Source organism: Mus musculus, chromosome 6, assembly GCF_000001635.26.
Source record: "Mus musculus strain C57BL/6J chromosome 6, GRCm38.p6 C57BL/6J".
NCBI classification, from domain to species: domain Eukaryota; kingdom Metazoa; phylum Chordata; class Mammalia; order Rodentia; family Muridae; genus Mus; species Mus musculus.
The window spans coordinates 82155290-82227378 of NC_000072.6; positions in this window are offsets into that span (position 1 = coordinate 82155290).

Consider the following 72089-nt stretch of genomic DNA (forward strand, 5'->3'; position numbering starts at 1 on the left):
TCAGCTGTAGCAGGTTCAGTTAGTTCTTTTGAAAATCTCCTGGGTCTCACAACGTTGGATTCCATGATAAATGAAGCAAAGCAGAACAAAACAAAGCAGTTGATTACCTGAAAGATTTGCCCCCAAAGCTAACATTAGATGACACATTTTTTACAATAATAAGAGCCAATCGGACATTGCTGAGCCATTGGCTAGTTTCAAGCATTCTCACACGCAGGAAATTTTGATGAGATGAAACAAAAACTCAATTCAGCCCCGAAACACCAAGACTTCCTATCTGTCAGGAGGAGAAATGACTGTTTGCTCTTAGTAATACAGGGCAATTATTCAACTCAAATAAGCTAAATGTGTTTGTCTTCCCCATATTTGAGATCTGCAACTTGCTATCTTATTTCTGCTCAGAGACTGTGTCATTTGGTTAATGTTCAGCAGAGGGAGGGAGGGAGGGAGAGAGGGGAGAGAGAGAGAGAGAGAGAGAGAGAGAGAGAGAGAGAGAGAGAGAGAGAGAGAGAGAGAGGAGAGAAAGAGAGAGGAGAGAGAGAGGAGAGAGAGAGAATTTGAAAATTGCATCCACTTTTCTTGCACAGCCACAGGCTATGATGTCAAGTAGGAAGTGACAGAAGATGTCAGCTCTGCCATTTATTACCCTAGGCTCTGCAGTTTCCCAGGGCCCCAAGCACTCTTGCAGCTATTAAACGGGATGGATATCTGACCAAAACCCCAAGTGCACTGTATGGCGGGCTCAGACTCACATAGAAGAGTCTTACCAGAAGACCTCCCAGAAAAATATGACACTTTTTTTTGTGTGTTTTAAAAGCCTTCAAACACCCCCAGGCATGGGATTACAGACTCTCCTTAGGTTTTCTTTAACAGTTCTTCAGACTTCTTGCAGTTTCATTTTGTTGCTGTCATAAAATACCCTGACCAAAAGCAACCAAGGGGAAGAATTTTGGATTATAATTCCAAGTCCCATTCCAGGATTTCAGAGAAGCCAGTGCAGAAACTCAAGCACTGGGCACACCCACAGTTGGCAGCAGAGGGCCAAAGCCCAGAGTGCTTGCTTGCTTATACTCAACCCTTCGTATCTAGCTCAGGACCAGCTCATGAAACAGTGATGCCTGCATTCATTGTCCCACCTCAGTTAACAATCAAGACAATCCCAGAGGGAAACACCTAAGCCAACTTGCCCTACACAGTCTGTCAACTGAGAATCTCTTCCCAGGTAGTCCTAGGTTGTGTCAGGTAAGCAACACAGGAATATTAGAGCTTGCATATGAAATAGTCTACTCATAGGCTCATTGTGTTTAATACTCCCACCCATTTGTGCTATTTGGGAAGTTTCTGGAAATTTTTAAAAACGGGACAGGTCATTAGGGGAAAGCTTCTGAAGGGTATACCTGATCCCCAAGCTTCTCCATACTCTGCTTCTTCTCCATCAAGGAGTAAAAAGTTATCTTCTGCCACACACCCTCATGGACATGATGTTCCACCAGAGTGCAAGGACCCCAAGAGACCTTGGACAGGAGCCTTTCAAACTGTGAGCCCAGGTTAGTCTTTCCTCAATGTGGTTGTTTATATTGGATTTTGTTTGATAACTAGTGCCAAGGAAAACATGGTAGCTTTAAACAGATTGTCCTCCCACACAAGGACACACGGTAGGCGACAGAATTCCATAATCTTTTCTTGTCTGGGAGATGTATGGACAAATGTCTATTCACCCACATAGGACATCAACAACAGACTATCGATCCCACCAAAGTCCAGCTCGGGGAACCAGTGACTTTACTTGTAGAGCACAGATCATTCATAGGAGCCTGGGAGACCTCACTGCCAAGTCTCACTTCGTCATGGTGGACAACCCCAAGGTTTTCATTAACCACTTACTTCCTATATACTCTTGTTTTTCTTACTGTCATTTGCAGCTAGCGGGTGGAGATAGGCAAGAGAGTGTAGTGGCTGCAATTCCAAGTGAGGGTCCAGGGACCTCTCCTTCCTCCTAGACTAGGGAGGGCCAATAGCTCTGTTTCCATAACCATAAGCCTAGCTCCTTCTGGATTGTTTTGCTCTAACTGTTGTTATAGCTACTGGGTCAAGGCAGTGATGATGTTGTGCTCAGAAGAGAAAGGCATATTATAACAAGCATACTACAAATGTGATACTGGATGAGAGGGAGATCAGGGAAGGAGGCAGAGGAGCCAAGGAGAGGAGAAAAATGAGAAGGGCCCGAGCTGGCAGGGAGAGCCAGAGACTGAGGCCTGCAGGATGGGAAAGGAGGGAGGAGATGATTCAAGGCAAACCCGTCCTGCTTGGCAGCCTCACACAGGGACCCAGAACTAACTGCTCCAAGCAAATTTCACAGTACGATCATGGGACTTTGACTAATGCCAGCGAGGCTCTTTAATTTCTTCCAAGGAATGGTGTATACAGGATTTTTTTTTTATTACACAGATCAATCATTAGGAAGTGTTTAGTGATATTATTCAGACAGTTAACATGACATGACTATGGTGACAACGGCAGGAAACAAGTGAAAATTGCCCTCGTAAACTTGGGGAGTAAATTAAATCTTTTTGTTAAACTTGTTTATTGAAAAAAAATTATCGATTCTTCGGGTAATAATACGACTCTGTGAATTGGATTTTATGTTATTTAGGGTCTGGTGATTGAAATTATACCAATGCTTATTTCTTTTGGATGGAGGGCTGTGAAATTTCATTTAGAATGTAGAATATTATAATTGCATAGATTAGTCAGGACTTGCGAGAGGCTCTTTTTTTTTTTTTCTTTTAAAAATTCAGGTGGTATATGGAGCCCTGGCGAGAGCTATTTCTTTTCAGCCTCAAATCAGCTTCATTTCTTGTCCCTTTCATAAACTTCTCTCCTGTGCTGTGTGTTTCTGATGAAGAATTCAGTATGTGTTGTTACATTCTGCCAAGAGAAGGGGCCTATTGTTCCCCGTTACTTTTATGCTGTCTAAATGCAGCCTGTGGTGGAGTGCAGCTGAGGGAAGAGGCCAGTGCCGGTTTCCTACTCACTGTTAGATGTAAAAGATAAAATAGAGGCTTGAAGGAAGAACAGTCAAATCCCTGCATAAAAGAGGGTTCTGACTTTTATAGCCTCCCATGGGGTGGCATGAAGTTTCACACCACATGACTTAGTTCTGGACTAGCCCCTGTACCCAGGATCCTGGAGGCAGGTACTAGGCAGGACCACAGTTTTATCTTGCAATTTCAAGGAGGTGGAGCTGGACTTGGTGTTCTTGTTGAGACCTGTGTGCCATAACTATCAATTCTTTCTAGAAAACAGACTGCCGAAGTGGCCTGGTCTGACTTCCAGAAGAGAGAAAAAGAGAGCGAGAAGAGCCCCAGATCTAACACCAAGGAGCCATGTGGTGGTTTGAATATGGAGTGTCACTATGAGGAGATGTGGTCTTGTTGGAGTAGGTATAGCCTGGTTGGAGGAAGTGTGTCACTGTAGGCTTGGGCTTCGAGACCCTCTTCCTGTTGCCTGGAAGCAAGTCTTCAGTTGTTTGCCTTTACAACAAGATGCTGAACTCTTGGCTTCTCCAGCACCATGCCTGTCTAGATGCTGCCACATGTCTCATAGTGATGATAATGTACTGAACCTCTGAACCTGTAAGCCAGCCTCAACTAAATATTGTCCTTTATAAGATTGCCTTGGTCCTGGTGTCTCGTCTCATCAATGGAAACCCTAATGAAGACAAACTGTTTAAAATTCAACTCAGAATTAGCTACTCAAAGAATGAAAGTGCAGAACATTTCCCAATTAACATCTGGCCCATGTTTGGGGACTACCTCCATGAGGTATTAGCCTTTGGCTACACTGGAATATTGTGATAGCCACATCAAAAGCTGGAGTAAAGAGGTGAGCCAACAGGATATAAAGCAGAGGCCCAAGGAGGTGTCAGAGATTCAGAGAGGAAGCTTGCAACACACACACACACACACACACACACACACACACACACACACACTGACAGTCTAGTCAATGAAAGAAGCTCTCACTAAAGCATGTCTGTGGGAACCAGTGCTGCAGAAGGCACTGAGACAGGAACAGCACAGTGTGAGATCATACTAGGGGACTGCGTAGGTTGGATTTTGTCACCTTGGCCCAAACCTAGACATATCAGTGACAAGGGAACCTCAGCAAGAAAATGCCTTTATCATATTGGACTATAGGCATGATGGTGGGGATATTTACTTGATTAATGAATGATGTGTGTGTGGGGGGGTCCCAGCCCACTACTGGTAGACACACACACACACACACACACACACACACACACACACACACACTTATACAGCAGAGTAAGCTATAAGGAACAAGCCAGCAAGCAGGGTTCTTTCATGGTTTCTGCTTTGCCTCCAGGTTACTGCCTTGAGTTTCTGCCCTGCCCTACCTTCACAATGGAGTATAAACTGTAAGCTGACACAAAACTCTTCCTCCCTGTCTTAGTCAGGGTTTCTATTTCTGTACAAACATCATGACTAAGAAGCAAGTTGTGGAGGAAAGGGTTTTTTCAGCTTACACTTCCACATTGCTGTTCATCACCAAAGGAAGTCAAGACTGGAACTCAAGCAGGTCAGGAAACAAGAGCTGATGCAGAGGCCATGGAGAGATGTTACTTACTGGCTTGCTTCCCCTGGCTTGCTCAGCTTGCTCTCTTAGAGAACCCAGTACTATCAGCCCAGGGATGGCACCACCCACAATGGGCCCTCCCCACTTGATCACCAACTGAGAAAATGCCTTACAGCTGGATCTCATGGAGGCACTTCCTCAACTGAAGCTCCTTTCTCTGTGATAACTCCAGCTGTGTCAAGTTGACACACAAAACCAGCCAGTACACTGTCGTTCTGAGTCTAGGTATGTAACTCAGTTACTATTTACCTAGCACTCACAAGGCCCTGGGTTCAACCCCAGGTGCTGAGAAAGAAAAAACCTAAGTGTCGCAGGTCCTCCGAGCCAGCGGCGAAACGACACAGACACCAAGGCAGCAACTTTACTTCCTGCTTTTTCTTTTACATCTCCCTTCCCCAGCAGCTTCTTCTTAGAGCAAGGGCTAAACTACTCCTATTCTACTTCTCTTACTCTACTTCTATTCACGGCAAGGGCTAAAACTCCTCACTACTCTACTTCTGGCTTCTACCTAGGGCAAGCGCTAAACAACTACTCACTCACTACTCCTCTCCTTCTAGCTCCCACCTCATCCAATCAGAATTCACACAGGCTCCAGGCAGGAGCTTAGGTCGTTCACAGATAGGCTGACAGGTCTGGATCACGAGGAACTGTCCAGCCTAGCAGGCAGCCCACACATGCAGCCTCACTGCTCATGCTCGGGCAAGGCAGTAAACAAGTGGGCTTCACCGAGCCTGCGGCTGCACCGCTTCCCACACCTAAGCCCTTAGTAGAGAGAAAACTAAGAGAATAAAGGGGATGATGGAGTTGGGGTAGGAGAAGGACAGTGTATTGTGTAAGGCATATGCTTAAAGTACATTATAGACTTATATGAAAATGTCCTGTATTAATTTGGCATCATGAACAATGAGCATACACAATAGAAAACCTATTTAGGAATATTTATTTGTATTATCTATGCATCTGTGAATATATGCCACATGAGTGCAGGTGCCTCCTGAAAGGTATTTCATGCTGTGAGATGCAACTGAGTTCACTGTTGGCAAAGGCCCCTGACTCTTTCAAATGAGCTACAGCTAAATTCTATTTTAATCCACCTTTGTACTCTCATTGAATGGACTGTTGTTTTTATAGGAGTCGGAGCAAAGGCGGACCTTACATGAGTCCTTACTAAAATTCAACTTGCTAGATTAGCCGAACGTTTTGACCTGGTAGGTAAGACCGTCCATGATTTAACATTCAGCACACCTATTTGTTTTCAAGTTGTTGTTGCTTCTTTTCATCTGTAAAGGGAAAGGGAGAGAGATTTACTAAAGTATGGTCTGGTTTACCACAAGTAAAAATGCCCTCTGGGGAATGTCCATTCAACTTAACATAGACATACTTTGGTGGCTTAAATATGATGTCCCTCATAGACTCAGGCACTCAAATACTTGATCCCTAGTTGGCAATACTGTTTGGGAATGTGAGGTCTTGTTGAAGGAAGTATGTCATTAGAGACAGGCTTTGAGAGTTTATAGCCTGGAGCCATTTTACTTCTGCCCTCTGCTTCCTGCTTACAGTCCCAGATGTCTCAGGCTGTCCCTGCTGCCTGCTGTCATTGTTCCCTGTCATGATAGACTCTTATTGCTCGGGAACTATTAACAAAATCAACCCTTTCTTTTCTACATGGCTTTGGCCATGGTGTTTTATCACAGCAGTAGAAGAATAAGTAATAAACAGAAATTAATTATGAGAGTACAGAGGTGGGCAGATGGCAAGGGTTAAGAATATGTCCTGCTTCTCCGCGGAGGGCAGGCTGCACGGGTGACCGTGTGGAATACAGAGTGCCAGCCGTTTCTGGGACGGGCGAGAGTCGCAGAGCTTCTGGGCGGTGCCATCTTCAGCTCCAGACAGCCGGCCACCTTCCTGGTGAGAGCACGGGGGTCTGCCCGGCCTGAGAGGTCTGTGGCACAGGCGCCGGCGGGAGCCTTCTTGGCTCCGGGACTCCGCGGAGGGCAGGCTGCACGGGTGACCGCGTGGAATACAGAGTGCCAGCCGTTTCTGGGACGGGCGAGAGTCGCAGAGCTTCTGGGCGGCGCCATCTTCAGCTCCAGACAACCAGCCACCTTCCCGGCAAGAGCCACAGAGCTTCTGAGGCAGCGCCATCCTCAGCTCCAGACGGCCGGCCTCCTTCCGGACAAGAGCCACAGAGCTTCTCAGGCGGCGACATCTTCGACTCCAGACAACTGGCCACCTTCCTGGCCAAAGCAACACAGCTTCTGGGAAAGATCCTGTTTTGGGCCTTCACCTTCAGCCAGGAGGAGGTCCAAACACCAGATAACTGTACACCTTCCCTGAAAGAGGAGAGCTTGCCTACAGAGACTGCTCTGACCACTGAAACTCAGAGAAGAGAGCTTGTCTCCCACGCCTGCTGATAGAGGGTAACAAAATCAACAGAGGAACAATCTCTTAACAAAGACAACTATAACAACTAACTCCAGAGATTGCCAGATGGCGAAAGGTAAACGTAAGAATCCTACTAACAGAAGCCAGGACCACTCACCATCATCAGAACCCAGAACGCCCACTTCGCCCAATCCAGGACACCCTAACACACCTGAAAAGGTAGACCTGGATTTAAAAGCATATCTCATGATGATGGTAGAGGACATAAAGAAGGAATTCAATAACTCACTTAAAGAAATACAGGAGAACACTGCTAAAGAGTTACAAGTCCTTAAAGAAAAACAGGAAAACACTGCTAAAGAGTTACAAGTCCTTAAAGAAAAACAGGAAAACACAACCAAACAGGTAGAAGTCCTTATAGAAAAACAGGAAAACACATCCAAACAGGTGATGGAAATGAACAAAACCATACTAGACCTAAAAAGGGAAGTAGACACAATAAAGAAAACCCAAAGTGAGGCGACGCTGGAGATAGAAACCCTAGGAAAGAAATCTGGAACCATAGATGCCAGCATCAGCAACAGAATACAAGAGATGGAAGAGAGAATCTCAGGTGCAGAAGACTCCATAGAGAACATCGGCACAACAATCAAAGAAAATGGAAAATGCAAAAAGATCCTAACTCAAAACATCCAGGAAATCCAGGACACAATGAGAAGACCAAACCTACGGATAATAGGAGTGGATGAGAATGAAGATTTTCAACTCAAAGGACCAGCAAACATCTTCAACAAAATTATTGAAGAAAACTTCCCAAATCTAAAGAAAGAGATGCCCATGAACATACAAGAAGCCTACAGAACTCCAAATAGACTGGACCAGAAAAGAAATTCCTCCCGACACATAATAATCAGAACACCAAATGCACTAAATAAAGATAGAATACTAAAAGCAGTAAGGGAAAAAGGTCAAGTAACATATAAAGGCAAGCCTATCAGAATTACACCAGATTTTTCACCAGAGACTATGAAAGCCAGAAGAGCCTGGACAGATGTTATACAGACACTAAGAGAACACAAATGCCAGCCCAGGCTACTATACCCAGCCAAACTCTCAATTACCATAGATGGAGAAACCAAAGTATTCCACGACAAAACTAAATTCACCCATTATCTCTCCACGAATCCAGCCCTTCAAAGGATAATAACAGAAAAAAACCAATACAAGGACGGGAACCACGCCCTAGAAAAAACAAGAAGATAATCCCTCAACAAACCTAAAAGAAGACAGCCACAAGAACAGAATGCCAACTTTAACAACAAAAATAACAGGAAGCAACAATTACCTTTCCTTAATATCTCTTAATATCAATGGACTCAATTCCCCAATAAAAAGACATAGACTAACAGACTGGCTACACAAACAGGACCCAACATTCTGCTGCTTACAGGAAACCCATCTCAGGGAAAAAGACAGACACTACCTCAGAGTGAAAGGCTGGAAAACAATTTTCCAAGCAAATGGTCTGAAGAAACAGGCTGGAGTAGCCATTCTAATATCGGATAAAATCGACTTCCAACCCAAAGTTATCAAAAAAGACAAGGAGGGACACTTCATACTCATCAAAGGTAAAATCCTCCAAGAGGAACTCTCAATTCTGAATATCTACGCTCCAAATGCAAGGGCAGCCACATTCATTAAAGACATTTTAGTAAAGCTCAAAGCACACATTGCACCTCACACAATAATAGTGGGAGACCTCAACACACCACTTTCATCAATGGACAGATCGTGGAAACAAAAACTAAACAGGGACACAGTGAAACTAACAGAAGTTATGAAACAAATGGACCTGACAGATATCTACAGAATATTTAATCCTAAAACAAAAGGATATACCTTCTTCTCAGCACCTCACGGGACCTTCTCCAAAATTGACCATATAATTGGTCACAAAATAGGCCTCAACAGATACAAAAATATTGAAATTGTCCCATGTATCCTATCAGACCACCATGGCCTAAGACTGATCTTCAATAACAACATTAAGAATGGAAAGCCAACATTCACGTGGAAACTGAACAACACTCTTCTCAATGATACCTTGGTCAAGGAAGGAATAAAGAAAGAAATTAAAGACCTTTTAGAGTTTAATGAAAATGAAGCCACAACGTACCCAAACCTTTGGGACACAATGAAAGCATTTCTAAGAGGGAAACTCATAGCTCTGAGTACCTCCAAGAAGAAACGGGAGAGAGCACATACTAGCAGCTTGACAACACATCTAAAAGCTCTAGAAAAAAAGGAAGCAAATTCACCCAAGAGGAGTAGACGGCAGGAAATAATCAAACTCAGGGGTGAAATCAACCAAGTGGAAACAAGAAGAACTATTCAGAGAATTAACCAAACGAGGAGTTGGTTCTTTGAGAAAATCAACAAGATAGATAAGCCCTTAGCTAGACTCACTAGAGGGCAAAGGGACAAAATCCTAATCAACAAAATCAGAAATGAAAAGGGAGACATAACAACAGATCCTGAAGAAATCCAAAACACCATCAGATCCTTCTACAAAAGCTTATACTCAACAAAACTGGAAAACCTGGACGAAATGGACAAATTTCTGGACAGATACCAGGTACCAAAGTTGAATCAGGATCAAGTTGACCTTCTAAACAGTCCCATATCCCCTAAAGAAATAGAAGCAGTTATTAATAGTCTCCCAGCCAAAAAAAGCCCAGGACCAGATGGGTTTAGTGCAGAGTTCTATCAGACCTTCAAAGAAGATCTAATTCCAGTTCTGCACAAACTATTTCACAAGATAGAAGTAGAAGGTACTCTACCCAACTCATTTTATGAAGCCACTATTACTCTGATACCTAAACCACAGAAAGACCCAACAAAGATAGAGAACTTCAGACCAATTTCTCTTATGTATATCGATGCAAAAATCCTTAATAAAATTCTCGCTAACCGAATCCAAGAACACATTAAAGAAATCATCCATCCTGACCAAGTAGGTTTTATTCCAGGGATGCAGGGATGGTTTAATATACGAAAATCCATCAATGTAATCCATTATATAAACAAACTCAAAGACAAAAACCACATGATCATCTCGTTAGATGCAGAAAAAGCATTTGACAAAATCCAACACCCATTCATGATAAAAGTTTTGGAAAGATCAGGAATTCAAGGCCCATACCTAAACATAATAAAAGCAATCTACAGCAAACCAGTAGCCAACATCAAAGTAAATGGAGAGAAGCTGGAAGCAATCCCACTAAAATCAGGGACTAGACAAGGTTGCCCACTTTCTCCCTACCTTTTCAACATAGTACTTGAAGTATTAGCCAGAGCAATTCGACAACAAAAGGAGATCAAGGGGATACAAATTGGAAAAGAGGAAGTCAAAATATCACTTTTTTCAGATGATATGATAGTATATATAAGTGACCCTAAAAATTCCACCAGAGAACTCCTAAACCTGATAAACAGCTTTGGTGAAGTAGCTGGATATAAAATTAACTCAAACAAGTCAATGGCCTTTCTCTACACAAAGAATAAACAGGCTGAGAAAGAAATTAGGGAAACAACACCCTTCTCAATAGTCACAAATAATATAAAATATCTCGGCGTGACTCTAACTAAGGAAGTAAAAGATCTGTATGATAAAAACTTCAAGTCTCTGAAGAAAGAAATTAAAGAAGATCTCAGAAGATGGAAAGATCTCCCATGCTCATGGATTGGCAGGATCAACATTGTAAAAATGGCTATCTTGCCAAAAGCAATCTACAGATTCAATGCAATCCCCATCAAAATTCCAACTCAATTCTTCAACGAATTAGAAGGAGCAATTTGCAAATTGATCTGGAATAACAAAAAACCTAGGATAGCAAAAACTCTTCTCAAGGATAAAAGAACCTCTGGTGGAATCACCATGCCTGACCTAAAGCTTTACTACAGGGCAATTGTGATAAAAACTGCATGGTACTGGTATAGAGACAGACAAGTAGACCAATGGAATAGAATTGAAGACCCAGAAATGAACCCACACACCTATGGTCACTTGATCTTCGACAAGGGAGCTAAAACCATCCAGTGGAAGAAAGACAGCATTTTCAACAATTGGTGCTGGCACAACTGGTTGTTATCATGTAGAAGAATGCGAATCGATCCATACTTATCTCCTTGTACTAAGGTCAAATCTAAGTGGATCAAGGAACTTCACATAAAACCAGAGACACTGAAACTTATAGAGGAGAAAGTGGGGAAAAGCCTTGAAGATATGGGTACAGGGTAAAAATTCCTGAACAGAACAGCAATGGCTTGCTCTGTAAGATCGAGAATTGACAAATGGGACCTAATGAAACTCCAAAGTTTCTGCAAGGCAAAAGACACCGTCAATAAGACAAAAAGACCACCAACAGATTGGGAAAGGATCTTTACCTATCCTAAATCAGATAGGGGACTAATATCCAACATATATAAAGAACTCAAGAAGGTGGACTTCAGAAAATCAAATAACCCCATTAAAAAATGGGGCTCAGAACTGAACAAAGAATTCTCACCTGAGGAATACCGAATGGCAGAGAAGCACCTGAAAAAATGCTCAACATCCTTAATCATCAGGGAAATGCAAATCAAAACAACCCTGAGATTCCACCTCACACCAGTCAGAATGGCTAAGATCAAAAATTCAGGTGACAGCAGATGCTGGCGAGGATGTGGAGAAAGAGGAACACTCCTCCATTGTTGGTGGGATTGCAGGCTTGTACAACCACTCTGGAAATCAGTCTGGCGGTTCCTCAGAAAACTGGATATAGTACTACCGGAGGATCCAGCAATACCTCTCCTGGGCATATATCCAGAAGATGCCCCAACTGGTAAGAAGGACACATGCTCCACTATGTTCATAGCAGCCTTATTTATAATAGCCAGAAGCTGGAAGGAACCCAGATGCCCCTCAACAGAGGAATGGATACAGAAAATGTGGTACATCTACACAATGGAGTACTACTCAGCTATTAAAAAGAATGAATTTATGAAATTCCTAGCCAAATGGATGGACCTGGAGGGCATCATCCTGAGTGAGGTAACACATTCACAAAGGAATTCACACAATATGTACTCACTGATAAGTGGATATTAGCCCAAAACCTAAGATATCCAAGATATAAGATACAATTTCCTAAACACATGAAACTCAAGAAAAATGAAGACTGAAGTGTGAACACTATGCCCCTCCTTAGAAGTGGGAACAAAACACCCTTGGAAGGAGTTACAGAGACAAAGTTTGGAGCTGAGATAAAAGGATGGACCATGTAGACACTAGCATATCCGGGGATCCATCCCATAATCAGCTTCCAAATGCTGACACCATTGCATACACTAGCAAGATTATGCTGAAAGGACCCTGATATAGCTGTCTCTTGTCAGAGTATGCCTGGGCCTAGCAAACATAGAAGTGGATGCTCACAGTCAGCTATTGGATGGATCACATGGCCCCCAATGAAGGAGCTAGAGAAAGTACCAAAGAAGCTAAAGGGATCTGCAACCCTATAGGTGGAACAACATTATGAACTAACCAGTACCCCGGAGCTCTTGACTCTAGCTGCATATGCATCAAAAGATGGCCTAGTCGGCCATCACTGGAAAGAGAGGCCCATTGGACACGCAAACTTTATATGCCCCAGTACAGGGGAACGCCAGGGCCATAAAAGGGGAGTGGGTGGGTAGGGGAGAGGGGGTGGGTGGCTATGGGGGACTTTTGGTATAGCATTGCAAATGTAAATGAGCGAAATACCTAATAAAAAATGGAAAAAAAAAAAAGAATAAAGCTTTTGCCGCAGAAGAAAACAAACAAACAAACAAACAAACAAAAAAAAAAAAACAAAAAAAAACAAACAAACAAAAAAAAAGAATATGTCCTGCTTAACCTGTAACAGTTTGCATCTCATCTTTCCAAAATTGTACCTCGCTTCCTACATTGGTTCATTTTCTAATTCCTGTGACAAAATAACTTGACAAAAGCAAATTAAGGAAAGGTGGTTTTATTTTAGCTCACAAGTCCAGGACATAGTCTGTAGGCTGTATCATCCAGGCTTATATAAGGACATCATGCTCACTCAATGATGGAGTCATCTGACACATTTTTCAGGTAACTCTTCAATCCCCTGACATTGTTATACTTAATTGTTTTTGTTTGTTTTTAACTATGTGTGTATGTGTTAGGGTAGGTGCATGTGAGTGTGGAGGCCAGAAGGAACATGTCAACATTCCTGTAGGGACAGGGACAGGTAGATGTGAGCCATGTGATGGTAATTCTAGGCTTGGCCTGGTGTACTGCACACCCAGAGACAAAATCCACGGGTGGCATGGGATGCCACCATCAGGCTTAGAGACTCAGTGTTTGGGAGGTAGCTTAGAGTCAAGGCCATAGAATATTCCTTGGTGTTGATTTCTTCCGGAGAAGGCCTGGTACTGGAACAGACAAGCTGTGGTATTTGTTTCCTTTGCACACACAGTGTGTGTGTTAAGATAGTATATACCCAGGCTGTGCTTCCTGAGACCAGAAGGCAATGCAAAGCTATCTTTCTTACCATCTTCAACACATGTTTTCCTACTTTTTCTACATTCAGGGACTTAGACAGTGTGTGTGTGTGTGTGTGTGTGTGTGTGTGTGTGTGTGTGTGTGTATTGCAAATTTATGTTTTTTTGTGGGTTGACAAGCACCTATTCTGCCATCTTGCTAACATTTTTAAGGGCTCTTCTATGTCCCAACCACTCTCTTTCTCTATTAGCTCTATATCCATTTAGAATAACAACTTTGAGAAAGAAAAGGCCATAAAACACAATAAGACTGGAGATAGGAGTTATTTCATGCCAGAGGTGATAGTTAAAGGAGAATATAACTAATTGAGATTTTTGGGAGTGGCATATGTCAAAAGTTACTCTTCCTTGGGCACCTATGAGTCACTGTGCCAGACAATTCTACTGAAGTTATAGAAATGCATCCCCTTTGGGATGGCAAATTGGCTTAGTAGGACAAGTGTTTGCTGCCAAGCCCAATGGCCTATGTTCAATCTCCTGAACCCACATGATTGAAGAAGGCAATTGACTTACACAAGTTTGCCTCTGGTTTCTGCATGTGCCCCATGGTATTCTCCCTCCCAAGTCAATATGATAAAACACTTTAAAGCAAAGAAGCACAATTTCCAGAAAAGTAGCCAGGAATATCACTAGCCAACATATTCAGAGAGGTCACAGAAATTGAAGCTACCCCAAACAGACTGGGAAATAAAACCAAGCCAAGGTATAAACAAACTCAGCTACACGAATAGCCAGCATTAAAATCTGAATAGAGAATTTGAAACTAATAATTAAAACCTGCAAAGTTTTAGAAGGGAGAAATAATTTAGAAATGAAAACTATAAAAACTCAAATAAAGAATTCAGTGATGGGGCCTGGAGAGATAGCTCAGTGGGTAAGAACATTTTCTGTTCAAAGACTTGAGCCCAAAAGTCAGGCATGACCACATATTTGCCTGCCAACCCTATGCTGGGGTTAGGCAAGGACAGAGGCAGGAAGATCTCTGGCCACCAGCCTAGCTCTAAGCTTAATGGGAGACTTTATCTCCAGGAAATAAGGTGGAGCGTGACTGAGCAGGATGCTTGATAGCCCCAGGCTTCCACACACACTCACATGGGCACGTGTATGCACTCCCATGTGTGTGTGTGTGTGTGTGTGTGTGTGTGTGTGTGTGTGTGTACATAAAACTAATTAACTACTTAATTTTTAAAAATTGAGGGAAGAGATCTAAAAATGCATCTGACAAAACCAAAGAGAAAATTAGTAACCCAGAATATGAGTTAGCTCAAAGGAAGCACAAGAAAACGGACCATGAAAGCAATAGGATGAGAATTATAAATAATAAGAGACACAGCTGATACCCTAAGTGGGTTTATCAATATGTGTGATTTGAATTCCAAACAAAAGAATAGCAAAACAATAACAAAAAGCCCCCAAAAGAGAGCAGGTAATTGGAAAAAAAAATAGCAGATAATAAATTTCCAGAAAGAAGTCTACATATTCACCAATACACCAATTCAGGAAGAATAACAGTGCAGACAGTTCAGTTTAAGACAACCCAGAGGTAATGAAAAGGTGCAGTCAGAGAGTTTTCCCTAAAGACCAAGGGTCAGAGTAACGGCTGACTTCTCAGCATCAAAAGACATCAAACAACTGGGTGACCGGGCAGGATGCGGAAAGTGAAGACTCCCAATTTAGAGACCTAAGCACAGTGAAAACAAGTCTTCAAAAGCCATGGCAATGTAGAGACATTTTCATACAAGTAAGAACAGATTTCTCCATCAACCTACCCATGCTGAAAAAAATGAAGGGAGGCATTCTTCAGAAGGAAGGGGGCAGAAGGAAGGGGCACTTAGTGTTGATAATGTCATATTGTGCACTGCCTTGGAGTCCACTTTTAATTACACATTTAACTTTCCATGCCCAAGGCAGGACCAGCCACCCTTGACACAGCCTCGAGTTTCATGCTTCACCAGAGTGGCTCCAGCTGGTGCTCTGAGATAATAAACCGACTGTCTAGCAGGCCTGTGTTTAGCCTCCCTCCTTCCTTTAAATGGACCATTCAGACCAACTGACACCTGTCAGCCCCAGCTTGGTCTCCTGGAAGTGGTACCTGCCTGCTTTCAACTCACCAGTTATCTCCTCCCTTCACCTGCCTGAGGGGCTGGAGAGATGGCCCATTAAGAAGAACTCTTACTCCATTTCTCAGAGGATCTGAGTATGAGTCTCAGCACCCACATCAGGCATCTTGGAACCACTGATAACTATAGCTCTAGGGGATCCAATGCTGTCTTCTGTTCTCAGTGGCCACACATGTGCACACAGATATACATACATACATACATATACACATATACATATACATACATACATACATATACACACATATACATACTTTACACACACGTGTGTGCGTGCAAGCACATACATTAATTATTTAAAAATTCTTAAAATCTGTCTCTGTGAAATTTGTTTAGAAAACAATATGTGTTCAAGAAAGATAGTGGTCCATGGAGTCTCTGTCTCTCTCTGTTTCTCTATTTCCCTGCTTCTCTCTCTCCTCTACCCGCTGATATCTGTGTTTGTGTGTAGTCTTTCAGAAAGCCATGTATTCCCCAACCCCCAGCACCTGTAAGTACTAAAACTGAAAACTTCGCACATCCCCTGCAGCCTGACCCCTACAGTGAGACCCCTTTCCCCCACAAGGTCTGGATAGATGCTGCTGTCTGAGCCCTGATAAACTCCTAGTGGCCAGCTTAGTTGTCAATTTTGCAAAAGATTGTGAAGGAGCAGAAGGAAAATTTCAATTTACCTGATTAAGCTGAAAGTTCCTAATAGTCTAAATTAATGTATTAATAAAAACCCAGTTTCTCTTGAAACTGGGTCCCTTACAAGGCAGAATGTCCTGAAACACACTATGTAGCCTAAGATGGCCTTGAACTTGTGATCTGCCTGCTTCCATCTCCTGAGTTCCACAAGGCTTGGTTTATGAGATTCTGGGGATTGAACTTGTGTGCATGGCAGGCAAGCACCAGCCTGACGTTTACAGAGGAGTTGGCCATACATTAGGCTTGCCTTCTAGGAAGTAGGTGGCCAGGTTATACTCCCAGAGGGACGGTGGATTTTGTCTTTGCAATGGCTCACCAGTGCTGTGCTAACTTGCATTATCTTCAGGTGAGAGTTCATAGCAACCTAGCTATGCAGGAGCTTAGGAGGTTGTCATTTTATATCAAGGCAAAGGAAAATGATCAGGTGGATGGAGATTCAGGAAAAAGCAAAAGTGACATTGATCATGGCAGGCACGGTATTGGTTTCACTCTCTGATAATCTCAGCCAGTGAGGCTCAGGGAAAAGGGGAACTGTCCAGCCACAGGAGAAACTTTAAGATAAAAGCCAGGCGTGGTGGTGCACACCTTTAATCCCAGAACTTGGGAGGCAGAGGCAGGTGGATTTCTAAGTTCGAGGCCAGCCTGGTCTACAGAGTGAATTCCAGGACAGCCAGGACTACACAGAGAAACCCTGTCTTGAAAAACCAACAAGAAACAAAACAAAACAAAACAAAAAACAAAAAAAAAACCACAACAAAAAAACAAAAACAAAAACCAGCTGCTCCCAAAACATCACAGAGAAGCAGGACTGAAACGAGCCATTACCTTTCGGGACGGTGCTTTAACCTCAACCACATCTGACGATTCGGCTTCCCTGCCATTATCCCAACTCAGCCGTGCTTGTTATTTCCATAAGCATCATCTCACTGAATGCTAATACTTATGCCTTAAAGGAAAACGATCTTCATTTTATGAATAATAAACACAGTAAATGAGACTGCTAAGGGCCTGGAGAGATGGCTAAGAGATTAAGAGTCCATGCTGCTTTGGAAGATGACCAGAATTCAATTCCCAGAACCCACATTAATGCTCACGACTCCCTGTAAATCTAGCTGTAGTGGATCCAACGCCCTCTCCTGGCCTCTGTGGGTACCTCATGCATGCATGAATGAGTACAGTATACACAAACCCAGGTCTATATATGGTCCACTTGTAAAATTGGAGTCAATTGGTTGTTGTTCTGATTCCAAGGCTTTGATCTGTAGTTGTAAACAATGACAACAACATCAACACACACACACACACACACACACACACACACACACACACACACACCATAGACAGGCTCTTCTTTTTTTGCTATCCCTTAGTCTCTGACAAATCAAATGACAGACTCTGATTTTGACACTCACTGAGCCGTGGAGCCACCACTATGAGTCTGACATGCCCAGTCCCCCTTGTATGCTGTTTGCTGTCAGGTTATTTCACTAGGTATTTTATTGGACTGGCTTTTTTTTTTTTTTTTGTTTTGTCTCATATTCTAGTCTGTTGTGTCTCTTCACTGTGTTACAGTTATACTGAAATTGAAATAGTTTTTCTGAGAGTAAATGACAAATATCTAACTGCTTAACGTAAGTCAAAACTTCTAACCTGTTTTATAGTTGGCTGTGTTTTTTATTTTTAAATTTGTGTTACATTTACTTTGTTTATCTATCTGTCTGCTCGGGGCACTTATGTGGAGGTCAGAGAAAAACGTACAGAAGTTAATTTTCCTCTTCTAACATGCAGGACTGAACTCAGATGTTTAGGCTTGGTGGCTTTACTTTTGAGCTATGTCACAGTTTATTTCATCCACACTACAGTGATTCAAGTTTTGTCATTCAGCACCTTCCATTAATACTGGGAAGACTGAATAATTTTATGTGACTAGTTAATTTTTAATATAATATACAAGATATAGACTTCTTTAATAAATAAGCGTTAAGTAAAAATCTCCCCAGTGTTAGGGTTCAACACCAAGACTTCAAATACATTATCCATGTGCTCTACCATTGAGTTAGCTCTGTGTAATTCAGAAAAACACACACGTTTTTCTCTATTCTTGACTTTAAGAATGGTCAAATTTCTTCAATAAACCCTAGATGAAGAGCTACAGGCAAGTAACAGCTACTGTGAAAGGAAGAACTGACCATGCTCGGGGATGAACCCCTTGATAGTCATCCAATCCCGAGTGGTCAGCCCTAAACACATGTGCATGTGAGCAACAGTGAGTGGGCTCAGTAGGTTGTGTGTGTGTGTGTGTGTGTCTACGTCTCTCTCTCTCTGTGTCTGTAAAATAAAACAACAATTAAAGAAGAAGTCAATGGGAGGATTTGAAGGGATAGAAAAAGTTGTGTAAGTGATGTAAATACATCATTAATATATGAAAATTTAAAACAGGTTAAAAATTTCTCCAAATTAAAAAAAAAAACAAAAATATTCTCATTGGCTTTCTGTTTTTGTTATAAGCATACAGAGCATTCATCTATGGCAAGGTCTTCCTTATATACATTTTTAAATGCCTTTGAAAGTTGTGGTTTCCTTATAAATGAAATGCAAGCAAGACAAATAGCTGTGTTCGAAGGGAAGAAATATGGAGCACATTGTTACTCACAGAGGGATTTGTCTGTGCCCAGAGATAGGAAACGGGAGTCTAACTACATACAGCACACTTCCATCAGAGCAATGGACCATGTATAGACTCCTGTGTGATTTCTGAATCATGAATCTCTCCTTAGGATGAAAGACCAAGTAGTGATGAATTCTAAGTACAGAGAACAGATCAGGGCCAGGGGTAACCTTGATTGTGTGCAAAGCTTTGCAAATTCAACTTCTTAAACATGAAAGGTTCCTCTGTGTTATGAAAGTGATTGAACAGAAAGAGTGCAAGGCAGAAGAACTCTGCAGGTCTGTGGAAGTCTGTAGAGTCCCTCTGAAAGGATGCTTACAACACAAAAGGCTGAGACACCTTTGACAGTCTCCAGAGTATTGTGAGTTCGGTCTGACATCTCAGATAGCAAGAGTCAGAAGGCAGGTGTGTTTTCTGAGGACTTGAGTGGAATTTTAAAGAGACAAAGATAATACAGGTTCTAAAAAGAAATGTCAAATGGGTACAAGGGTGATAAATCCCAAGAGCAGATTAGATGTGCCATGGGAAGCTCCAGTGACCTCAAAGACACTTGGAGCTTTCTACAGTGTGTGCAATGCCTTTAGGATCCTGCCCGAGTTTAAAAACGGAAAACAAAGTTAGTAGAAAAAAGAAGTGCATAGTAATACAAAAAGAAGTGCATTTCCATGATAAAAGACTAGCTCTGCCAGAGGAAAGGGCAACTGAAGGACTTTAAATGCTTCTTAAAGTGTTTCATTCTGAGCAGGATTTGTGCTGACACAAAGAATTGCAAAGACACAGTCCAGCTTTTCTGGTGCAAAGTTGAACATCATTGTCTGCAGATCCACAAAACATAACACTTTTCCTTGAGGTGCCCTATGACTTTAGCCATCATGCAGTCAAAGGCACATAGTTAAGGGAGAGGTGGGGCAGTCAACAGGTTGTGTTAAAGCAGATGGCAAGAATTGGAAAGTTTCTGTCTAATTAATGTACTTTAAGATAAGACACAAAAGCCTATACTCAACAAAACTGGGAAATCTGGATGAAATGGACAATTTTCTAGACAGATACCAGGTACTAAAGTTAAACCAGGATCAGATAAACCATCTAAACACTCCCATAACCCCTAAAGAAATAGAAACAGTCATTAAAAGACTCCCAACTAAAAAAAGTCCAGCAGCAGATGGCTTTAGTGAAGAATTCTATCAGACCTTCAAAGAAGACCTAAATACCAATACTCTTCAAACTATTGCACAAGATACAAAAAGGAACACGACGCAATTCATTTTATGAAGCCACAGTTACACTGACACCAAAATCATACAATTATCCAACAAAGAAAGAGAACTTCACACCAATTTTCTTTGTGAATATTGATGCAAAAATACTCAAAAAATTCTTGCAAACTGAATACAAGAAAATATCAAAACAATTATTCACCACGATCAAGTAGACTCCATCTCAGGGACTCAGGGATGATTCAATATACAGAAATCCATCAGTGTTATCCACTACATGAGCAAACTCAAAGGAAAAAAAAAAAACAAAAACGCATTATCATTTCTGTTTTTTCCCCCACATTTTTTATTAGATATTTTCTTCATTTACATTTCAAATGCTATCCCAAAAGTCCCTTATACCCCCTTCCCCATCGCCCTGCTCCCCTACCCACTCACTCCTACTACTTCTTAGCCCTGGCATTCCCCTGTACTGGGGCATATAAAGTTTGCTAGACCAAGGGGCCTCTCTTACCAATGATGGCCGACTAGGCCATCTTCCCCTACATATGCAGCTAGAGACATGAGCTCTGAAGGTACTGATTATTTCATAGTGTTATTCCACCTATAGGGTTGTAGACCTCTTCAGCTCTTGGGTACTTTCTCTTGCTCCTCCATTGGGGGCCATGTGTTCCAGCCAATAGCTGACTGTGAGCATCCACTTCGGTATTTGCCAGGCACTGGCAAAGCCTCACAAGAGACAGCTATATCGGGGTCCTTTCAGCAATATCTTGCTGGCATATGCAATAGTGTCTGCGTTTGGTGGCTGATTATGGGATGGACCCCCAGGTAGGGCAGTCTCTGGATGGTCCATCCTTTCATCTTAGGTCCAAACTTTGTCTCTGCTACTTCTTTCATGGATATTTTATTCTGTATTCTATGGAGGAATGAAGTATCCCCGCGTTGGTCTTTCTTCTTGATTTTCTTGTGTTTTGGAAGTTGTATCTTGGGTATTCTAGGTTTCTGGGCCAATATCCACTTATCAGTGAGTGCATATCAAGTGAGTTCTTTTGTGATTGGGTTACCTCACTCAGGATGATATCCTCCAGATACATCCATTTGCCCAAGAATTTCATAAATCCATTGTTTTTAATAGCTGAGTAGTACTCCATTATGTAAATGTACCACATTTTCTGTCTCTATTCCTCTGTTGAGGGACATCTGCGTTCTTTCCAGCTTCTGGCTACTATAAATAAGGCTGCTATGAACATAGTGAAGCATGTGTCCTTATTACCAGTTGGAACATCTTCTGGGTATATACCCAGGAGAGCAATTGCTAGATTTTCCAGTAGTACTATATCTAATTTTCTGAGGAACCAACAGACTGATTTCCAGAGTGGTTGTACCAGCTTGCAATCCCACCAGCAATGGAGGAGTTTTTCTCTTTCTCCACACCCTTGCCAGCATCTGCTGTCACCTAAATTTTTGATCCTACCCATTCTGACTGGTTGTTTTGATTTGCGTTTCCCTGATGATTAAGGATGGTGAACATTTTTTCAAGTGCTTCTCAGCCCTTTGGTATTCCTCAGTTGAGAATTCTTTGTTCAAGAATTCTGTTTTTAATGGGGCTATTTGAGTTTCTGGAGTTTAGCTTCTTGAGTTCTTTGTATATATTGGATATTAGTCCCCTATCAGATTTAGAATTGGTAAAAATTCTTTCCCAATCTGTTGGTGGCCTTTTTGTCTTATTGACAGTACCTTTTGCCCTACATGAGCTTTGCAATTTTATGAGGTCCCATTTGTCGACTCGATCTTACAGCACAGGCTATTGATGTTCTGTTTAGGAATTTTTCTCCTGTGCCCATATCTTCGAGGGTTTCCCCCACTTTCTCCTGTATAAATTTCAGTGTCTCTGGTATTATGGAGTTCCTTGATCCACTTAGACTTGAGTTTTGTACAAGGAGATAAGAATGGATCAACTCTCATTCTTCTACATGATAACTGCCAGTTGTGCCAGCACCATTTGTTGAAAATGCTGTCTTTTTTCCACTGGATGGTTTTAGCTCCCTTGTCAAAGATCAAGTGACCATATAGGTGTGTGGGTTCATTTCTGGGTCTTCAATTCTATTCCATTGATCTACCTGTCAGTCGCTGTACCTGTACCATGCAGTTTTTATCACAATTGCTCTGTAGTACTGCTTGAGGTCAGGCATGGTGATTCCCCTAGAGGTTCTTTTATTGTTGAGAAGAGTTTTTGCTATCCTAGGTTTTTCATTATTCCAGATGAATTTTCAAATTGCCCTTTTTAACTCTGTGCAAAATTGATTGGAATTTTGATGGGGATTGCATTGAATCTGTAGATTGCTTTTGGCAGGATAGCCATTTTTACTATATTAATCCTGCCTATCCATGATCATGGGAGATCTTTCCATCTTCTGAGATCTTCTTTAATTTCTTTCTTCAGAGACTTGAAGTTCTTGTCAGACAGATCTTTCACTTCCTTAGTTAGAGTCACACCAATGTATTTTATATTATTTGTGACTATTGTGAAGGGAGTTGTTTCCCGAATTTCTTTTCCATCCTGTTTATCCTATGTTTAGAGAAAGGCCTCTGATTTGTTTGAGTTAATTTTATATCCAGCTACTGCACTGAAGCTGTTTATCAGGTTTAGGAGTTCTCTGGTGGATTTTTTGGGGGGTCACTTATATATACTATCATATCACCTGCAAACAGTGATATTTTGACTTCTTCCTTTCCAATTTGTATCCTCTTGATCTCCTTTTGTTGTCTAATTGCTCTGGCTAGGACTTCAAGTACTATATTGAATAGGTAGGGAGAAAGTAGGCAGCCTTGTCTAGTCCCTGATCTTAGTGGGATTGTTTCCAGCTTCTCTCCATTTACTTTGATGTAGTACTACTGGAGGATTCAGCAATACCTTTCCTGGACATATACCCAGAAGATGTTCCAACTGGTAATAAGGACACATGTTCCACTATGTTCATAGCAGCCTTATTTATAATAGCCAGAAGCTGGAAAGAACCCAGATGTCCCTCAACAGAGGAATAGATACAGAAAATGTGGTACATTTACACAATGGAGTACTACTCAGCTATTTAAAACAATGAATTTATGAAATTCTTGGGCAAATGGATGTATCTGGAGGATATTATCCTGAGTAAGGTAACCCAATCACAAAAGAACTCACATGATATGCACTCACTGATAAGTGGATATTAATTAGCTCAGAAACTTAGAATACCCAAGATACAATTTGCAAAACACATGAAACTCATAAGAAGGAATACCAAAGTGTGGATACTTTGTCCCTCCTTAGAATGGGGAACAAAATACCCATGTAAGGAGTTACAGAGACAAAGTTTGGAAATGAGACAAAAGGAAGGACCAGGCAGAGACTGCCCCATTCGGGGATCCATACCATAATCATCCACCAAACGCAGACACTATTGCATATGCCAGCAAGATTTTGCCAACAGGACCCTGATATAGCTGACTCTAGTGAGGCTTTGCCAGTGTCTGGCAGATATAGAAGTGGAGGCTCAGAGTCATCTATTGGATGGAACACATGGCCCCCAATGGAGGAGCTAGAGAAAGTACCCAAGAAGGTGAAGGGCTCTGTAACCCTATAGGAAGGACAGCAATATGAACTAACTAGTACCCCTGAGCTCATGCCTCTAGCTGCATATGTAGCAGAAGATGGCCTAATTGGCCATCATTGGGAGGAGAGGCCCTTGGTCTTGCCAAGATTATATGCCCCAATACAGGGGAATACCAGTGCCAGGAAGAAGGAGTGGATGGGTTGGAGAGCGGGGTTAGGGGAGGGTATAAGGCACTTTTGGGATAGCATTTGGATTGTAAATGAAGAAAATATCTAATAAAAAAAATAAAAATTACATCTCAAAGCACAAAGTAAACAAACAAACAAACAAACAAACAAAACCTCAGGTGACAGCACATGCTGGCGAGGATGTGGAGAAAGAGGAACACTCCTCCATTGCTGATGGGATTGCAAGCTGGTACAACCACTCTGGAAATCAGTCTGTTGGTTCCTCAGAAAATTAGATATAGTACTACTGGAAGATCCAGCAATTCCTCTCCTGGGCATATACCCAGAAGATGTTCTAAATGGTAATAACGACACATGTTCCACTATGTTCATAGCAGCCTTATTTATAATAGCCAGAAGCCAAAAAGAACCCAGATGTCCCTCAACAGTGGATTGGATACAGAAAATGTGGTACATTTACACAATGGAGTACTACTCAGCTATTAAAGATAATGACTTCATGCAGATGGATGGATCTAGATAATATCCTGAGTGAGTTAACTCAGTCTCTAAGGCCATGTGTGATATGTACTCACTGATAAGTGGATATTAGGCAAAGAGTATGGAATACTCAAGATACAACTCACAGACCACATGAAGCTCTAGAGGAAGACAAAAGAATGGATGCTTCAGTTCTTCTAAGAAAGGGGAACAAAATAATCAAGGAAGCAGAGGGTGGGAAGGACTTGGTAGGAAGAGAAGAGGGGGAGGGGGAAAAGAAGGGAAGAATCAGTATGGGAGGAGATGGAGGAGATGTACAGTGGGTCAGGAAATTGAACAAAGGTATGTAGCAATGGGGCATGGGGAACTGGGGGTAGCAACCAGAAAGTTTCAGATGCCAGGAAAGCAAGACATTCCCAGGACACCATTAGGATGACATTTGCTGAAAAACCCCCAAAGGGGAGGGAGAACCTGTCAAGATCATATCTAGAGGTTAGGCATGGCCCCCTGATTGAGGGATGAGGCCACCTACCCACCTCTAAAATATTAAACTAGAATTGCTCCTGTCTAAAGGAAATACAGGGACAAAGAGAGGAGCAGAGACTGAAGGAAAAGCCATCTAGAGACTGTCCCACCTGGGAATCCATCCCACATTTATACACCAAACCCAGACACTATTGCTGATGCCAAGAAATGCTTGCTGACAGGAGCCTGATACAGCTGTCTCCTGAGAGGCTCCGCCAGATTCTGACCAATACAGATGTGGATATTTGCAGCCAACCATTGGACTGAGCACAGTAACCGACCCCAAAGGAGGAGTTAGGGGAAGGACTGAAGGAGCTGAAGGGGCCTTATATGGCATTAATGGAAGGGGAGGCCCTTGGTCCTGTGAAGGCTTGATGCCCCAGTGTAGAGGAATGCTAGGGTGGTGAGGCCGAAGTGGGTAGGTAGGTGTGGGAACACCTTCATAGAAGCAGGGTAAGGGGGGATGGGATAGGGGATTTGCAGAGGGGAAAGTAGGAAAGGGGATAACATTTTAAATGTAAATAAATAAAATATGCAATTAACAAAAAGGACACCTGGTGGGTGAAAGGGGATCTAGGATTTTCCGCTTGCTGACATATTCCGTTATGGTTTCTTTGACTAGTAATCCTCTATAGTTATAGCATATGGAGACAATGACAACTGAAAAGTTCAGGACAGAGAAGATGGCCAAAGATGACTGACTCAAAGCAAGACAAAGGGGAGATTTAGGAAGAGAATTAGAAGTTGGTGCTTATAAGAGAAGCATGCTCAGGAGATGTGGTCATGATTCTGATGAGAAGAACAAGGAGCGTGTCTCAGATTGGAAGTGGAATGGAGAGTACATTATGGGGATGAGGTTGGAGTTGTGATGGGCGGAAGCTATTTAGCTGTCTAATCTCATACAATTGTACTATTGAATGTGACAGCAGGAAGCAAAGTGGCATCTGATGCCTTTCTGATAGCCCTCTACAGCTTGAGTGGGTCACGCCACCTCTCTCCTATTTGCCATTGATCTCTGCTGAAGTATTTAACAATGCCTTCTGCCTCCTGATGCAGCTTAGTCACTGATGGTAGTCTTGTTGTGTAGATTCGTTTGCTTGTGCTTTTGAGACAGTCTAATATGTACCCAGGCTGGCTTCAAACACATGGTGACCGTTCTGCCTCAATCTTCAGAGTTCTAGGGTTATGGGCATGCACCACTATGCTTGGCTTTTGTGTGGCTCTTAATGCACAGCCTATGGACACCCTCCTTCCTTAGCATTTGTAGAGTGAAGAGCACTTGCTAATTGGTTCCTATGGAAATACTGAAACACAGGTTCAACAGTGATTCATCACCAGTATCGAATGGATGTAAGGAGACAGCAGAGATCTTACTGTGTATGTTAATTAAATGTAAAGCCCAAAAACCAACAGTGTACACAATTCTACTGAAGTAGTAAGAATATGAACAGTAATAGCCCAGCTCATACATGTACAGTGACAATCCTGTTAGAAACTGTACCACTCTATTGTGTACACAATGCTGTCTGGTTTTGGAGACCCTGAAAGCTATAGAAGGCTATAATTAAGAAGCAGAAAGAGGGCATAAGGATGAGAGAAAGGAAGTAAATATGTAGAAAAAGGGGGTGGTGTATGAGCTGTGGCTTAAGAGAATAGTAAAGAATGTCTGAGGGTAACCTGGATGGATAAAAACAAACACCATCCTAAACCCCAAATGACCAATACAAGCAAATCAAAGCCATCATGAGATAAACACACAGGAGTAGAAGCTAAACCACGAAAATAAGAGATAAAAAGAATACTTTTGGAATACATTGCTGCCATAGCTGTGCTGAACTCAAATACATGGCACAGGGGAGAAGCGAGCCATTGGTCTGTGCTGCCTCCGTTTTTTTGGGGGATGTCTGTGGCTGTTGGAATTAGAGGCTTTCTTCTCAGTTATATTCTGGCCCCATGACATTCTTTTTTCTCTTCCATACCTCGTGTTCTCTAGTCTTGCTCATAGATGTTAATATATGAACAATAGCTTATGGAACTCCAGTATACAGAATAATATGTCACACCCCTTTCTATCATATCTTTTTTCATGTGCTTACACAGTCATGAAGAATTTGGAAATGTGTTCCACTGGGTTACAAGATCATGTGCCTGGGATTCTGAGCTGGTATAAAACAGACACCATTGCAGAAGTTATCAGCAAGAACAAGAAAGTGGTAACTCCAGAGCTGGGAAACTCCTGAGATCAGCAACATAACAGCAATTTAAGCCAATGGATTGAGGTTGTAAGGTATACTACAGAAGCTTTTGAAGACATGTGTTGTACTCCAAAGACCAACATATTCTCAATAAAGTATTCGTTCAGCATCATGAAAGAGCAATGGGGGCTGGGCTGGGGAAATGGCTCCTTTGGTGAAGTGCTTGCTGTGCAAGAATGAAGACCCGAACTCCATAGTCAGCACTCACAGGAAAATCCAGGGATGGTGGCACATTCCCAACACTGGGGAAGAGAGACAGACAGCTAGTTCACTAAGATTGATTGGCCAGCCAGTCTAGTAGGCAAACCTCAGGTCCCAGTGAGAGACTCTGTCTCAAAAGACATGGTAGATAGCACCTGTGGTGGAATGATACCTGAGGTTGACCTACACATACACACACACACACACACACACACACACACACACACACACACACTACATTTTTATGATATGACTTTTGAAAAAGACTTTATTTATTTACATTATATGTGTGAGTGCTTATTTGTATGAATGTCTGTATGCCATGTGTATGCAGGGCTTGTGAATGTCAAAAGAGAACATTGGATCACCTGGAACGGGATGGTTAGGAGTTGTCAAGCAAGTACTGGGAATTGAATCCAGATCCTCTGGAAGAACAGCTAGTGCCCTTAACTGCTGAGACAATATCTCCATCCTCAATAAATGCATCTCTAGAAAGGAGAACTGCCACAGCACCGAGCTGCTTATCTCCATTGACTACAAGTGTCCCGTAATATTTACTGCAATGCTTCTAGTGAAGTCAGAGCACTGCCTTAGTTGTTCCTCTTGTAAACTTCCTAACAGTTGTTCCAGGAAGACACGACATTATGTGACGATGAGCAACAGAGGAATGCATGTAGGAACCTTACACAATTATGAAATAGTTAAAGATGCTGGAGAGGTCGCTCAATGAGTAAAATTGTTTTTTGAACAAACATGAAGAACTGAATACAAATCTGCAGCACCCAAGTAAAAATAGAATGTGGTAGTGTTTGTCTTTAAACCCAGTTGAGGGAATTCGTTTGTGCACTTTGTATTCGAACACTGATTTCTATATTCAGGGATCTGGTTACAGTCTGGACTTTGGTATTGTCATTATTATGAAGCATCTTCTGACTCCTCACAATGTTTTGTAAAACATTGTTCTCCATCACCTGAATGGTCAAATAAAGAGCAGAATAGCCTATAGCTGGGCAGAAAAGGGAAAGGCAGGACTTCCTGAACCAGAAAGAGGTTGGGGAGAGGGAGATGGTCTCAGATAGGACCCAGCAAATTGCCATTGATTCATGAAGGGAAAATGAGGTGCCAGAGAGTGTTGTGGATGGGCCTGGTACTTTTTGTATGTTGATATTAATTCCATTTTCCTGGGAGGGATTGCAGACAGGGAGTCATACTCAGGTGACTTCTTGTGACCCAATCCCCTAATGAAAAAAGGAGCCAATCACTGGGCAAGTAGGCGGGACTTCCGGGCTGGAGAGGGGAAGAGAGGAAGCAGGAGAGAGTTAGGTCCTTTTGGACAGGGATAGCATGAGGACAAGATGTAGCTACGAGTGTCTCTAAGTTTCAGTGACAGATCTGTCAAGATTTGCCACCAGAAGATTTAATAAGGTTTACAAGATTAGAATTTTAGTTGCTGCACCCAACAATTGAGTTACGGTTGTTTCTGAGCTAAGTTTGTATTGTATTTCCCTTCATGTGGCAGCTTGTCTAGGTTCAACTGAGAAAGGTATGGCAGCAAACCATGGGTTTGCCTGAGGTGTACCACAAAGACCATGGGGGTTTTGAAGCACCGAGGTTGGTGTGGTAGTGACCAGCCAGTGGGAGCCTAGCAAGCTGGGTGGAGAGATTGTGGAGTTCTGAGTCAGAGTCTGCACAAGGTAAAAATAGGTTAGCCATTGCCTGCTAGTCTGTGGCCAGCCAGGCCACTGAGGAAGAGAGTTGCTGGCTCAAGCATGGGAACGTGCTGGTTTCTTTCTTTATATATTTCTCTGCAACAAGAGAGAGACTAAGATGGCAGGTAATGGGTCATATGACTAGGTAGTAGGTTGGGAATTAGGACAGGCCTGCATTGCTGGGTTAAAATAGCTCTGAATCTGCCCAGTTGTTGTGCTTGAAGCTTATTAATGTAAAAGTCTACATGTATTATTTAAAGCAAGGGAGGGCATAGAAGCCCCACACTTTTACAAAAACCCAGCAATTAGTAGAGGGCTAGAGGAAAAGCTGGAGGATCCCTGGAGATCACTGGCCAGCTAGCCTAGTTGAACTGACATAGCAAGTCTCTGTTTCAGTAAGAGATCAATCTTAAAATAAAATGGAAGTTGACCTCTGGCTTCTGCACATGTGTGTACATGTACATACGTACACATGCACACATATACACATACACACAAGAAAGAAAGAAATGAATGAATGAATGAATGAATGAACACACATGAATAAATTCCCCAAGTTGTCAATGAAATTACGGATGAAAGTACCAGTTATATTATCTTCCCAAAACAAGAGCTCAAAGCAGAGATAAAAACTCAAGAAAGAAGTAAGAAGACAACCAAATGGGATTAAACAACAAAGACTTAATACCCACAGATAGGTATAGTCCTTGCCCCTTATCAAGGAAACTTCTCTGAAGCAGGTGGAGACCATCGCAGAAAACTACAACCAATCAAAACGCAGAGTGTTGTAGCCCAGTCCCAGTGGATACATCTACAAAATAACTCTGGTACCTAAGGCTCTAGGAGCATTGCAGAAGAGGGGAGAGAAAGATTGTAAGAGGTAGAGGACTGGGGAGTTTGCTGTGAGAGTCCATCTCCTAGTAACATTAGAAGCTGTACCCATAAAGTTTCACTGGCATGACTATGCATGAGCGGGTGAAGCTCAAGAATAGACAAAGTTGGTGGAAGAGACCACAAGGCCTCAACCCGGGCAAAGAATTGAAGCAACTGAGGAATGCTGTGAGTGGGACAACTAGTCTTCCCCAGGGGAGCACAGCAAACGGCTATCTCTGAAAACATACATACAAGTAACATTATACATGCCTAGTAGGTTGTATTTAGGAATATAGATGTATATACATGTGTGTATATACATGAAATAACAGTTAATGAAAAAAGAAGCCATGAATTTGACAGAGTAGGGAGTAGGGAGGGGTGTATGAGAGGGTTTTCAGGGAGAAAAGAGAAGGGAAAAATAATGCAATTATATTATAATCCCCCAAATAAAAGTAAGGGCAGACCATGATGGTGTGGGGGAGGAAGAGGAAGAGACAAAATGAAAATATCACAGGCCTAAGGACCAGACTGGAAGCAACAGGAAGAACAAAACTGAAAACACTGGGCTACTAGTTTACTTTAAGTTACTGAGGTCTTGACCCCCGGCATTTCCTGTTTGGAAGTAAGGTTGTTGGGGACATAAATAATAAAGTTAGCATGGGGTCAGAGTAGTATGTACCCCTCCCTCGGCATGTCAAGTATGCTTGAAACAAGAATGCCATACAGAGGCACTGTGTTCACAGGAAGAGTCCAATATAAACATAGAGACAGAGACTGGGGTGATGTGTCTATTTACCAAGAAATATCAAAGATTATCAGCAAACCATCAGAAGCTAGGAGAAAGGATGAACCGTCTCCAGGAGGGCCAGCTCTGCCGGTAGCTTGACCTTGGACCTGTAGCTATGGGGATTCTAAGCCAACAATGTCTATTAATCCACCTATTTAGTTATGGCAGTACCAGGAAGCTAATATGCACAGTAATGGACAAACAGCAGCAATTAGGAAAATGAGCAAAACAAAATGGAGATACTTTTTCTATATTACCTTATTGTAGAGGACTTTTTCCCTAATTGGTTGATTGGATAATAAAGATGGCAAGAAGCCAGTCACTGAGCCAGGAGGAGGAGACGGGCCTTCTGGGTCTGAGAGAGGAAGAGGAAATGCAAGAGAAGGGAAGGGGCCATTTTGGACAGAGAGGCAGGAGCAAAGCAGACAAGATGTAGAATCCATCAGGATCTGCCACTAGAAGATTTTTAACACAGAATAGTTTCTAAAACAGAATAGTTGATGAATTTAGGATGATAAATGCTGTGCCCAGCGACTGTCTTACATGTTGATTTCAAACTAAGATTATCTGGTTTTTTCTATTCCGCAGTACTCAGGTGGGCCAGAGGGAAAGAACTTAGTGGAGGCGGAATTCAGCCAGGTCTTGGAATTGGAAGATTGGTCAAGGGCTGAGCTTCAGGGGAAAGCTGAGCGCTGGCTTGTGAGAGCACACCCACAGCTGCCAGCGGGGACCAAGAGAGCTATCTAAGAACTCTGGAGAGGCAGAGCCAACAATGGTGGGAGAGGCCTTGGCAAGGGGAAACATGTGGTCTCGGACTATGAACCTGGCTGGGAAAAAACAGAGACTGCCTATCGGTGCCTAGCCAGCGATAGTATGGATTGATTTTTTAAATATTACATATAACACCTTATGAAAACTTCGATAGTTGGTATGCAACGCCTAAACTTTCTTATTTTTCAAGATTTTATTTTTATTTTTAATCATGTTTATATGTATATTGGTATGCGCAGGTGCCCTTGGAGGCCAGAAGAGAGCATCAGCTCTTTTAAAGTTGCAGTTATAGATGTTTTTAATCTGCCGGACACGGGTGCTGGGAACTAAACTCAGGTCTTCTGCAGTTGCAGCAAACACTCTTAACTACTGGGTCATCTGTCTCTTCAGTGTCCCCTGCTCATTTTTAACTGGTCGTAAATGCTTGTCAGTTTTATTGTTTCCTATTCCTTTGCAGGGTTCTGAACATTTATCCTAAGTCATTATAAGGTTAATACGCATCCAAGCTGGAGGAGGGATAAGTTAATCACATGTAACCATTGTAAACAGAAACCTGCAAGTCTGATGCAGGATAATGAGGATGGCTAAGATGGCTGGGTAAAAAAATTAATTTACCAAATTTATTTGCATTTCTATATTCATTAATGGCTGAATGAGGCATTTTGCAGCCCATTATCTTGGACCTTTAACAGGATCCTGTGACCTAAAATGGACGGTCCTTAAATTTTACTAATTCTAGTTTTTGATTCAGTTTTCTGTCTTATAACTATTAGCTTTTTAGCATCCAAAACATTGCATCTCATTTAGTCTTCCTGCCCCTGTGGGTGGAACGGACTCTGTTGTCAAATAATCAAGCTCTCTAGGTTGAAGGGTGAAGTGCAGGAAATGAAGGTAGATATGTATCCTCAATCTAGCACTTTCTAGTTGGAAGTTTTCAGAAATGATTTCCCAAAGAAACGAGGGAGGGTTGAGGTAGGTTTATCAAAGTAGGCGACTTTACACAGATTTACTACTGTTCAGACAGCCGCCATTCCTGTAGCTCATGGCTCAGCTGAGTGGCTCTTCTGGCTTTGTTTGCTCTCTTACAGCAGACAAGTAAATTTTCAGGCCCTTTCAATTTTCCTTCTTCCTTGTTAAAAAGAGGATGTGTCTAAAGATATAGCAACATATTCTGACCATAGCAGCAGTCCTGAGGAGCCAGCTTCTTTTCTGAGCCAGTCTCACTGCTTGGAACTCATTATGTAGGCTAGGCAGGAGGGTCAGAGAATCTCACAAGTGCCCACTTCCCTGTGTGGGTTTTGTTACATAATCTCATGGAATCAAATTCAGTCTTCATCTTCACACAGCAAGACTATATGACTTACTTACGTGTCTCTAGCTGCTTCCTTGACCTTAAAAAGGAACATCAATATATCTCTACCTGTTTCATAAGGTTGCTGTCAAGAGTTTTTTCTTCAGCCCATAATGTTTTGGCTTGGTTTGGCTTTGCCTTTTACTGTAAAAACCACTTGGTGTGGCTGCAGCACACAACCTTCGTAGCTCTGTATGATGAGCCTGCTTTCCATGTGTTTCCTTGTGTTGTCCAATCTGTCACAACGAGTTGAATGACACCGTATCAGTCCATTCACCTAACTAATACCCAGACATCTCTGTTTAGATAATTGCAGGACATTTACAACTGAATGCATTGTAGATACACAGTCCCAACATGACTAAGGGGAACTCTGCCTTATAAAATTCTAATTTAGTTAATATTATCCATAGCAAACTAAGTAAACTTGAAATTTCTTCATGTCAAACATGAAATACTCCTAGCATGCATGCCTGAGCACTACACGTGTACCTAGTACATAAGAGGAGGCCAGAAGAAGGAATTGGATCCCTTGAAGGAATTGCATCCCTTGGGACTGCAGTTACAGATGGCTGTGGGTCACCACATAGGTGTTTGGAATAGAACCTGGGTCCTCTGCAGGAGCTTCTTAACCATGGGCCATTGTACTAGCCTGTTTTTCATTATTTGCCCCTTAAGGATCTTCAGTTGGCCTCTTTTGTCCTCTCTCTTTGTTTCTCCCTTTGGACCCTTCATCCTCGCTCAGGTGAACTGTGAGAAAGTGCTCCGTGCTCTAGTTGTGTTCAATTATATCCCAGACAAGCCCATTCTCCACAAAGCTCCCTGTGTGATCCATTTAAGATGCAAATGAGACCAGGCCACCACCACCACCCCCTGCTGAAAACTATTTTAAATGACATCCCATCAGCTACCACATAAAGTTCAAGTTTCTTAATATAGCATGTAGGATCCATGTCCTCTGTCTCCCTCCAGGTCTTCCAGGTTACACTTTTATGGGCTTTCTGCTTTGAAATCCCTGTTCCCTCCACATGCCAGTATTTGCCCTGGTTCTTCCCAGCATCCTTCCCTGTTCCCCTTTACCCATTACCTTTGTGAATTTAATCATTCTGGATGTTCCCCAGTTATTATATTCTCTAGGACATTTCCTCAACTCTCTCTGCCAGCCAGAGTTTTACGTATAATCAATAACATTATGTAAAAATTTTAAAATGGATGTAAGGAATGTTTAGTATCCTATGGAGACTTCCAAATTCTAAGAAAATCAGATTCAGGACCACACAGTGTAGAAACACACACACACACACACACACACACACACACACACACACACACACACACTCGCACACACATATTCTTTCTTTCTTTTTTTCTTTTTGAGATAGGGTCTCTCTGACTGGCCTAGAACTCCAGGCTGCTTCACTCACAAAGTTCCTCCTGCCTCTGTCTCCTGAGTGCTGGGATGAAAGGTGTGTACCTCTATGTGGTCACTGAATTCTAATTTGAATTTCTAACACACACACACACACATACACACTCACAATCATACTTTTAAATGTATTTTATTTTTACAAATTTATTTATTTTATTGTTTAAATGATAGTGACCTTATGCCTGTTTAATTTTACCTGTTTTGAATGTTACATACATCCTGTCATGTTGTATACTCTGGTGCTTGGTATCTTTAGATGAGGGTGGCTGTGGTTCATTATGTTTCTGTAGGTTTTAAGTTCCTACCTATGGGTCATGAGCATTCTCTTATGCCAATACGCTCTGGTTTGCTTATCCGTTCACCAGTTAATGGAATTTGGGGTATTTGATTATTATAAATAAACATTAGATGGTCATAGATAATTTTTGCAGAGACATAGATTATCCATTTTATTTTATTTTACTTAGGTATTGACCGAGTAGTGAAATTGTTAGGTAATATGGTAAGTATATCCCCTTTTTAAAATATTTTATTATCCTTATTTATCCCCTGCGTGTGTTTGTGCAGATCTGTGCATGTGCTGTGGCATGTTCGTGAATGTCTGGACAACTTGCAGAAGTCGCTTCTGTGTCCCACCAGGTGGTAGCGAGCACTGAACTCAAGCTATCAGGTGAGGTAGTAAGTGCCTTTACCCACTGGTCCATCTTGCTGCTCTGGTGAATACAAAAGAAGGTGAAGATTTTCCAAGGTGCTGTGATTTCAAACTCCAACCACTTTGCTTCGTAACTAGTGACATCACTTGGTAATATTAGCTTAGACTACTTAATTAAAAATGTAGAATGAGCCAGCCTGGATGTAGCATATCTTTAATCCTAGCCCTTGGGAGGCCGTTGAAGACAAAGCTTTGTGAGTTCAAGACCAGTCCAGTCTATGTAGTGAAATCAGGCTAAATAGGGCTTCATTATGAGATCCTGTTTCAAAAGTAGATAAAAAAATTTAAAAATTAAAGAGTAAAGATGCAGAATACCATTTTACAAAAACCTTCTTTTGTAAAGACTTTTCAAATCTTCTGACTATTTTGATTATTAATTTTGAGGAGGATTCTAAAGGCCACTTGTGTAGTCTTGAAAAACCCACAACGTGAGGACTCCCTCACGTTCTGACTCAGGAGAGGCGACACCCCAAATCACTCACAAGAAACGGTCTTGCTGCAAACTGCAAGAGGACTTTTATTCAAGAGTGCTCTTGAGCCCACGGTCATACACCACGCAGGGGTAGAGGACCATGGCACCCTGAGTAGCTGGGTAAGGGGGTATTTAAAGGAAGAAACCACAACTCAAGCAAGTGGGGAGGGCGTTGTTAGAAAATACCAAAGATACCAGTTAAGAGTCCCAAGGAAGTGCAAAGTCACAAGAGTCACAAGGAATACCTGGCAATTGTTCAGGTTATCTCTCAAGACAGTTTTTAAGAGCCCCTAACAATAGCACATTCTTTGAATGAACACTCTTTGAACCCAGGAAGCGGGTGGGTGGAGGAATGTCACTATCTGTTATATGATTAGCATACCTTGGAGCATTAAGACACAGAGGTCACATTCCCAAGCCTGGGCCTAAAGGCCTAGAATTTTGTTTTTACGTTATACTTTCGTTCTCTCCAGCTCCTTTAGTGACAGGGTTACTTACTCTTTTTGTGCCCTTTTTTCTTGAGGAAATGAAAAACTCAGGAAAGCCTGAAGGAGTGTTGGGTCACTAGAATTAGCTTCCTTCCTTCCCAAATGGAGACCTCTAGAATCCAGAATATAACAGGAGTGCCCTAATCTGACAAAAACTAGAGTCACCCAGGAAGAAAGTGAGTCTCTATTGAAGAATTGGCTTCATCAGATTGGCAATCTATGGGCAAGTCTGGTGGACATTTCTTAAATTAACAATTGGTGTGGCTGTGGAAGGGCCCAACCTGCTGTGGATTCCTGTGCTGGATTCCTCTTTTTGTGATGGACCACAGTATGGGAATATAAGACAAATGAACTGCTTGCTCCCTGAGTTGTTTTTGAGCAGTGTTTTTGTTTGTTTGTTTGTTTTGGGTTTTTTTGTTTGTTTGTTTTTGTTTTCTTCAAAGCTCAAGCCAAGTAAATGGAGGAATGAAGCAAAAGACTTGGGGATAGCTTTCTTAGCCATTAATAATGAAGACTGGCAGTGCTCACTTCACTCTGGCTTCCTCTCTGTGTCCCTGGAACCATGTGCTCTGATTAGAGAAGAGTAAACACCATGTGAACAGCTTGACAAACCCACTGAGGGTGGGTCCTACCAACACACTCCAAGTTTTCGTTCAACAGACTGTTAGACTATTTGTTAAGACCACCAAATCAGAATTACGGGGGTCACTGGTAAACCTAGCCAAGCCTGTGAGCAGCAGTCCGCTGATGTCCTCAGAATAAAGTTAGTGTCTTGTTAGAGGCAACTTTGCATAGAATCTCACAATGGTGGACAGGCTACCCATTAAGTCACATGGCGTTGCTGGCAGATGGTTTTGAAACAAGGAAAAGGGAAGGAAAACAAATGTTTATTCCAGCCAAGGAAAGTCATTTGCCATCCCACACAACAAAGAGTCCAGTGCAATCAACTCCCTGCTGGCTGGACCAACTGATTCCCCTAATGGCTATGGCAACTTACCAAAGTCTGAAGGATGGGACCTTGCTGTAGGCATTCTGAAAATTCAGCTGTGGTGATGGGCAGGAGATGGAGTCTCTGTGGCTGAGCCAGTGCCTAGCCTCCATGCATGGGACCACGTGAACTGGGAAGAGCAAGCACTGCAAGACGTGGGCAATGAAGTTAACCAGTGTCTTGAAGCCATTGCTTTGACCTATCCTGAGTCTTAATCATCTTCAGCACAGTTGAGACTTTTGATGTACAGCCAGTGTTGGATCTGTCGTGGGCCAATTCTGAGAGTTGCATTCACATTGGCCATCAATCTCCAATGTTTTCCATTTAATGTCTCAGAAACACTCGCCAAGGCATTAGTCAGTTCCCATGACTAATGCCATGTGTCTGTTCTACAGACACATACTGCAGGACTGCTCAGGGTGTTGGTGAGCCAGGCTTTAAAGTTTCTCTACCCTAAGAAGTATTTTGGAAAGACCATTGGTTTGGGTTGGGAAGACACGGATGTGTGGTATGAGCTAGCACATTGGACAGTGAGCCCCACAGATCACAACTTGATTGGGTCTTCTAGATTCTCTTGAAACAGTTTCTTTATGCATACTTCAACTTGCCATGGAGTATGTACTGCTGAAGACAAGCCAGCCTGTGAGTTGATAAATCACTCAAAACCTGCCACATTATGAGCAGGCCAGATTTTATGATCTCCAAGTATCTCTTAGACATTCAACGTCCAGCCCAGGAGCAATCTAGTAGCTCTGCTCTCACAGAGAGTTTATGAAGGCATATTGGTTTATGAAGACATAGCCTAACCCATCAGAAACTTGATACTTCCATTTGAGACAGACCAGGAAGATCTGTGATTCCTCCACCGAGGTTCCCCAACTAACACAAGCTGTTTTACCCATACCTCCTCCCAGAAAAAAAAACAAAAAAAACAACAAAAACAAAACAAAACAGTTCCATGAATCACCAGGCTCATAAGATGCTGACTCTCCCACCAAGGCCTTATGTCTGGGCTTGACTGAGAAATGACCTTGCTAAGGTGGCAGAAGTGAGGATCTCGATTGTCTTGTCCAAGCTGAGCATAGCAGAACCCAAGGCACATGTGTAGATCACCTCATCAGGCACAAACTCCAGCACTGAGGGCCATTTTCTGGCCTATGTTGGTTCTGCACACACATTGTGCACAGACATACATGCAGGCAAAACACCCACGCACATAAAATAAAATAAATGATTTTTTAAAAAAAAGTTTTTTGGACCAAAGATCTACTTATAATACAATTTTTTTTCCAGCTTGGGACTTAGGTGGAGCAACAACAAAAAGTACAGTAGTTTTTTTTTTTAATTTTGATTTAAAAATTTAAAATTTGGGATATTTCAGAATATCTCAGGCTATTGATGGTAAAAATCACAGAGTACTATCTATGTATCTCATGCCTTCCATGCCGTATTTCATGGCTACTATGCCATTACATCTTGCTCTATTTCCTAGAAGACTGATGCCATAGGCACCAGTTGATGTCCTATGTTAATGCTGAGGTAAGCAAAGTATATCTTCTCATTGCTGTAACGAAACACCTGACACAACCAAGTTACAGAAGAAAAGGTTTCTTTTGGACAAATAGTTTAGTAGGATGTTGTCTATGTTAGAGAAGGCTTGTTGATTGGAGTGAGGGGTAGCTGGTCATGGTGTGTTCACAGTCAGGAGGCAGGGAGAAATAATACTTGCTTCTTTCTTTTTCTTTCTCCATTTTATTTCGTTATGAATCTCACTCCTTGGGATGGTAACACATTCAGGGTTGATTTCCTCTCTTCAGTTAAACCTCTGTGAGATTGCCCTTACAGACATGTCCAAAGCACCTCTGAGGTGATTTTTAAATCCTGTCAGACTAAGAGCTGAGGTTAGCTATCTGCGGTGACTCAAATGGAAAGCCCTCCCCGAGCCCTCCCTCTCCCAGCTTAGGCATATGTGACTTGGTTCTCAGTACTGGCGCTGTTTGTGGGAGATTATGGAGCCATTAGGACGGGAGACTTGCTGGATGAAGCATGTCGCTGGGAATAGGCTTTCAGAGTTTTGTAGTCTTACCTCCCTTTCGGGCTCTCTCCCTCCTGCATGTGGATGGAAATGTGATCTCTCAGCTTCCAGTTTCTGCCACCATGCGAGCCACCTAATGCCATGCCTCTCCACCATGGTGGACTCTTAACCGCATGCCATCATAAATCAAAACGAACACTTGCATATAGATGCTTTTACAGTTGCCTTTATTCTTAGTATTTTTTTTTCAGGGCATCAGGAAAGTAAATAACTCTACATCCCACACGTATCGGTGGACTAACAGAGGTATTGATAAGAAAAGCTAATGCAGCCAGCAGGCTTGATGGCTTGAGAAACTTCTCCTTTCCATGTTAGGGGAGAGTGCTTCTGCTTTTTCTGCTTTGGAGTACAAAGTTTCTTTACCTGTTGTGTTAGGCAGCGTTGTCATCAGTGTGACCAAATCACCCCAAGACACAATCAGATGGAAGACTTCTTTCCTCACAGCCTTAGGAGTTTCAGTCCAGAGAGGTGGAGAGGACGTGGTAGATCAGAACTGTCAGAGTCATGGCAGCCAGAAGGCACAGTCGAGAAGCCACAGGAAGGGCCCAGGCAAGACATACCCCACAAGACATGTGTGCAGAGACGCACTCCCTCCAGCCTGGTCCCAGCTTCCACAGTCCCATCATCTCTCAAGTGTGTCCCAATTCTGAATCTATTACTGGATCAAACCACTTCTCAGATCAGAATCCCTCTCATCTGATCACTGCAGAAATACCCTCACAGACTCAGGGCTGTTCTATACTAATGTCTCAGGCAGCTCTCAAGCCAATCAAGTCGGCAATGGAGATTAGCCACCACTTCTGTTTTCTCCAACCTCACACATTCATGGGGAGGCTCATTACATCATGGCATGCTAGACAGCACCTCCCTAACTTCTAGTTCAGTAGGTCAGTGGTATTTTGCTGTGATGACAAATCCTAGTCGTCAACTTGACATATTTGGGAGGGGAGAATACTGACTGAAGAATTGGCCTCTGGGGATGTCTACGGGACACTTTCTTGATTGTTAATTGATGCAGGAGGACTCAGCCCACTGTGCACAGTGCCATCTCTAGAAAGATGGGCCTGGACTGTATAAGAAAGATAGCTGAGCAAGAAAGGGAAGCAAGTAGTATTTCTCTGTGATCTCTGCTTCAGTTTCTGGTTTTTGCCTTGGCGTCCCTCAATGATGGACTGTAATTCATAAGGCAAATAAACCCTTTCTTCTCAAGTTGCTTTGACCAGTGTTTTCTCATAACAACAAAGCACAAACTAGAATATCTAGGGAAATAACAAGAGTCATTGCCCTTAAACCTTTCAGGCCACTGTTAGTATCACTTTTTTTTAATGTTCCCCAAGGATGTAGCACAACATTTGTTAAAAATTTGGTATGGATTATACAACTAGTATATATTTCTGCTAATTGTTAAGTAATCCCCCTTCATATTAAGTACATTAACTAGACAAGTAGGCTCAGGTTATGGAAGTAAAATTCCATCTATGCAAAGAGAAACGAATAAGTCATAAAAGTAATTTAGTTATCCAAATTACTTTCTGAGGACAGATATATATTTGAAGGATACTCATGTAAAATGAGAAATCAAGTGGACTAAAAAGCAAAATAATGAAGAAATCTGCTACTCAATTTATTTTGTATTTTTAAGAAATTTTCATTATACACACACACACACACACACACACACACACACACATATATATATATATATATATATATTTCATACATACATACACATACCTTGTCCAATTTTCTCTCCCATAGATACCTAGGCCAGCTCCAATTCTTAGCTATTGTGAACGGTGCAGCAATTATAGTAGCTGTGTGAACATGTCTTTGTATGGTGACATGATTCCTTTGTGCTTATCTGCAATAATGGTAGAATTGGAACACATGCCATTTCTAGTATTTAATTTTTTGAGGAACCTCTGTGGTGATCTCCCTGTTGCATAGCCATCACCAGCTTACAAACTCTCGGCTTTACTTTTTGTGCCTGTTTATATCTGTCGATTGGAAATGAGGTAAGGAGACTAGAAAGAGAACCTGTCATGCAACACAATTCCTGGGGAGATGTGAACAAGCGCCTGCTCACTCCAGACAGGGAACCAATGTCAGATCTAAGTACAGACCCTTCCAAAGTCCATCTCAGCCTGACAAGCTGAAGAGCCCCTTTCAGGTAGCTCAATTGCCCTAAGCTTCTTCCAGGCTTTCCTGAGAGTGTCTCTCAGCAGGCCTGACATTTGTATATGCTCGAGGAGGAAGAGACGTGGTGAATATGGACAATTTCATCGACTTCCTTAGCCTAACAAGCTTTCCTGCAGAGTGGAGTGCTTCACCTGCCCTTAGAAAACCTCGTAGTCGCCGTTCTCTTGCTGGGAAGACACACCATGTCCAAGGCAACTCTTATAAAGGGAAAAACATCTAATTGGGGCTGGCTTACAGTTTCAGGGGTTTAGTCCATTATCATCATGGCAGGGAGCACGGCAGCATCTGGGGCTTTTTATGTCAATCCCATGGTCCCAGCTCTCATGACAAATCGCTTTCCTGAATGGAAATAGTGTCCCCCAGGAAAAGAAAAGGAACTGATGTGGGAAAGAGCTAAAGGAAACAGGATGCTGATTTAGATACTGTAAGAATGACCATTTAAATGCTGGCTGCTCTGTGTATATGAAGAGTTTGAGGGACAGCACCTCTCAAGATGGACAAATCCTGCCCCACCCCGCCCCAGGGAAACGTGCAAGAGTAACTTCACCGTCCCTTTTACTGCACGTGGGAATTCTAATATGTAAAAATTTGCCTCATTAGCATCTCCCTGATCCTTTTTTTTTTTTTTTCCATTTTTTATTAGGTATTTAGCTCATTTACATTTCCAATGCTATACCAAAAGTCCCCCTTACCCACCCACCCCCACTCCCCTACCCACCCACTCCCCCCCTTTGGCCCTGGCTTTCCCCTGTACCGGGGCACACAAAGTCTGCGTGTCCAATGGGCCTCTCTTTCCAGTGATGGCCGACTAGGCCATCTTTTGATACATATGCAGCTAGAGTCAAGAGCTCAGGGGTACTGGTTAGTTCATAATGTTGTTCCACCTATAGGGTTGCAGATCCCTTTAGCTCCTTGGGTACTTTCTCTAGCTCCTCCATTGGGAGCCCTGTGATCCATCCATTAGCTGACTGTGAGCATCCACTTCTGTGTTTTTTTTTTTTTTTTGATTCAACATAATACATTAGTTACTGATGTAATCAAATACCTGACAGAAGTCCTTAAGGAAGAAAGGGTTTCTTTCAGCTCATAGTCCATCATGGTCAGGAAACCATCAATGTAATCCATTATATAAACAAACTCAAAGACAAAAACCACATGATCATCTCGTTAGATGCAGAAAAAGCATTTGACAAGATCCAACACCCATTCATGATAAAAGTTTTGGAAAGATCAGGAATTCAAGGCCCATACCTAAACATGATAAAAGCAATCTACAGCAAACCAGTAGCCAACATCAAAGTAAATGGAGAGAAGCTGGAAGCAATCCCACTAAAATCAGGGACTAGACAAGGCTGCCCACTTTCTCCCTACCTTTTCAACATAGTACTTGAAGTATTAGCCAGAGCAATTCGACAACAAAAGGAGATCAAGGGGATACAAATTGGAAAAGAGGAAGTCAAAATATCACTTTTTGCAGATGATATGATAGTATATATAAGTGACCCTAAAAATTCCAACAGAGAACTCCTAAACCTGATAAACAGCTTCGGTGAAGTAGCTGGATATAAAATTAACTCAAACAAGTCAATGGCCTTTCTCTACACAAAGAATAAACAGGCTGAGAAAGAAATTAGGGAAACAACACCCTTCTCAATAGCCACAAATAATATAAAATATCTCGGCGTGACTCTAACGAAGGAAGTGAAAGATCTGTATGATAAAAACTTCAAGTCCCTGAAGAAAGAAATTAAAGAAGATCTCAGAAGATGGAAAGATCTCCCATGCTCATGGATTGGCAGGACCAACATTGTAAAAATGGCTATCTTGCCAAAAGCAATCTACAGATTCAATGCAATCCCCATTAAAATTCCAACTCAATTCTTCAACGAATTAGAAGGAGCAATTTGCAAATTCATCTGGAATAACAAAAAACCGAGGATAGCAAAAACTCTTCTCAAGGATAAAAGAACCTCTGGTGGAATCACCATGCCTGACCTAAAGCTTTACTACAGAGCAATTGTGATAAAAACTCCCTGATCCTTTAGTCAGCCAGGGGAGCCCTCTTGTTCTGAGGAAAAGCAGTGCCTCCCCGGGCCTTCCTTCACTGTGTGGTTCATTTTGTCAGCACCAAGCGCCCCACCCTTCAGTCTCCATGGAATTCCATCCTACTCCACTCCAGTTTTTCCCAAACCTTTAGCCACCCAGGATAAGACAAAACTTCCCTTGTTAAGTAGCAGGAAAAAAAATCTGCTCATTTACAAGAGCTTTCTTGGAATGAAATCTTGACAAGAATCAATTTAAGAAAGAAGAACTTTTCTAGACTCAAGGGGATCATTTCATCTGGGCCAGGAGAATGGCAGCAGGAAGGAACGGTGTGTGCAAGGCATGTAGCAGCAGGAGCTCAGGTGCTCAATCCAATGTAAGTCCTGAAGCAGACAGAGGACAGGATATAGGGCCAGGCTACAAAGCTTCAACACCTGCCTCAGTAGCCCACTGCCTACACTGAGGCTCCACCTCCTAAAGTCTCCACACATTTCCCAAACAGCTCTGACAGCAAAGGAACAAGCGTCCAAAACACATGAACCTATGGGAGTCACTACACATCCAAACCACAACAAATGCCTTGTGAGGTGCAGTTATGTACATGTATATCCTATTAGTTTGTTTTAATGGTATTTTTCTAGTCGTGATTGGCATTCTATTGCAGACCTATCTTAAGAGGATCTAGAAGATAAAACACTTTCCTCTGCTTGCTGCATTACTATGATGTCGTTAAAATATTGTCACTCTCTAGAACACTTTTATAATCATCAACTTATAAATAAGGCTATGTTGTTTGAAGTTACGAGTTCACCAGTATCACAGTATCCTGACTACTTGATCATTCTTTTTTTATCATGTGAAAGACCTTATATTATGAATTTGCATCATAAATATTTTCTCTGATAGGAACATTTTCCCCTGAGATGAAGAAACTTGGCATCATTTCATTAAAGTGTATTGGGGCTGAGACAAATCAATGGACAGCAAATACAACAGAAGCTTGTCTGTTTAAGTTTTGGTTCAGAACATTGCCCAAGGGTGTCTTGACACCTCACGGACTATCCTCAATGTGGTAGGAAGACCCAGGTCTCTAATATAAGAAAAGTTGTTCTGCAACTCACAATAGCATTCTCTCCATCATCAGCCTTTCAACTCTTTTGCCCAATTATACAGTGTTAAAGTTTGGAGACCTTATTCAATGATTCCTGTAGTCTTGTACCTGACCAGTACATTGAGACAAAAGTCAGTCTTCCATGATTCAAGGATACTACTTAACAAAGTGCGTGTGTCCATAATCATCTGTGAGGATGTTTATGGGCCTCTGTGAGGTCGGTGTCTTATGTATTTCTAAGTTACTGCGTGATTTAACTCTGTCTCTGTGTCCAGCATTCATTGTTCATTTCTGTACAGTATTTCCTCCTATATGATGTTTTAGAAGGGCTTGACAGCTCCACTCTAGGAAGCGCAACTACTCAGTTGAGTATACTGTGCTATGCTGTTTACATACAGATGAGTACACTGTGTGATGTGAGGCACTGGATGACCTTGTGGGCTGAGCAAGTCTGTCAATTGTTAACACGCCACAGCTTCACCTAGCCCAGGGAGATCACTGATGGCAACTCATGAGCAGGCCATTCTGCATACGCTCCCGTGCTTTCTTTTGTTTAGGTAGCTTCTCTCCAAGGTGCTTATTAGAAAATGCTACTTTATGAATACGAATTCAGGGAAGTAAAGGGTTCTTCTTATCCTACCCAACTGTCTACTGGGGAGGGAGGTCCAACATGATGCCTGGACTTAATGACATGAAAGGGAACTGGAAACTTGTACTCAATAGTCCAGGCAGGGAAAGGAACCACAGAGCAGCACAGAAAGATCTCAATTTCTCCAGAAGGAGACACTTTCCTTAAGGCACAGCTTTAGTTCTTGGTTGCTTTGGTCTTAAGGTAATGGGTGACTTGAGTCAAGCCAATGCCTGCTACCAACAAATATATGCCATAGTTTGACTCCTGGCTTGGGAACTATTGCTTCAAAGCATTCCAAATGCTCACAAATTTCCATTAGCAAATGCAGTGTCCTCTTCTGAAACCAGGAGCCAGGGCCAATAATGTACCCATAGTCTCTTGAAAGAACTGTTTTATTTATCAATCTAAGTGCCAGGACAAGGACATGAAGCTTGGGTGGGTCTTTCAGTGGGGAGAAGGGGAAAGGCAAATGGCTGAGAACAGAGTGAAGAGGCACAAGGTAGTCTGAGTGCATGCCTGGGACTCTAGCAAGGGGGATTGTGACCTGGAGGCGTAAAGATGCAAGTCAGCCCTTCCCTCCACCAAGCTGCTTTGGGCAGAGCATTTTATCACTGCGATAGAAGGAAGCTAGAACACTTCTTTAACAGGAACCAAAATAAACCCTTTCCCCCCTATTGCTTCTTGTTAGCTATTCAGCCACAGAGATGAGAAGAATAATGAATATATAGATAGTATCAACAGAAAGAGAGTAACAAGGGTCTGATGAATGATTGATTGATTGAATGAATGAATGAATGAGTGACTGAGTGAATAAATAGATGGATGAATGAATGGATAAATGAATGAATGAATGAATGAAATCCCAGCAGAAATTCTACCTGGAGATGTGGACTTAGACTGCAAGACGTCTGCCAGGCTCCGGAAGAGCTTCAAAAAGAGGCTTTATAGCAGCTGGACTTGGATGAGTGAATAGGATTCTGGGAAAGAATTAGGAGAAGTGAGTTTAAGGCAGGAGATACATTTTTCTATTTATACAACTCAAAATAGTATGTCCCCACTCTGCTGCCTCCCTTATCCACATGAGAAGTACACATTCATCTGCAACCTCGCTTCAGCCCTTAATGCTGTTCCGTTCAGATCTGAATTCAGAATCTCCGCTGCGAAAGTCGTGCCGGTTCATTTAAGAGCATGGGTGTTTTGCCAAAAGAAGAGAAAACATTAAACCCGCTGGAAGCCCACTAAATGGCCAGAACGGGGAATTAATGTTATGTAAATGTAAGTAATTAATCAGCAAGCACCTTGCAGCCAAGTACCTGATGTGAAGAGCCCTCCTTTGAGAGGAGAAAATTGCTCTCTTTTGATTAAAAAAATGGACTATCAGACAGCATTATTGAGAGCCACCTAGTCCTCTGGCTTTTCCCAAGCTGTCTGGATGGTGTCCAGTGGAGTTTCCATTTGATCCCCGACATAAAGAGACAAAGAGAAGCTACGTGAGTTGAACTAAAAAGTAGCAGAAATTCATGGCTCAAGAATATATAGAGTTGAGATCCCAGGGCTCTGTCCTGTAGGCTGATGCCAGGCAACTATCTCCTAGCTGAAATTAGACGGCATCGAAAATCAGCAAAGATGGTCAGAGAGAAGGCTCAGCGGGTAAAAGCCCAGAATCCACCTAAAAAGCTCAGGCCTGTGACAGGCACCTGTAATCCCAGATCTGTAGCAGCAAGATGGGAGCTGGGGACAGAAGCTTTATGTGGAAGGCAGAGGATCAACTAGCCTGAGGTACACTCCACAGCAGAAGCAAGACTCACTCAACATGGTGGATGGTGAGAACCAACTCCTTGGAGTTGTCCAGTGACCTCTCATAAATAGTCTATGGTGCAAACACATGACAATCACACCTATACAAAAGAAAGAACGAGAAGAACAAAACTGCTTTTAAAAATGTGAAAGAAATCATCTCACAGATATGTTACTTATTGCCTTGCACTGTCTCCTTATGGAATCTGGAGGTTGAACACACTTGTCAGACATCTGTGACAAGCGTTTTTACCCTCAGAGCTGTCTCACTGGCCCATGATTAATTTTTATAAAGTTGACAAGTCTTTCCAATTAATTTATACTTCTAAGGTCTCTTTTGTTTTGTTTTCCTTTTTGGAGACAAGTTCTCACTATATAGCCTGGAACTAGGTGTGTAGACTAGGCTGGCCTCCAATCCACAAGGCCTGCATCCCCAGGCTGGGATTAGAGATGTATACCTCCACAGTCAGCTCTCCAGAACTGCAAAGGGAAGGCTGTCACTGAGCTGAGGGACACTTAGGCAAGAACTCGGTCGCTGATCTAAAGCAGAGGCCAAGGGAGAGAAGCCTATGAAATGACTTCTCTTACAAGATAACCATAAAAGTCCTTCTGATGATAACTTTTTATCTTGAAAATGCATTTTAAATTGTATGCCTTATCAGGAGTCTGCATTCCAGTCTCATATTTAAAAACCAAATTGTGTACTTTCATTTTCTTTTTAAAAAATTAATACTTTCAATCAACATACAAATAACAGGTTTTTATCATAGACATTGTATATCTGTGTCATTATACCCTGTTTTTATTCATTCTCCCCAAATTTTGAATTTTATTTTTTATATTAATATAGCATTTCTAAATGACAGGATCTTGGTTTACTACAGAAGAGAGAGACAAGGTTATTCGATAAGTTTTGAAAATGCATTGAAAGTGCCACATCCGTTCTAGTTTCCTTTCTGTTGCTGAGATAAAATACTTCCAGGTCACAGCTCATCACTGAGGGAAGTCAGGGTAGGATTCAAGCAGAAACTTAAAGCAAAAACGAGGAACAGCATTGCCTGCTGCCTTTCTCCAGCTCATGCTTACCTGGCTTCCTTATATGTCCCAGGGCCGCCTGCACAGGCGATGGTGCCACCCACAGTGGGCTGAGTCCTCCCACATCAACTCATAATTAAGGTTATCCCCCACAGACATGCCCACAGGCCAATCGTATTTGCACAGTCTCTTAACTGTGACTCCCTTCTTAGGTGACTCTAGGCTGTGCCAAGTTGACAGTTAAAGCTAACATCTTAGGTTACAAGATAGGTTGTTTAAGATTTTTACACTTAAGACTATTTAAAAAAAAATAAGACAAAGCATTTATTTGTAAAATATGTTTCCTCCCCAAATAAAGTGCCAACCAAAGCCATAGTCACAATTTTTTTTTTCCTGCTGACCAAACTACCTATTTCCCTCAGTAATTTAAAGAAAGGCTGTCAAATCTTCCCGTGATAGGTAGGGGACTCAAGGGGAGGACAAGATTACCAGATAAATCCAGATTGCCAGTTTCTTTCTCTGGATGGCCCTAAGGTTAGTTCTGCCTGCTGGTAAAGGTTGCACTTTCCTTTAACTGTGTTAAAGTACACTCAGAAAATAATAATAATAATAATAATAATAATAATAATAATAATAATAATAATAATGATAATAATCCTCTTATTTATGCCCAAAGATGCCACCCTAATAGCTTTCCCTTTGGAGTGGATGGAAAAAAAATTACCACTTCTTTTTAAGTACCAGGAAGGATTTATCCAAGCAAGGCACTAAAATGTGTTCAGAAGTAAGTAAACCCAGCATGCCCCATAGTTGTTGCTTGGCTCTGTGATTTCAAACCTATAATTAGATATATTGTTAGGTTTTTCCCAAGATTTAATGACCTCTCTTCTGTTTATGACAAATATCAGCGAGCCACCTCCTGGGGGACTGTCTGAGGGAAGATGTGTTGAGAGCTCAGATATATTTGGTTCTGGGATGCAATTTCCTCATTTTCAGATTATTAAACATTCCAGCATGTTTGACCAGTGTCCTTACAGCCTGTGTGGGTAAGTGTGCGGTGGGAGGTACCATGGGTGGGGTACGGACGGCAACTCGGGGAGCCGTGAAAGCAGAATGGCTGAATGAGCAGAGACCTGCTTGGAAGCCATAGCTAGACTTTGCCCTTTGGGAGATGCTCTGCCGTGCTGTGCTTTGATTTTTCTCCAGAATTGGCCAGCGAGAAGCTGGGCAAAGTTTTCTTTAGTTGTGATTATTTAATGCACTGATACTTACTGTCTTATTCTCTAGGGAAGATAAGAGATGAAAGGCTATATATAGATAACTTGAGAGGACGATGTTGATGTAAACAAAACAGAGGACAATACAAGAGAAAGCTCCCTAGAATTGGGTTTGGTGCCTCATACCAATAATAATTCTTGCATCACAGAGGCTGAGACAAGAGGACTAACACATATTTTAGGCTAGTCTGAGATGCACAAGGAAGGCTCTGGACCTGCTGTGATGTGAGAGTCTGTGCGAAAGGATCAGCTTGGACAGAGCACATTTAATTGCAGGGGCCTTTATCTCACTGAGGAGAATGTTTCTGCAGCTGGTCTCAGAGCTTTCTAAAAGTAAGGACAACTTGGTCAGAATTAGAATACCATAGAGAGACTGTAATGCCATTCATTTCTCCGTCAACTGTGTGGGAAGTTGATGTGGAGGGCGTTCGCTAGCATGTCTTTCGGTACTTTGGATAAGTCTTCCCTGTGGGGAGGAATCTGGCCAAGAATCTGCATATTGCTACTGTTAGGTAATTTTCCTTCTCTTTGTAGGTTACCGCAGTCTGTAGTTTTGCTGTGGCTGCATCAGGAAAGACAGAATGTGTGATTGCTATAGAAATTATGGTTCCAGGAAAGCTTTTGAGGAGGCAAAGGAGGCAGGTGCCCTTTAGAGTGACGTTGGAATGCAGAGAATTTCTTTGACTTGAGCCCCATAGAAGTTTGTCAGTGACCTATGTCTGTGAACCTGACTCCATTGAATGTAAATGTGTGAGCTAGGGATAGTTTGTTCAGCATGTAAAAAGTAAGCAATCAAAGAAAAGGACAGGGGTAGACAAATGGGGTTCTGAGGAAGCAGGGCTGGGCAGAATTCTTGCCACAAGCAACCACAGCGTAAGAATGCCACCCATTAGGACCTTCCCAAGGGAAAGACAAAGAGAGGGCAGAGATCAGATGGAACCTAAAACATAAACAACAGTAATTTAAGAAGGTTCTTGGTTGGTTGGTTTTTGTTTTGTTTTGATAAACGTTTTCTACTTAGCAAAAAAGCATAGGAGAACACATTGCTTTTTGTGTGATTTCCTGCATCCCATTTCCCTCAGTCACTGGAAAGGCATACTGGAGTTACAGCTTACAGAATTTGGATATCACAAGAAGCAAAAGAGATCTGGGGAGTAATGATTGCTTTCTTTTCCTCATGTTTACAACCAAGAGCAAAGAACTAAAGTATTTGTTTCAAGTTCATTGTCAAATTCCTGAGGAAAAGTATTTGAGGACGCAATCTTCTGACCATCAATGGTCCACGATGATTGGTTTACTTGGCAATTTGATGAGCATTAGAATCACATAGGAGACATAACACTCGGCAGGCCTAGGAGGGTGTTTCCAGAGGAGACTGAGAGGGAAGACACAGCTTGAATTGGGTTGAGATCCTGGCAAGAGTGAGTTGAGTACCAACCAGCATTTGTCTCTCTCTACTTCCTGACTATAGATATGGTGCCTGAGGTTCTGCCTGCCATGGCCTCTCCACTGGGATGGATTGTACCCTCAAACTATGAGCCAAAATATACCTCTCTGGAGCTGCTTCTTGTCAGTCACATCGATGAGAAAAGTAACCTATATATGACTCTATTTAATATAGAAAATCAGTTTGCCTACAGAAAATATTATAAACTGACATATGAGTCTAATGGCCCTGTTAGAAAAAAGGTGACCTCAGGAAAAACATTGACATGGGAATGATGGGAAAGCAAAGCCTAGAATTGAACCTAAAGCTCACAAAGCCACCAGGACTGTGATGGGAGGCAAAAATGAAATCACAGAACAGTCATAGGAAAGTCAACCAAAATCAGAGTGAGTCAAGTCTAGGGGTTGCTCCAGGTGGGTGAATAATTGGGCATCCCTTCAAAGTATGCATTACTCCTTCAGGACATAAAACTCTTTCTGAACTGAATAGCTAATGATAATACATTTACAGCTTATATTTAAGTTTATAAAGCATGTATTCAAACACACACATACACACATATACATATATGTATGTATACATACACACATATGTTACCCCATTATGTAAGGAACTTGGGTATTAACAGATGTTCACAGTCTTCTCTGTGAAGATTAAGACACATCTCTCTGTCTCTCATTTTGCTCTCTCTCTCGCTCTCTCTCTCTCTCTCTCTCTCTCTCTCTCTGTGTGTGTGTGTGTGTGTGTGTGTGTGGTTTTTTACTCTTTTAACATATATGTATATATATTTCATTGTTTTATGTGTGTGTGTGTGTGTATAAATGTACATATTCTTTATTGTATAGGTAACAGCTTTGTTTTTCCCACTTAAAACCCTGAATTTGGGCTGGGAATCTAGTTTAGCTGACAGAACATTTGCCTGGAGAGCACAAAGCCCAGAGTTCAGACCCCACTACCACATAATCTGGGCACCTGTAACTTAGCAGGAGGCAGATACAGAAGGATCTATGTTGTTAGTCTGAGGCTAGCATATGATACATGAGAGCTTATCTATTTAAAAATTGTAGCCTTTTGCCATTGTTCTTGATTGACCACCAAAAGTAGGTGGTAAGATCCTATAACCAACAGCTCTACACAGTTTGAATAGGACAAAGTCCTTCTCCCTGCTCCCTCGATGGCTGGCCTTTCTAGTGCTAGAAGATGCATGCAAGCTGCTGGGGAAGAGAAAGGACATTTGTTTGTTTGTTTGTTTTTCTTATTTAGGCCTGAACCTTGTGTGCTGCAATACCACCTATCAGGAAACTTATGTCCATTAGTGTGACAGTGGCATGACTGTTTGGGGTAACCAACCATTTCTGACTGGATTTGAGGCTTCCATGGGAGGGAGATGACAGGTATATTTAACCTAGTTAAAAGCTCATGGCTGGGGAAGTCAGACGCCCTAAGGGAACTGACTACTGATGTTTTGCTAAAAAGACACACTGTCAAACTGTCCTCTAAATATTGATGCTTACCCTCATAGACTAGTGATGCTCCCTCCTGGGTCAGAGATTGATTGATTGATTGATTGATTGATTTTTTTTTACTTTTTTTTGCAACAATTTCACATACCCCACACCCCATCCCCACCTGCAAGGCCCCAAGAACATCAAAGAAAAGGAGCCAGAAAGATCACAAGAGCCAAAGGATGGAGGCTCGGTCTTCCAGAAATGAGATGTCTATGTAAGCATGGACAAACGGCATCTGTGGTTATCTGCACAAGACCTGTGCACCCAAAAGAGATGTGAAAATAGCATCAGGAATTGTTGAGAAAAGAGATGGGGCCAACAAGAACAGGAAGAATGTAAAAGACAGTACTAGGATGAATATTGACACAATACATTGCATACATGTATGAAATTGCTAAAAATTAAAATAAATTTGATGTAGTAAGACAAATTCATCAACAACAAAAAAATTCCCATGGAAATCATTAGAGGTTGCCATTTATTTTCCACTAATTAAAAATGGAAATTTGACTTAATTGAAACTATTATACAGATCTGAAACAGTTTTTGTTAAAAGATTTATTTCCAAACATTTTGCATAGGCAAATAAGCCATTTTACATATATATAATGTCAATTTCACTTAAACATATTAAGGGCCACAACTTCTGCCCTTTTCACCCTGCTTTACTTGGTTCTTATTCATTTTAAAATATTTAAGATACTTTAGTGGATAAAGTGCTTACCTTACAAGCATGAGGAGTTAGTTCAGTCCCAAAAACCTGCATAAAATGCCCTGAACATAAAACCTGCATAAAATGCCCTGAACATGGCTGCATGAGCTTTCTCTCACAGTGCAGGGTAACTGGAGTGAGGGTGATCCCTGGGCTCTCTTCCAGGCCAACGAGAGAGCCTGCCTCAAAGAGATGGATGGTTCCTAGGGATGACACCCAAGGTTGATGTATTCTTTAGGGTTTCATCGCTATGAAGAGATACCGTGGCCATGGCAACTCTTACAAAGGAAAACATTTAATTGGGACTGGCTTATAGTTTCAGAGGCTTAGTTCATTATCATCATGGCAGGAAGCATGGCAGCATCCAGGCAGACATGGTGGTGGAGGAGCCAATAGTTCTACATCTTGATCTGCAAGCAGCAGAAGTGTGCTACACTGGGCATGTCTTGAGCATAGCTCACAACCCATCCCTATAGCAACATATTTCCTTTAATAAGGTCACACCTACTTCAACAAGGCCATACCTTCTAATAGTGACACTTCCTATAGGCCAAGCATCCAAACACATGAGTCTATTAGAGCCATACCTATTCAAACCACCTTAGTTGTCTTCTGGCTTCTATACTCACAAGCATACATGTGCAACAGCACATACTTGAAAGAATAAACACAGGTGCACACACAGAATAGTAAGAAATAAGCTCCATCCATTTCAAGGTATCTTCTTTTTTGTTTATGTTTTTGTTTTCTCAAGACAGGGTTTCTCTGTATAGCCTTGGCTGTCCTGGAACTCACTCTGTAGACCAGGCTGACCTCAAACTCAGAAATCTGCCTGCCTCTGCCTCCCAAGTGCTGGGATTAAAGGCGTGCTCCACCACTGCTTGGCAAAATATCTTGTACAAAGAGTAAATAACAATGAATAAAATATTTTCACCTTTGCTCTTTGAGTTTTGAGTCTCAAAATCAACCCCCTCTCCTAATTCTGACCCAAATGTGAATGCGTTGATTCTAAATAAAGCTGAAAATTTTTGGAAAACTAAAACTGCAACTGATTTCTTTTTCTTTGTAACCCAGAAAGGAACCAGGCAATGCTGACTCTGTATCTATTCCAAGCTAAATGTAGGAAATAAACAACTCAGCTTATTCAGTGGATACTGACAAAGTCAGCCACCTTCCTCTCTTATGCTTCTCCTGCTTAGTTGGCCTAACAATGGCTTTTATGAATTAAAGGAGAGGAAAGAGAAGAGAGAAAAGTTGTGCTTGTCATTACTGAAAAGCTATGAGTGTATCTGGCCCATGTCTTTCCTCCCTCTCTCCCTCCTTCCCTCCTTTTCTTCCTCCCTCCCTCCCTCTTTTTCCCTTTCTCTCTTCTGTCTGACTTGTGTTTATAAAGTTCTGTGTATGGGTGTATATGCCTGAGCCCATGTGTGCCCTGTCCATCTTGTCTTTGAGACAGTAACTCTCTTTGAATCTGGATCTGTACTGGAAGCCCGCAGGACCTACTGATCCCTCTATGTGTGAGATCTGCAAAGCACTAGAACTATAGGCACTCGCGTGGCCACACCCAACATTTTAGATCATTGCTGAGATCCAAATGTGGGCCCTTGTTCTTATGCACTAAGTTTTTTTTTTTCCCAATGAGCCATTTTCCCAGACTCCTGTGTCTTTAATTACAGATTACATGTTACATGAGGTCAAATTCAGTAAGGGTTCTTAAATGCTTTAACCTTCCTTCTAGCCTACCACCCACCAGAGATAGTGGAAAAGAAAAGTTATACAAATATGGGGAAAATGAACCTGTTTAGAAGTAGTTCTTTGGAGCAAATACAATCTGCGTTTTCAGGATAAGGACAGTTCAGTTCACAGAAATCAGCAGCAACAGCTGGACCCAGGAGAAGCCTTGAGGCTCTGCTGATTAGAAGTAGCTCCTGCTTTTAATCTCCAAATGTCAGGATAGCAACAGTCCAGTTCAGTAATGTCAGGATAGCAAACACAAATCAGCAGCAGTGGCTCGACCCAGCAGAAATAGCCTGGCCGCTGCCCAATCGAAACAACCAGAACCAGCAGGGATGTCAGGAGAAGTTCTCTGCCATGCCTCTCTCAGCGAAGTAAAGATCAGCAAAGACAAAGACTCGAGACCAATGAAGTGTTGTAAAGCTAGCTACACAAGTCCTCATCACTGTCTGTTGAGTCCTAGTTTTCCTTCCTCCAAATATCACGTGACCTTCCATGGGTCTTGTCTCAGTAAAACACCACATGGGTCTGTCTTAGCAAAACTTCACATGAGTCTGCATCAGCTGACATATCCAGAAACTTCCACTTCACTCTGCCAATTGGTAGGAGTCTGTGGAAGTGGCAAGAAGCTACTAGAATACTACCAGAAGGTTTTCGATGCATTTCTTTCTATAAAGTCATGATGAACGATGACCAGTAAGGAATGGCAAGGTGTACCAATACCATCCAGTGTTGTCCACTGCCTGTTGAGTATTTATACTCCTTTTTAACCTCATGAATCCTTTCTTGTGTTTGCTTTCGAAAAACATCCTTTCTACTGTGTGCCCCAGCAAAACATCATTTGACAGAACTGAGTTTCCAAAGAAACCAGAAGTTTCCACTTCATGTAACCCATCACAATATTCATAGTTTTAAAGTTTAAAAAAAAGCCCAAACTTAAAAGATATAAGTCTTTTGGAATCAACTGATTCCTAAATTTTTGAAAATCAGAATAGGAAAATCAGATAGGATTTCAATCTCCAATCGCCTGGAGCTGAGTGACACATGCCCACCCTTCACCCTGATGTAGGCTCATTGTTCACAGCTCTTCTCTTGACATCAAGTTCCATTTCTACTTTGGCGACATAAGATGATACCTTAGTATCAGTGAAATTCCCATCCTAAAAGATGGAAAAGGAAGGACAAATTGATAGCATTATTTCACTCCACAGTTAATGAGAGACTGTGTTTATTTTTGAAAATTAAAAACATTTCTATTTGTTTAATGTGGTAATCAATTTGGGTCTTTGTTGAAAGAAGACAGCTCAAGGTACCCAGCCATCTACTAATTTATGTCACCTTCAGAGGCCTATGTAAGCATTGAAGTTTGCAGCCCCTGAATTATAGCATTGTCTACATCAGTGACTCTCAACAAAGAGGTACAGAGAAATAGCTCATCCTGGTGGCTTTTTAAAACTACATTCTTCCACACGGACGATTCTGGGGTGCTTGCCTCCTGGGAGGGCCTACCCAATTGCAGATGTTACATAGGAAACTCTGCCATTTGGAGAAGAACCCATCCACTGAATTCTAGCCTCTACTGAGTTATTGCACGGCATATATATTTCAATGCATTTCCCCTGTCTCATCCTGAAGTAAACTTTCTAACACACTGGACTTTGGGTACAGCTAATGATAGAGTTAAAGGTGAGTAGACACTGTAAGAAACTGCAAAGAATCCCCATGATGGTAATGTTTTTGCTTCAAATAGTGCATGATGTTGGAGCTGAGCTTTAGAACCCAGCTGAAAATGTTCTAAGACAGACAGAAGTAGAAAGTTTGGGAAGGGGTAACTCACAAAATTGAGAACATAGGGGCTGTGTTAAAATACTGGAACACAGGTTTCATGATTTTATTTGGTAATTCTTGAGTGGGCATTGACAACCAAAATATAAAAATTAACAATGGCCAGGCCTTACATAAGAAGTAGAAGTTGTGAGCCAAGAAGATGACTCAACAGGTAAATGTGTTGGCTTCACAAGCCAGAGGAACTGAGTCTGGTTGCCAGGACCCACATATAAAGCCTGATGCTGCAGTGCTCATCTAATAATCTAGTAATCCCAACACTTCTCCAGTGAGACAAGAAACAGACAAGAGGACCATCTTAGTACTTGTGGGTCAGCTAGCCCAGAGTACACTAGATAAAAAAACAGAAATAAGAGAGACCCTGCCACCATAAGGTGGAAGGAGAGAAGCTGCTCCTAAAAGTTGTCCTCTGACTTCCACACCAATGCTATGACATATATGCACCTGTCACACCTGTATGTGACAACACACAGGGACAGACACGCACAGAAACATAGAAACACACACACACACACACACACACACACACACACACACACACAGAGCCCACTCAGAGTTACAACCTTTGCAGCAATCAACCCAAAATGTCGTGACCTTGATTAAATAATGTTTTTTTCCCCTATCTTTTCAACTTATCCTTCCCCTATCCTTTCCCCCTCCTTTCAACTGGAGAGAGCCATTTTCACCTCCTTAACCAATGACAAATGATGTCCTGTGCTAGAACTTAGGAAATTAGTCTGAACAGGTTAGAGGGTGCGCCAGAGAACCGGACAGCTTCTGGGACGGGCGGAAGCACAGAGCCGCTGAGGCAGCACCCTTGTAGGGCCGCAGACAGCCGGCCACCGTCTGGACCAGAGGACAGGTGTCCGCCTGGCTTGGGAGGCGGCCTCAGCCTCAGCAGCAGCGGTCGCCATCTGGGTTCCGGGACTCCCTGGAACTTAGGAAATTAGTCTGCACAGGTGAGAGTCTGTACCACAGAAGCTGACAGCTTCTGGGAACTGCCAAAGCAACACAGCTTCTGAGAGAGGCCCTGTTTTGGGCCTTCTTCTTCGACCAGGAGGAGGTCCTAAAACAAGATATCTGCGCACATTCCCTGTAAGAGAGCTTGCCAGCAGAGAGTGCTCTGAGCACTGAAACTCAGAGGAGAGAATCTGTCTCCCAGGTCTGCTGAGAGACGGTAACAGAATCACCAGAAGAACAATCTCTAAACAGAGTCAACTATAACTACTAACTCCAGAGATTACCAGATGGCGAAAGGTAAACGTAGGAATCCTACTAACAGGAACCAAGACCACTCACCATCATCAGAACCCAGCACTCCCACTTTGCCCAGTCCAGGGCACCCCAACACACCCGAAAACCTAGACCTAGATTTAAAAGCATATCTCATGATGATGGTAGAGGACATCAAGAAGGACTTTAATAAATCACTTAAAGAAATACAGGAGAACACTGCTAAAGAGTTACAAGTCCTTAAAGAAAAACAGGAAAACACAATCAAACAGGTAGAAGTCCTTACAGAAAAAGAGGAAAAAACATACAAACAGGTGATGGAAATGAACAAAACCATACTAGACCTAAAAAGGGAAGTAGGAACAATAAAGAAAACTCAAAGTGAGGCAACACTGGAGATAGAAACCCTAGGAAAGAAATCTGGAACCATAGATTTGAGCATCAGCAACAGAATACAAGAGATGGAAGAGAGAATCTCAGGTGCAGAAGATTCCATAGAGAACATCGGCACAACAATCAAAGAAAATGGAAAATGCAAAAAGATCCTGACTCAAAATATCCAGGAAATCCAGGACACAATGAGAAGACCAAACCTACGGATAATAGGAGTGGATGAGAATGAAGATTTTCAACTCAAAGGACCAGCAAACATCTTCAACAAAATTATTGAAGAAAACTTCCCAAATATAAAGAAAGAGATACCTATGAACATACAAGAAGCCTACAGAACTCCAAATAGACTGGACCAGAAAAGAAATTCCTCCCGACACATAATAATCAGAACAACAAATGCACTAAATAAAGATAGAATACTAAAAGCAGTAAGGGAAAAAGGTCAAGTAACATATAAAGGCAAGCCTATCAGAATTACACCAGATTTTTCACCAGAGACTATGAAAGCCAGAAGAGCCTGGACAGATGTTATACAGACACTAAGAGAACACAAATTCCAGCCCAGGCTACTATACCCAGCCAAACTCTCAATTACCATAGATGGAGAAACCAAAGTATTCCAAGACAAAACCAAATTCACACATTATCTCTCCACGAATCCAGGCCTTCAAAGGTTAATAACAGAAAAAAACCAATACAAGAACGGGAACAATGCCCTAGAAAAAACAAGAAGGTAATCCCTCAACAAACCTAAAAGAAGACAGCCACAAGAACAGAATGCCTACTTTAACAACAAAAATAACAGGAAGCAACAATTACTTTTCCTTAGTATCTCTTAACATCAATGGTCTCAACTCCCCAATAAAAAGACATAGACTAACAAACTGGCTACACAATCAAGATCCAACACTTTGCTGTTTACAGGAGACACATCTCAGAGAAAAAGATAGACACTACCTCAGAATAAAAGGCTGGAAAACAATTTTCCAAGCAAATGGTATGAAGAAACAAGCTGGAGTAGCCATCCTAATATCTGATAAGATTGACTTCCAACCCAAAGTCATCAAAAAAGGCAAGGAGGGGCACTTCGTTCTCATCAAAGGTAAAATCCTCCAAGAGGAACTCTCAATTTTGAATATCTATGCTCCAAATACAAGGGCAGCCACATTCATTAAAGAAACTTTAGTAAAGCTCAAAGCACACATTGCACCTCACACAATAATAGTGGGAGACTTCAACACACCACTTTCACCAATGGACAGATCATGGAAACAGAAACTAAACAGGGACACACTGAAACTAACAGAAGTGATGAAACAAATGGATCTGACAGATATCTACAGAACATTTTATCCTAAAACACAAGGATATACCTTCTTCTCAGCACCTCATGGTACCTTCTCCAAAATTGACCACATAATAGGTCACAAAACAGGCTTCAACAGATTCAAAAATATTGAAATTGTCCCATGTATCCTATAAGATCACCATGCACTAAGGCTGATCTTCAATAACAAAAAAAATAACAGAAAGCCAACACTCACGTGGAAACTGAACAACACTCTTCTCAATGATACCTTGGTCAAGGAAGGAATAAAGAAAGAAATTAAAGACTTTTTAGAGTTTAATGAAAACGAAGCCACAACGTACCCAAACCTTTGGGACACAATGAAAGCATTTCTAAGAGGGAAACTCATAGCTCTGAGTGCCTCCATGAAGAAACGGGAGAGAGCACATACTAGCAGCTTGACAACACATCTAAGAGCTCTAGAAAAAAAGGAAGCAAATTCACCCAAGAGGAGTAGACGGCAGGAAATAATCAAACTCAGGGGTGAAATCAACCAAGTGGAAACAAGAAGAACTATTCAAAGAATTAACCAAACGAGGAGTTGGTTCTTTGAGAAAATCAACAAGATAGATAAACCCTTAGCTAGACTCACTAGAGGGCACAGAGACAAAATCCTAATTAACAAAATCAGAACTGAAAAGGGAGACATAACAACAGATCCTGAAGAAATCCAAAACACCATCAGATCCTTCTACAAAAGGCTATACTCAACAAAACTGGAAAACCTGGACGAAATGGACAAATTTCTGGACAGATACCAGGTACCAAAGTTGAATCAGGATCAAGTTGACCTTCTAAACAGTCCCATATCCCCTAAAGAAATAGAAGCAGTTATAAATATTCTCCCAGCCAAAAAAATCCCAGGACCAGACGGGTTTAGTGCAGAGTTCTATCAGACCTTCAAAGAAGATCTAATTCCAGTTCTGCACAAACTTTTTCACAAGATAGAAGTCGAAAGTACTCTACCCAACTCATTTTATGAAGCCACTATTACTCTGATACCTAAACCACAGAAAGATCCAACAAAGATAGAGAACTTCAGACCAATTTCTCTTATGAATATCGATGCAAAAATCCTCAATAAAATTCTCGCTAACCGAATCCAAGAACACATTAAAGCAATCATCCATCCTGACCAAGTAGGTTTTATTCCAGGGATGCAGGGATGGTTTAATATACGAAAATCCATCAATGTAATCCACTATATAAACAAACTCAGAGACAAAAACCACATGATCATCTCGTTAGATGCAGAAAAAGCATTTGACAAGATCCAACACCCATTCATGATAAAAGTTCTGGAAAGATCAGGAATTCAAGGCCCATACCTAAACATGATAAAAGCAATCTACAGCAAACCAGTAGCCAACATCAAAGTAAATGGAGAGAAGCTGGAAGCAATCCCACTAAAATCAGGGACTAGACAAGGCTGCCCACTTTCTCCCTACCTTTTCAACATAGTACTTGAAGTATTAGCCAGAGCAATTCGACAACAAAAGGAGATCAAGGGGATACAAATTGGAAAGGAGGAAGTCAAAATATCACTTTTTGCAGATGATATGATAGTATATATAAGTGACCCTAAAAATTCCACCAGAGAACTCCTAAGTCTGATAAACAGCTTCGGTGAAGTAGCTGGATATAAAATTAACTCAAACAAGTCAATGGCCTTTCTCTACACAAAGAATAAACAGGCTGAGAAAGAAATTAGGGAAACAACACCCTTCTCAATAGTCACAAATAATATAAAATATCTCGGCGTGACTCTAACTAAAGAAGTGAAAGATCTGTATGATAAAAACTTCAAGTCTCTGAAGAAAGAAATTAAAGAAGATCTCAGAAAATGGAAAGATCTCCCATGCTCATGGATTGGCAGGATCAACATTGTAAAAATGGCTATCTTGCCAAAAGCAATCTACAGATTCAATGCAATCCCCATCAAAATTCCAACTCAATTCTTCAACGAATTAGAAGGAGCAATTTGCAAATTCATCTGGAATAACAAAAAACCTAGGATAGCAAAAACTCTTCTCAAGGATAAAAGAACCTCTGGTGGAATCACCATGCCTGACCTAAAGCTTTACTACAGAGCAATTGTGGTAAAAACTGCATGGTACTGGTATAGAGACAGACAAGTAGACCAATGGAATAGAATTGAAGACCTAGAAATGAACCCACACACCTATGGTCACTTGATCTTCGACAAGGGAGCTAAAACCATCCAGTGGAAGAAAGACAGCATTTTCAACAATTGCTGCTGGCACAACTGGTTGTTATCATGTAGAAGAATGCGAATCGATCCATACTTATCTCCTTGTACTAAGGTCAAACCTAAATGGATCAAAGAACTTCACATAAAACCAGAGACACTGAAACTTATAGAGGAGAAAGTGGGGAAAAGCCTTGAAGATATGGGCACAGGGGAAAAATTCCTGAACAGAACAGCAATGGCTTGTGCTGTAAGATCGAGAATTGACAAATGGGACCTAATGAAACTCCAAAGTTTCTGCAAGGCAAAAGACACCGTCAATAAGACAAAGAGACCGCCAACAGATTGGGAAAGGATCTTTACCTATCCTAAATCAGATAGGGGACTAATATCCAACATATATAAAGAACTCAAGAAGGTGGACTTCAGAAAATCAAATAACCCCATTAAAAAATGGGGCTCAGAACTGAACAAAGAATTCTCACATGAGGAATACCGAATGGCAGAGAAGCACCTGAAAAAATGTTCAACATCCTTAATCATCAGGGAAATGCAAATCAAAACAACCCTGAGATTCCACCTCACACCAGTCAGAATGTCTAAGATCAAAAATTCAGGTGACAGCAGATGCTGGCGAGGATGTGGAGAAAGAGGAACACTCCTCCATTGTTGGTGGGATTGCAGGCGTGTACAACCACTCTGGAAATCCGTCTGGCGGTTTCTCAGAAAATTGGACATAGTACTACCGGAGGATCCAGCAATACCTCTCCAGGGCATATATCCAGAAGATGCCCCAACTGGTAAGAAGGACACATGCTCCACTATGTTCATAGCAGCCTTATTTATAATAGCCAGAAGCTGGAAAGAACCCAGATGTCCCTCAACAGAGGAATGGATACAGAAAATGTGGTACATCTACACAATGGAGTACTACTCAGCTATTAAAAAGAATGAATTTATGAAATTCCTATGCAAATGGATGGACCTGGAGGGCATCATCCTGAGTGAGGTAACACATTCACAAAGGAATTCACACAATATGTACTCACTGATAAGTGGATATTAGCCCAAAACCTAGGATACCCAAGATATAAGATACAATTTCCTAAACACATGAAACTCAAGAAAATTGAAGACTGAAGTGTGGACACTATGCCCCTCCTTAGAAGTGGGAACAAAACACCCTTGGAAGGAGTTACAGAGACAAAGTTTGGAGCTGAGATGAAAGGATGGACCATGAGAGACTGCCTTATCCAGGGATCCACCCCATAATCAGCATCCAAACGCTGACACCATTGCATACACTAGCAAGATTTTATCGAAAGGACCCAGATGTAGCTGTCTCTTGTGAGACTATGCCGGGGCCTAGCAAACACAGAAGTGGATGCCCACAGTCAGCTAATGGATGGATCACAGGGCTCCCAATGGAGGAGCTAGAGGGATCTGCAACCCTATAGGTGGATCAACATTATGAACTAACCAGTACCCCGGAGCTCTTGACTCTAGCTGCATATGTATCAAAAGATGGCCTAGTCGGCCATCACTGGAAAGAGAGGCCCATTGGACACACAAACTTTATATGCCCCAGAACAGGGGAACGCCAGGGCCAAAAAGGGGGAGTGGGCGGGTAGGGGAGTGGGGGTGGGTGGGTATGGGGGACTTTTGGTATAGCATTGGAAATGTAAATGAGCTAAATACCTAATAAAAAATGGAAAGAAAAAAATAAAATAAAGGAATGAATGAATAACAACAACAACAACAAAAAATGATGTCCTGTGCTTAGTTACATTATCTGTAGCATCCCCATGACAGTCTCCAATCAAGGCATCTGTGAGGCCCTTCCCTTTGTTCCTTGCAAAGCTTTTGCAATCCCATAGGCTGTCTTTGGGTTTCTGCACAACACAAGCAAGTGTTGCTGGCTTCTTTGCTGCAGGAAGCAGAGGATCAAAGCTTCTATTTGTTCTCATTTGAGTGGTTTTCCGTCATCTTATTAGGATCCAGGGATTATTGGTCCTACTAACAAGTTTTCCAGATATCTCTGTTGCGCTACACTTGAGATCCATTGCTATAGTTCTCTCCTCTATGTCCCCTGGATTCCCCAGTGAACATAGATTCATGTATAGGGGTCAGAAGAAGGCACTTACCCTCACATCCTACCCCGGTCTAATAAAACAAAATCCCCAGAAGATGGTCTTGGAATCTTCTTGTTATTCTGTCCCTAGGGGTTGCTTGTTAGCAAGGGAAGATTTGAGAAGGAGCCTCTGGACCATGCTGCCCAGCTGGCAGAACATAAAGTACCCAGGAAGCTTGCTGTAAATAGATGTGGTGGTTAGCATTGGATGGCAACTTAACAGAATCTAGAATCACCTGGGGATGGTCTCTGGGCATGTCTTTAGGGGATTATCTTGACTGCTCTAATTGATGCCGGAAGATATGCCCACTGTAGGTAGTGCCATCCCCTGGCTAGGATGCTGGATTGCATTGGTGGAGAAAACGAATGGAGCAATTATGAATCTAATGTGTCCAGCTGCCTCAGGTTCCTGTTGCCAGAACTTTCCTGACATGATAGACTATACCCTCAAACAGTGAACCCAAGTAAACACATTCTCCCATGAATTTCTTTTCCAGGATATTTTGTTGACAGAATGGGAAAGAAACTAAGGCAAGAGATTTTCAGCCTCCACCAGTGGAGAGTTAGTTAACCTAGCATTACTAGTGTGGGTTCTCCTGGGGATTAGAGACAGGAAAGCAGCAATTGCCTTATGGGATTTCCACATAGCAATGTGCACACAACATCACTAAAGGCCATTTAAAATGACAGATCCTCTGTAGTATGCTAACCAGAGACCTTCCGGTAAATACCCAAGAGTAGTAAGATACATAAAATCATGTATGTGTATAAGACATGAGTTTCGGCTACTTTTCCTGTTGCTGTAATTAAATATCTTGACAAAGACATCATTAAGGAGAAGGATACGGCCATCAAGGGTATAGTCATCCTGGCAGTACAGTCACGGAGACAGGAGCTGCTCACATTGCATCCCACATCAAGACACAGAGCTTGTGCTCAACTACTTTCCTTCCTTCTATTCAGTCTAGGATATGTGCAGAACCACTCAGATGTATACCCAGTTATCCTAGAGCTCAGTGACCAGCCAGTCTACTGGGTGATCTTCATCTTCAGTAAGATGCCTATCTCAAAAAGTAAGGCTAATAAGGACAGGTAAAGTCATTTGCCAACAAGCTTGACAATCTGAGTTAAATCCCTAGGGGCCACATGGTGGAAAGAAAGGAACACTTCTTGCAAAGTTCCTCTGATCACACTGGTGCTGTGGCACATAAATGCACACACACACACACACACACACACACACACACACATACACGATAAGTACATAAATAAATATAACTAAAAAATCAAAACTAACCTTGGCCATGGAGTCTCCAGACACCTGCAAGGTCCCCACAAGAGCCTCCAAGGGATCTTAAGACCTCTGGTGAGTGGAATACAGCGTCTGCTCCAATCCAATTGCGCGGGACCTGAGACTGCATTAACTAGGGAAGCAGAAAACCTGGCCTGATCAGGGTCACAACTGGAACACAACTTCTGCCAGGAGGCAGGCTCAAATACCAGATATCTGGGCACCTTCCCTGCAAGAGGAGAGCTTGCCAGTAGAGAGTACTCTGACCACTAAAACTAAGGAGAGAGCTAGTAACCAAGGTCTGCTGATAGAGGCTAACATAATTACCTGAGGAACAAGCTCCAGAGATTACCAGATGGCGAAAGGCAAACATAAGAATCTTACTAACAGAAACCAAGACCACTCACCATCATCAGAACGCAGCACTCTCACCTCACCCAGTCCTGGGCACCCCAACACACCCAAAAAGCTAGCCCCGAATTTAAAAGCATATCACATGATGATGGTAGAGGACATCAAAAAGGACTTTAATAACTCACTTAAAGAAATACAGGAGAACACTGCTAAACAGGTAGAAGACCTTAAAGAGGAAACACAAAAATCCCGTAAAGAATTGCAGGAAAACATGACCAAACAGGTGATGGAATTGAATAAAACCATCAAAGACCTAATAAGGGAAGTAGACATAATAAAAAAAACCCAAAGTGAGGCAACGCTGGAGATAGAAACCCTAGGAAAGAAATCTGGAACCATTGATGCGAGCATCAGCAACAGAATACAAGAGATGGAAGAGAGAATCTCAAGTGGAGAAGATTCCATAGAGAACATCGGCACAACAATCAAAGAAAATGAAAAATGCAAAAATATCTTAACTCAAAACATCCGGGAAATCCAGGATACAATGAGAAGACCAAACCTACGGATAATAGGAGTAGATGAGAATGAAGATTTTCAACTTAAAGGGCCAGTAAATATCTTCAACAAAATTATAAAAGAAAACTTCCCAAACCTAAAGAAAGACACGCCCATGAACATACAAGAAGCCTACAGAACACCAAATAGACTGGACCAGAAAAGAAATTCCTCCCGACACATAATAATCAGAACAACAAGTGTACTAAATAAAGATAGAATATTAAAAGCAGTAAGGGAAAAAGGTCAAGTAACATATAATGGCAGACCTATTAGAATTACACCAGACTTTTCACCAGAGACTATGAAAGCCAGAAGATCCTGGACAAATGTTATACAGACACTAAGAGAACACAAATGCCAGCCCAGGCTACTATAACCAGCCAAACTCTCAATTACCGTAGATGGAGAAACCAAAATATTCCACGACAAAACCAAATTCACCCATTATCTTTCCATGAATCCAGCCCTTCAAAGGATAATAACAGAAAAAAAAAAAAACAATACAAGGATGGAAACCACGCTCTAGAAAAAGCAAGAAAGTAATCCCTCAGCAAACCAAAAAGAAGACAGCCACAAGAACAGAATGCCATCTCTAACAACAAAAATAAAAGGAAGCAACAATTACTTTTCCTTAATATCTCTTAATATCAATGGACTCAATTCCCCAATAAAAAGACATAGACTAACAGACTGGCTACACAAACAGGACCCAACATTCTGCTGCTTACAGGAAACCCATCTCAGGGAAAAAGACAGACACTACCTCAGAGTGAAAGGCTGGAAAACAATTTTCCAAGCAAATGTTCTGAAGAAACAAGCTGGAATAGCCATTTTAATATCGGATAAAATCGACTTCCAACCCAAACTTATCAAAAAAGACAAGGAGGGACACTTCATACTCATCAAAGGTAAAATCCTCCAAGAGGAACTCTCAATTCTGAATATCTACGCTCCAAATGCAAGGGCAGCCACATTCATTAAAGACACTTTAGTAAAGCTCAAAGCACACATTGCACCTCACACAATAATAGTGGGAGACTTCAACACACCACTTTCATCAATGGACAGATCGTGGAAACAGAATCTAAACAGGGACACAGTGAAACTAACAGAAGTTATGAAACAAATGGACCTGACAGATATCTACAGAACATTTTATCCTAAAACACAAGGATATACCTTCTTCTCAGCACCTCATGGTACCTTCTCCAAAATTGACCACATAATAGGTCACAAAACAGGCCTCAACAGATACAAAAATATTGAAATTGTCCCATGTATCCTATCAGACCACCATGGCCTAAGACTGATCTTCAGTAACAACATAAATAATGGAAAGTCAACATTCAAGTGGAAAATGAACAACACTCTTCTCAATGATACCTTGGTCAAGGAAGGAATAAAGAAAGAAATTAAAGACTTTTTAGAGTTTAATGAAAATGAAGCCACAACATACCCAAACCTATGGGACACAATGAAAGCATTTCTAAGAGGGAAACTCATAGCTCTGAGTGGCTCCAAAAAGAAACTTGAGAGAGCACACACAAGCAGCTTGACAACACACCTAAAAGCTCTAGAACAAAAGGAAGCAAATTCACCCAAGAAGGAGTAGACGGCAGGAAATAATCAAACTCAGGGGTGAAATCAACCAAGTGGAAACAAGAAGAACTATTCAAAGAATCAACCAAACGAGGAGGTGGTTCTTTGAGAAAATCAATAAGATAGACAAACCCTTAGCTAGACTCACTAAGGGCAGAGGGACAGCATCCTAATTAACAAAATCAGAAATGCAAGGGGAGACATAACAACTGATCCTGAAGAAATCCAAAATACCATCAGATCCTTCTACAAAAGGCTATAGTCAACAAAACTGGAAAACCTGGATGAAATGGACAAATTTCTAGACAGATACCAGTTACCAAAGTTAAATCAGGATCAAGTTAACAATCTAAACAATCTTATATCCCCTAAAGAAATAGAAGCAGTCATTAATTGTCTCCCAACCAAAAAAAGCCCAAGACCAGATGGGTTTAGTGCAGAGTTCTATCAGACCTTCAAAGAAGATCTAATTCCAGTTCTGCACAAACTATTCCACAAAATAGAAATAGAAGGTACTCTACCCAACTCATTCTATGAAGCCACAATTACTCTGATAATTAAACCACAAAAAGAACCAACAAAGATAAAGAACTTCAGACCAATTTCCCTTATGAATATCGATGCAAAAATCCTCAATAAAGTTCTCGCTAACCGAATCCAAAAACACATCAAAACAATCATCCATCCTGACCAAGTAGGTTTCATCCCAGGGATGCAGGGATGGTTCAATATACGGAAATCCATCGACATAATCCAGTATATAAACAAACTCAAAGACAAAAACCACATGATTATCTCGTTAGATGCGGAAAAAGCATGTGACAAAATCCAACACCCATTCATGATAAAAGTCTTGGAAAGATCAGGAATTCAAGGCCCATACCTAAACATGATAAAAGCAATCTACAGCAAACCAGTAGCCAACATCAAAGTAAATGGTGAGAAGTGGGAAGCAATCCCACTAAAATCAGGGACTAGACAAGGCTGCCCATACTCTCCCTACCTATTCAACATTGTACTTGAAGTCCTAGCCAGAGCAATTCGACAACAAAAGGAGTTCAAGGGGATACAAATTGGAAAAGAAGAAGTCAAAATATCACTTTTTACAGATGATATGATAGTATATATAAGTGACCCTAAAAATTCCACCAGAGAACTCCTAAAACTGATAAACAGCTTCAATGAAGTAGCAGGATATAAAATTAACTCAAACAAGTCAATGGCCTTTCTCTACACAAAGAATAAACAGGCTGAGAAAGAAATTGGGGAAACAACACCCATCTCAATAGTCACAAATAATATAAAATACCTTGGCATGATTCTAACTAAGGAAGTGAAAGATCTGTATCATAAGAACTTCAAGTCTGTGAAGAAAGAAATTTAAGAAGATCTTAGAAGATGGAAAGATCTCCCATGCTCATGGATTGGCAGAATCCACATTGTAAAAATGGCTATCTTGGCAAAAGCAATCTACAGATTCAATGCAATCCCAAGCAAAATTCCACTTCAATTCTTCAACGAATTAGAAAGAGCAATCTGCAAATTCATCTGGAATAACAGAAAACCTAGGATAGCAAAAAATCTTCTCAAGGATAAAAGAACCTCTGGTGGAATCACCATGCCTGACCTAAAGCTTTACTACAGAGCAATTGTGATTAAAAACTGCATGGTACTGGTATAGTGACAGACAAGTAGACCAATGGAATAGAATTGAAGACCTAGAAATGAACCTACACACCTATGGTCACTTGATCTTCGACAAGGGAGTTAAAACCATCCAGTGGAAAAAAGACAGCATTTTCAACAAATGGTGCTGGCACAACTGGTGGTTATCATGTAGAAGAATTCGAATTGATCCATTCCTATCTCCTTGTACTAAGGTCAAATCTAAGTGGATTAAGGAACTCCACATAAAACCAGAGACACTGAAACTTATAGAGGAGAAAGTGGGGAAAAGCCTCGAAGATATGGGCACAGGGGAGTTATTCCTGAATAGAACAGCAATGGCCTTGCCTCTAAGATCGAGAATTGACAAATGGGACCTCATGAAACTGCAAAGCTTTTGTAAGGCAAAAGACACCGTCAATAAGACAAAAAGGCCATCAACAGATTGGGAAAGGATCTTTACCTATCCTAAATCAGATAAGTGACTAATATCCAATATATATATAAAGAACTCAAGAATATGGACTCCAGAAAATCAAATAACCCCATTAAAAATGGGGCTCAGAATTGAACAAAGGATTCTCACCTGAGGAATACTGAATGGCTGGGAAGCACCTGAAAAAATGTTCAGCATCCTTAATCAAATGCAAATCAAAACAACCCTGAGATTCCATCTCACACCAGTCAGAATGGCTAAGATCAAAAATTCAGGTGACAGCAGATGCTGGCAAGGATGTGGAGAAAGAAGAACACTCCTCTGTTGTTGGTGGGATTGCTAACTTGTACAACCACTCTGTAAATCAGTCTGGCGGTTCCTCAGAATATTGGACATAGTACTACCAGAGGATCCCACAATATCTCTCCTGGGCATATACCCAGAAGATAAACCAATCGGTAAGAAGGACACATGCTCCACTATGTTCATAGCAGCCTTATTTATAATAGCCAGAAGCTGGAAAGAACCTAGATGCCCCTCAACAGAGGAATGGGTACAAAAAATGTCATACATTTACACAATGGAGTACTACTCAACTATTAAAAAGAATGAATTTATGAAAGTCCTAGGCAAATGGTTGGACCTGGAGGGCATCATCCTGAGTGAGGTAACCCAATCACAAAAGAACTCAAATGATATGTACTCAATGATAAGTGGATAGTAGACAGAAACTTAGTAAACCCAAGATATAAGATACCATTTGCAAAACACATGAAACTCAAGAAGAACGAAGACCAAAGTGTGGACACTTTGCCCCTTCTTAGAATTGGGAACAAATCACCCATGGAAGGAGTTACAGAGACAAAGTTTGGAGCTGAGACAAAAGGATGAACCATCTGGAGACTGCCATATCCAGGGATCCATCCCATAATCAGCCTCCAAATGATGACACCATTGCATACACTAGCAAGATTTTGCTGAAAGGACCTAGTTATAGCTGTCTCTTGTGAGACTATGCCAGGGCCTAGTAAACACATAAGTGGATGCTCACAGTCAGCTATTGGATGAATCACAGGGCCCCCAATGGAGGAGCTAGAGAAAGTACCCAAGGAGCTAAAGGGATCTGCAACCCTATAGGTGGAACAACATTATGAACTAACCAGTACCCCGGAGCTCGTGTCTCTAGCTGCATATGTATCAAAAGATGGCTTAGTCGGCCATCACTGGAAAGAGAAGCCCACTGGACAGGCAAACTTTATATGCCCCAGTATAGGGGAATGCCAGTGCCAAAAAGTTGGAGTGGGTAGATAGGGGAGTGTGGGGGGAGCGTATGGGGGACTTTTGGGATAGCATTGGAAATGTAATTGAGGAAAATACCTAATAAAAATATTTTAAAAAGTCAAAACTAAGGTGACAAGTGATTGAGAAAGACCCTATATCAACTCTGGTCTCCACACACCTGCACATGTTTACTAGCTCATTCCCAGATGAGCACATGCATATGTCCCTACACACACCAAACACATACATACATAAATAAATAACTCCCAAGTACTCTCTCTATATATATGTGTATACACACACACACACACACACACACACACACACACACACACACAGAGGAAAGAGGGACTGGGAGCTGGAGCTTCCAACTAAAAGATAGGGAGGCAACCAAGGGGACATAGAAGACCCAGCTGCTAGGTTTGTTTATTGTGAATTTTCTGATATATTTGTCTTTAGATTAGGGGTGGGGGCTGACTACAGACAGCCAATTACTGTATGCTTGTGGCATCCAGACACAGTACAAACTTACTAGATGGATCATTCTTGATGAGGCTTTTCTGGAGCGTTGGGGTAGGGTTGGGTTAGTACCTGGGAGCCCGAGGGTGTGAATGGATCAACGTGAAGACATTTAACAGATCCTTGGATGCTGGGCTCATTTTCACTTAGAGAATAAATCAACTGTTTCAGAAGAGAGCTTTTCATGAAGAAAATTCAGAGATGATGTGGCTTTCAAACAAGCTTGTTCAACAGCAGAATGGAGCAAATTGTGCACTATTTTATCATGCATTCACGGGCACTGGCTTTTAAAAATCATCTATCCAAACTGCATCCCATCCGTAACATATCTACTGTGAAAGGCTCCTGGGTGATAAGCATCAATCTGCCTTGTACTCTATAATTATCCAGAGAAAAACATCTTTTGTGTGGTGAATGGCCTTCATTTTCAACCATGTGTTTCTATATAAACAGAAAGTCTCA